Below are 72089 nucleotides of genomic sequence, written 5' to 3' on the forward strand. Positions count from 1 at the left end.
TCATTCGTGTCCAACTCTGTGTGACCCCATAGATGGCAGCCCACCAGGCTCCCCCGTCCCTGGGATTCTCCAGGCAAGAACACTGGAGTGGGTTGCCATTTCCTTCTCCAATGCATGAAAGTGAAAAGTGAAAGTGAGGTCGTTCAGTCATGTCCAGTACTCCTGATTTACCCCTATAATTCTCCTTTGAACCACTACCCAGGAAAATAGTTGAATCAGTTACATTATCTTATGTCATATGTTTTAATTATAATCCCAAAATCAGGAAATGGAAAGTTTTGGCATACAACTAATTATCAGACAAAAGAGGAATGTTTCTTCAAATGTGGTGAATAGAATACCATATAATCTACTGTCAATTAGCTATGAATGTGCCCACTCCAGCATTTAAATGAGTCCCGCAAGAAAACGGAGAAATACATTTTTAATGGAGCCACTTGTGCCTCCAGGCCTTGGGAACTTTAACAAGGATCACTCTATGAAAAAAAATTGCTATAGGCATGTATAATAAATTAAACATGAATTTAAAATTATCTACTGAGTCTTCCTAAAGGATTGAGAGGCTGTGGGGATAATGAAAATGCAATGTTAATAAGCAATCAGTAGTGATTTTAAAAAGGGACTGAAAAAGAAGGGCCCATATAAATTTCACCTTTGCTGAAAAATGAACTCAAAGGATAACTTCAAACTAGTAGTGCTAATTAATGTAAGCTTGCAATGCAAGGAATTACTTTATGTATTAGTGTAGTTTAATTGATTCGTGTTATTACATGTTTAATCATGTAAACAATTTTAAGAAAGAAAATAATAATAATAATAGTATTTATGAGTTACTTTGATGGGACTTTTTGTAAATTATCCCAAGATTGTATAGAAGACAACTGAGTATAGAGACATTAAATAGCTTGCCCATGGTCATTGAGCTAGGATCCGAACTCTGGCTTCTGTAAATATTCCTTGTGGTTCCTTCCAGCTACGCTATTCTAGCCAAATCCTATTGCCTCTTGAAGGTGGATTGATGAAGAGAAGTAGCTAAGGGCTCTGGTATCAGAGTTCTTAGTTCTAATACAATCTCTTACTCTTGCTAGCTGTGTGGTCTTGGATAGTTTCTTCCTATTTAAAATAAAGGTAATAATGTAAGGGTTGCTGTTGCTGCTGCTGCTAAATCGCTTCAGTCATGTCTGACTCTGTGCAACCCCATAGATGGCAGCCCATCAGGCTCCGCTGTCCCTTGGATTCTCTAGGCAAGAACACGAGTGGGTTGCCATTTCCTTCTCCAGTGCATGAAAGTGAAAAGTGAAAGTGAAGTCGCTCAGTCGTGTCTGACTCTTAGCGACCCCATGGACTGCAGCCTACCAGGCTCCTCCATCTATGGGATTTTCCAGGCAAGAGTACTGGAGTGGGGTGCCATTGCCTTCTCCGATGTAAGGGTTATGTGGACTTAAAAAATATTAACAACCTAAAAGTTGAGAGTTATGTTTTATTCAGTGGGAATTTTTAGAACTTCAAACCTGGGAGATAGTATCTCAAGTAACTTTGAGAGAGCTACTCTGAGGAGGCGAGGAGAGGAGCCAGGTTATATAGAAGTTTTGTAACGAAGGGCAGGTAGTCTGATCATCAAAAGTTTATTATTAAGTAAAGAAAACCAGATATCCCAAGTTAAAGAATTTAGCACTTTTCTATGTATAGAAAGCTGCAAGAATCTGGGTTCACTGAAATCATTTCTTTGATATGCACCTCAGCGATTTGCAGCCAGTATCCTGTGTTTTTACATCCTGAGTTTCCTCAGGGCTCACCAGAGGGAGTGGCTGCTCTCTGATGGATGCTCAGTTCAGTTCCGCTTAGTCATGTCCGACTCTTTGCGACCCCATGGACTGCAGCACACCAGGCTTCCCTGGTCTATCACCAACTCCCGGAGCTTGCTCAAACTCATGTCCATCGAGTCAGTGATGCCATCCAACCATATCACCCTCAGTCGTCCACTTCTTCTCCTGCCTTCAATCTTTCCCAGCATGAGGGTCTTTTCCAACGAGTCAGTTCTTCGCATCAGGTGGCCAAAGTATTGGAGCCTCAGCTTCAGCATCAGTCCTTCCAATGAATATTCAGGACTGATTTCCTTTAGGATTGACTGGTTTGATCTCCTTGCAGTCCAAGGGACTCTCAAGAATCTTCTCCAACACCACAGTTCAAATGTTCACATTTCTGATGGTGGCTAGTGGCAGGTATTCTTTCCTTCCTGAGTTCCCTCAGGGCTCACTAGCTCACCTTCTGTTGTGGCTGCAATTGCAGATGACTGTGATATCCTTTGTTTACTGATTTGGCAGGAAATACTCCATTTTTCAGTAAAGTGAGAAAATGCATACAAAGCAATCAACCCCATGCCTGCTATGCAGTGAGAGTTCAATATGGGTTATAGTTATTGTTACGGAAAGTAAACAAAAGGAAAAAGAATGGTGTGGCTGCCTTAGATGACAACCAGCCCCAAAGTAGTGCCATATGTTTTTTCTGGGTGTGGGAAAACAGCAGACTGCTCACTCTGTTGAGTCATCAAGCCTGGGTGATCACAGCCTGTCTCACTCACGGTTTAGGTCTGAAGTCCCTAATGCATCTGACTGGATGGTGCTCACATCCTGCACTATCTGGTGACAATGAAGGAGACCCCTTAGCTCCCTTTGGGTAGTGTCATGGCAAGTTCATGGTCAGGGTGGTTTCTTGTTTTCTTCTCATGTTCTCCTCCTGGAGCTGAGTCAGCTGGGAACTTTCCAACAGGTTTCTTCTTTTTGAAATATCTCTTCCATCCCTTAGTTGCTAGGGCTTTTCCCTGTAAAGGAAGCCTGATTTAACATTCCTAGCTATATTGAAGAACAACAGCTTGATAGTGGCTTTTTGAAATTCTTTTCTGAAGATGTTTTAAGAAGAGTAAGATGGGTTGAACTATGTTCTTTTTTTCCCATTTCTGTTTTTAAATTTATTTTTCAATTGGAGGAAAATTGCTTTACAATGTTGTGTTGGTTTTTGCCATACAACACAAATCAGATATAACTATACATATATGAACTGTGTTCTTTCAAAACTCATATGTTGAAGCCCTAGCTCCCAGGACCTCAGAGTGTAACTGTATTTGGAGATAGAGTCTTTAAAGAGGTAATTAAGGCAAAATGAAATCATTTGAGTGAGCCCTAATCCAGTATGACTCATGTTTTTATAAGAAGAGAGAGGTTAGGACAGGGAGATGACCATGTGAGGACACAGCAAGAAGCTGACCATCTATAAGCCAAAATCTCAAGAAAACAGACCTGTCAACACCTCAGTGTTAGACTTCCAGCCTCCAGAATTGTGAGAAAATTAGTTTCTGTTTAAGTCACCCAGGCTGTGGTGTTCTGCAATACAGCCCTGACAGATGAATACAGGTAGAATGGTCCTTAGGTGGTCTTAAAGCAGGAGATCCTACTCAGGTGCTCTCTGGTGAAGTCTGGGTCCGAGGAGGAGCGCTCACTGCCAGGTCACTGAGGGTCTCCGTTTGTGAGGGGCAGTGGAGGGACAAGATGCTGGGAACTTTGAAGTGTCTCTCTTGAGAGGGTATTCCATCTTAAATATCTTTCTCCACAGGTCTGGAATTATATCATTAGCAATTTTTGTGGAAGTTTTGAAACTCTTTTTTTTTAGTTCAATAATCTCATGAAAAAATAAGAATGGGATCACTGGGGACGCTGTTGGTAGACTACGGATGTGGGATGTGGATTTTGGAGAAAGGTTCCAGGAAAGGGGCAGTGAAGGAGAAGATGGAAAGGCACAGATCATCAAGTCCTTTCCCTTCCAGCTCTGCCCAGGGCCAACCCCTCTGACTGGGCTTACAGGAAGAACGGGGGAGTTTTGTTCCTTCCATGGTACCTCATTCCCGGAAAGTGAGGCTCTCTGGGCTGGGGGCACAGGGCTGCGGTGATTGCTTCATGGTTGATGGTTGAGATGACCATCCTTCGAGAACCTTCCTTTGACCTTGTAGGTGCTGCAACATTTTGATCAGAAATTTCTGCTTTAAGTGTAAGGGATGTGTTACAAATGAGGAAGTAGGAGAGCAATCAAAACAAAACATTCTGGCCCCAGTTCAGTAAAGCAGAACACATTCCTGCCTCCTGCCCTCCTTCAAAGTGTTTAACAATTTTCCCTTTTTGTTCTTACTTCTGACTCTAGTGTGGTATCGTTTATAAGCTTGGTATTTTTGTCATCGTTTTTCCTTAAACATGGGCACAAAGAAGACTTCAATAGCAGTAAATAGTAGCTTGTGGAAATGCTTTTGTGTTTGAAGTCTGATTAATTTGTCCTTCAATAAGATTTCTGCTCATGACCACTCTCTCTCTCTTTCCTTTCCCGAAATTTCCCCTCCAACACTGCAGCCCATCTCCACACCCTCAGGATGTTAGCAGATTTAAAGGAACAGAATGTACCTTTTTATGACTGCCAAGACTGAAAAAAGCCATTAAGACTGCATGATGAATTTCTAAGGATATAGTTGATCAGTAGGGCAGATTTTGTGAGGCAGGAGCTGTTCCAAAATTTCCGATAGGTTAGTCTCTGTACACATTGAGAGTTTTGTGTGTGAGATGGGAAATTAGGAGATGTTACTTTTCTTTTTCTGCTTATTTGCATATTTTAAATTGTATACTATAAATAGAGCTTCCCAGGTGGAGCTAGTGGTAAAGAACCCACCTGCCTAATGCAAGAGACCAGGACTCAATCCCTAGGTGGGGAAGATCCCATTCAGATTCCACCCATGGAGAAAGACATGGCAACCCACTCTAGTATTCTTGCCTGGAGAACCCATGGACAGAGGAGCCTGGTGGGCTACAGTCCATGGGGTCGCAAATGCTGGACACAACTGAAGTACCTTAGCATGCACACAAGTACATACCATAAATAATCACTGTTTCCTAACACGTATGTTCAATTCACATTTAACCTTATAGCAAGGACAAAAGACAAAAAACCAGCCCTATACCTGTTATAAAAATTATCTCATTATTTGTTACATTATTTTAAATGAATTTTATTTCAGTTCATATACCATACTTTATTTAACCATTTATGTCCATTTCTTAACATTTCAGTTGCTGTCATTGTTTTTGCCATTGTGCCTGTAGCACCCACAACTGTGACTTCATGGGGGTATTGACTGCATTCAGGTAAAGGGGAAAGCTTGAGTCTGGTTTGCAGATGGCTCTTCTGATACCAGCTGACATGGACTGCTGAGGTGCCTGGAGGCAGCTGGAGGTTGGAAAAGGCAGGTGAATGATACCCTTGGATTGGGCTCCAAGGTGAGACCCGCATGTGTGCTGTCCAAAGAGCATCTACTTCAAAAGAGACTCTCTATAAAAGGGTGGATGTGGTAAGCTGCTGTATGGATGTCTCTCAGCCTCGTCTCCAGCTATACCAGTGTGTTGTAAGGAAGGTAGGAATAAGGGCTGAAGACTACGAATAACTGCAACAACAAAATTTCCCCTTATAAAGACTGACTTGGTCATTGGCCACTTTGAGTGCCAAGTTTTCTAAGCAATGTCCAGTCCTGAACATTTCATATCGTACCATATACAAAGTGAGGCATGGAGGGGTTAACCACAGTGTGAATCCTTTCTGACCCGGCATCAGCTCCAGTTGTAGAATTCTGAACTACCAGGACCTGTATCACTATTTGGAAACAGTGGCAGGGCTCACTGAATGGGGTGGCTTGGTTTTCTAGAGGGATTTATCTGTTGTCCTGTTTGATTCTGCTCTCAAGAGCCATTCCCAGAGCAATAGAACACTCTGAAGAATCTGTAGTGGATTCCAACACCATTCTGTAGGTGTTCTGCACTAAGTGAACTGGTGATGACTTTTGACTAATAGGGCTAAGAGATGAGTTTTGACCATCATCTCCTATGGGTTTCTATTTACTCTTATCCAGGTTCACCCTTGTGGGAACGATTGTGTCTTTCTCTAGAGCATGGATGACTAACTATAGTGATGTCTTAGGCTATGTATATGTTCTTCCTCAAAGAACAGGCTTGGAGGGCAGAGGATCAGTTGATTTCTATAGAAGGCTTTGATTTTTTCTAATGCACCCCACACAGTGCTGGTTCCCTTGCACAATATTGACTTGTTAATCCGGGAAATGGTTACATATTCTTTGACTTAAGTTTTTTTTTTATTGTAATAAAATACACGTGCCATAAAATTTACCATTTTAACTATTTCTAAGTTTATAATTCTGTGACATTAAGTCCATGAATTTTTGCTTCTAAACTTGAGCCCACCTTTCCTTTCTGTCCCTTGGACTGCAAGGAGATCAAACCAGTCAGTCCTAAAGGAAATCAGTCCTGAATATTTATTGGAAGGACTGATGTTGAAGCTGAAGCTCCAATACTTTGGCCACCTGATGCGAAGAACTGATTCATTGGAAAAGACCCTCATGCTGGGAAAGATTGAAGACAGGAGGAGAAGGGGACGACAGGATGAGATCGTTGGATGGCATCACTGACTCGATGGACATGAGTTTGAGCAAGCTCTGGGAGTTAGTGATGAACAGGGAAGACTGGCATGCTGCAGTCCATGGGGTCACAAAGAGTTGGACACGACTGAGCGACTGAACTGACTAACTGACTTCCTTTGTGTATGGAAGCTTCATTCTCTCCAGTTCCATGACAATGTGTCCTTCATGCCAAGCCGCCATCAACTGAAAAGGTTTCTTAAGAGAAACATTTCTTTAAAAAAGATATTCCTGGCAAGTTTCTGTGAATATCACTTACAAGCCACATTCCTATTTCAGAAGTTAATATGTAGAAAATGCAAATGACAGAATGGAATATATATATATATATATATATAGCTTCTCTGTGTCCTGTGGCAATGACAGAAGTTTTAAAAAATGTTTTGGTGGGGAAGGACACTTTCTGTATGGCTTCTATGACAATCAAGCTGGAAACCCATAGCTTACTAGGGAGTGACAGGTGCACCATGACACCTCTGAAATAAAAGGGGTGTTTAGGTTTGTGGAGAAAAACAGTCTGTTATGACAATCACAGAAAAAGTTTTTATTGAAGACTAAATAACCACTACCACAGGAAAAGGTTTCATACTTACTGAACAGCTACTTTCTGCTGAGAACTTTACATACATTTCTCACTTTGCCTTCAATACAATCTTGGGAGGCAGGTTTGATCCACATTTTACAGAAGAAGATAAACAGGCTCAGAGTGTTTCAATAATTTCCAAGATCTGATGCCTGGCAAGTGGTGGAACTGGGGTTTGATATTTGGTCTGAGCGACTCTAGTGCCTGCACCATTTAACTCCTGGGCTCTCGCCACCCTGTAACATGATAGAAACAACTGAATTCCCTAGTTTCCTTCTAGGCTTGCAGTCTTAGTATGATCTTCTGCTTTAAACCCTCTGGTGGCCATTCCTATAGAATCATTTGTTGACTGATCAGATACTACTTTGTGATGTGTTTCTATTTTTTGACCCACATTTTAAACTCTGTTATTAAATATTCTACATGTTTTTGTCATTTCTTTTTCATAGATTATAAACCCTGAGAGGACACTGACTTTGACTGTTGTATCTCTCACAGCATTTTGTGAATCACTGATGCTCAGTTACTACCTATTGACTTGATTTTAATGAATATTAGGGAGACATTTTCTGATATAGTTGATCTGAAATAAAAGTCATTGTAAAGATCATTTAAGCAATTAAAATATGGTTCATGGGATTTCTGACAATTCTTATACCCCCAATTCAGAAGATTCAGGGAGATTGATGAGTGAATAAATGGAATTTTAAAATTTGAGGATGGCTTTTTCATTAAGGGATTCTAGAAAATATTATTATTGCTTTCCATATTTGCTGTTAAAATTGCTTTAGATTTCAGTCACATTCTCATTATATTCATATTTTGTTGTCAGTTGGATTATACTCCACCTCATCAGGGAAACTTCCCTTACCAAACAGACAACATTATCATTATTATTATTTTTTTTTTTGGTGTGGACCATTTGAAAAGTCTTTACTGAATTTGTTACAATATTGTTTCTGTTTTATGTTTTGGATTTTTGGCCATGTGGCAGGTGGGATCTCAGCTCCTGAACCAGGGATTGAACCTGCAACCCCTGCATTAGAAGGTGAAATCTTAACCACTGGCCTACCAGGGAAGTCCCTGTTACTAATATTATTAATTTTACCTTTGAACTTTACCTTTTTGAATATTTCAGAAAACTAGTGCTGAAAATTTTTCATGCTGAAATATCTATCAATATCAAAGGAGGGCAGGAAAGCAAAAGCTAATTTTATTCAGAAGTTTCTGTTCTCTCTTGGCTTTGGCCATTGTTTCCTCCTTGGGACACTTCCCTTGAGAGGGAGACACTGGGTAGCAGCCTTGAGTGTCAGTGAGAATTGTCTCAATGAACAACAGAAGAGATAAGCAAACTTTCTTTCATTCCATGGTAGTACTTATTTTGCATTGGAAAAGTACATGTAATTCAAACTACTATAATTCCCATTCTTATGCCAAATGTAATCCTGGAGGAGACTGTTGCTGGCATGAGGTTTTACTGCCTCAGAGCCAGTAGCTTGGTTTTTCCATCTGGGCTAGGCATAGATTTTGTAAGCTTTCCCCGCACCACCCCCTGACCCCGCCTCTGCCAGTTACTTATTCTCTGGTAAATTCCAGTGCTGGGCTACTGTAGGATATATGCAAGGCTTTGGCCCAAGAGCTGGAAATGTACTATGGCCCTTGTTTAAAAATGTTTTGCTACTGGAAGTACAACTAGTTCTACTGAGGTTTGTGTTGGCCACCTCAGGTTTGTGGATTCAGTTCAGAGTTTTGATTTAGCTCTACAAGGTTTTACGGCTTGGCTACCTGAGTGACTGGCTCTCACACTATTCCTTCCTCCAAACTGGGAAGATGTGTTGGAGTACTTGGCTAAAGAGTAACACATTTTCCTGTGGAACAGTCATAAGGGTGGCTCAAGCGTCCTTGGAGGGTGTTCGTGTTTGGAATTCCCCTGTCTGGTCTAACACTTCTCCAGTGGTTGCCTTTTCCTGATGGGGAGGTGTTTAAGTACTCTGTCTTATGTAGTATCTGTTGCACTGAATTAATTTATGTAGATTTTCTCAAAGTTTGGAGCCTGTATTTGGTCCCTGTTGCTACAGCAACAAATTACACAAACAGTGCAAATTTATTTTCTGGTGTTCTCGTGTTCAGAAGATCAAAAGACATCTAAGAGGCTAAAAGCTAGATGTCAGCAGTCCTGTTTTTTTCTGGAGGCTTCAGGAGAGACTCTGTTCCTTCCCACTTTCACGTCTCGAGTACCCTAGCATTCCCTGGATATATCGCTTTAAACTCTGCCTTCAGGGTCGCCATGCCCTTTCCTCTGTGGGTGTGCTTAGTGCTCAGTCATGTCTGACTCTTCACGACCCCATGGACAGTAACCCAGCAAGCTCCTCTATCGATGGGATTCTCCAGGCAAGAATACTGGAGTGGGTTGACATTCCCTTCTCCAGGGCATCTTCCTGACCAAGGGATTGAATCCAGGTCTCCTTCATTGCTGGCAGATTCTTTACTGTCTGAGCCACCAGGGAAGACTTTTCCTCTACTGTAGACAAATTCTTTCAATTACAAGGGCTCTGCTTACATTTAGGGCCCACCAGTAATCCAGAATAACATCCAAATCTCACATCCTTAGTCACATCATTTTTGCCATATAAGGCTCTGGGAGGTTGGACATGGACATTTTGATGGAGGTGGGGGTGGGTGGGGGAGGGGCTCATTATTCAGCCTACCACAGATTCTGATGGATCTGAACTTGAATCCTGTCTCTAACAATGTTAAGCTTTCTAAGCTTAGATTGCTCATGTCTAAATGTTGATAATAATGCTTATCTCTTACTAGGTTGATGTTAAGATTTTGATGAGTAAAGTAAGTATGGTAGGTATCAGGGACCCCATAGGCTTCCAGTAATTTTTTTTCTTGTCTCCTCTTATAGTATCTGAAAAATTAAAGATTTCAGTTGAAGGCAAGCGACTCAGCTTTATAAATACTGTAGTACCCATACAAAATACTAAAATTAATTCTGCTGAAGTGATTATCATGCAGACAAAATACTGGTTAATATCTAGTTAGATGTCCAAGTCAGCTTGAAACTGTAATAGAACCCAAGAGAGAATGTATTATGTTGAGAGATGTACATATTGTAATATGAATGAAATTAGAAGCTCTCCAACTGAAATACCACATTGAGGATTTTCCCCTTTTAATATCTACTCTGATTTGTCTCAACAGATCAGCCTACTTTGTGTTCAGGGGACAAGGAGTGAGAGATATATCATTGAAGTGTATGATTCTTCAAATGCTAATATGGTTTTTATTTAGGTACGGGATACATTAAAGCAATGATAATTTGTTTAATGAGTATTAATTGAGCATCTCTGATAAGGTCAGACAGTGGTCAAGGTGTTGATAATGTAAAGCTGAAAAGCCATGATTTCTACCTTTAAATGGTTTATAATCTAATGGGAAGACAGAAATAAATAAATAATTTCCATAGATTAGAATAAGAATTGTAATGGGTTCAATGGAAGCACAGGGGAAGAAGCACATGGAGGAGAGAGATTCTTGAGCTGACTCTTTGTTTGTTTACTTTTATTTGCATTTAGTTTTTGCAGCATTTATTCCTGGGCCATAAGTTTTGTTTCCTCAGTTTCTTCTGGGGTATCTTTTTCTTTTGTGAAGATATCTTCTGTGAAGGCTCCTCTTCTGGTTTAGGAAAAATCTGTTCTTTTTAAGGAAGGATCATCTCCATGTGGCAGGGAGAGCTCATGTATGGGTTGATCCGATGATGAGCTCTGTAAGTCCTGCCCTGCATCGTAGGGGTTTTGTTCACCTGGATGTGCTCAATGACTAGAGAATCTACATCTAAGCCCTTAAGTTCATCATTACTCTGCATTTTTGAGCGTGTGTAATAAAAATTCAGCTCTCTTGCTGGGCCACTGACCCTGTGTCCAGCCCCACTGTTTGGCCTGTGCAAAGCTATCAACTCCACCATTGTAATGACGGAATGGCACATGTTGCTTCTTTAAGGTGACATCCTTCAGATACTTGGTGGCTTTTCAGATTGCATATTCTTAATGGCCTGGGCAGTTTCACAAGTATTCTTAAAGTGAACATGAAGATTTGAACTTCTTGATTTGCATGATTTTGTGGGATTTTCTGGGTCAAGTGAATACTGTATCATTTTTAGAGGTCACCTCAGGTTGCTTACTAGAAAAGCTTGAACCCACTCTTGAGGAAGGGAAAGGCTATTTTCCAGGTGAATATGGGGATAGATTAATCTAGGCAAAGGAAGCTGTATCTGAACATGTATGAAGGACCATAATATTACATGCTCACAGAACCATCACTAGCTTAATGTGGTAGCAGCAGACAGGTGTAGAAATTTATTTTAATAAACAAACATCTCTGACATTGAATTCAAGGGAGAATTCAGGTTCATTTTGTGTGGGTAACCCTGGATAACATATATTCATTTATTCAACAAATATTCCTTGGGCAGTTACTATATGTTCTGGGCATACAAAGTTTAGAGGAGTACATTCTTCTTGTTATTTAGTCAGTAAGTCCTGAAGGTCTAATATAAGAGCTTGTGATCAATGTGTTCAGACTAGAAATTTGAAGAATTTGCAGTTAAATGCAAGTGGATATTTCTTATGCTGAACCTTTATGAAAGTTGAGAGTTATGAAAACTGCCCATTTGCTTTATTATCCGGGGCAGTAGTGGCAATTGACTCTTCACCAAAGATTTGCATTCCCTTTTCAGAGTGAGGAGTAATTACTGGGCAGTGGCTTCTTGGAAGGGCTGCATTTCCCAGTTCGTCTTACACTTCACTGGGGACATGTGACTACCTCTCACTAATGGAATCTGGCACACACAGCTTGTTGGCTGAGGTGGTTAAGAAGTAGGTACCTTTTCCATCTTCTGTTTCCTCCCTCATCTCTGGCTGGATTACAGAAAACAAAAATAACCCTCTATTTTTCCGAGGATGGTGATAGTGGAGGCACAAGACCGGACTTGGGTTTGTGGTATGGAGGAACTTCCTTATTACATCATTGTAGAGGGAAGAGTCGAGTTTCAGAGGCCAAGTCAAGCAGGTAGACATGTTACCTGGTAAAGGATTTAAGAGAACAATCAAGCTGAGGACAGTGTGGTCATAAACAGAGACGGTTTTGGGAAGGGCCATCTAAAAGCTCAAAGTGAGCCTGTGAAGGTCAAGAAGACCCTTGTGTGATAAACACCACAAGACTGAGAGTTCGCCTGAATTCAGAGATAGGCTTGAGGGACTATATGTATCTTTCCATGTATGGGGAGCTTGTTTCCTGAAGGAATCACAGTAAATGAGACAGTAACAATGGAAAATAATTTATCCTTCTCTTTATGTCCTTCTTCAGTTTTATCTTTTCCAACCTAAGCAAACCCTCCTTTCCCTTGTTTTTCTTGTAGAGTTTATAAAATTATTTTTAGTTTCTTCTGGATTCATTTTAAGTGTGTAGAATTAAATATAGTACTTCTTGTGTAGTGAGTTTACTGCAGAGGTCAGTGAGATAGTTATTCTAATATCTGAATGTTATACATTTGATGGTAGTGTTAGGAGGCTGAGCTTTGAAATGAAATAGTTTGGATTTGACTTCCCAGTTAGACTTAAAAATTTGGTGCTTTTGGGTAAAATACTTTCAGCCTCAGTTTTTGCTTTTATAAAACAAAAAAAATAATGCTGTGTCATATGACTATTGCCATGTTAACAGCTCAAAACTTAATGACTAAAGCAATAACCACATGTTATTTCTCAAGAGACTGTGGTAGGGTTGGCTGAACTTGGCTGAACTCTCTTATATATATCTGAACTCAGTGGGTTGACTGATCTAGGATGACTTCAGCTGTGATGACATAAATGGTCTCTTATCTTCTAGCAAGTGAGTCCACACTTACTCATAGGGTGACTAGCAGGGTTCCAAGACAGGCAGCATGGAAGCACACAGGGTTTTGTGTGACATGGAGTCAGAACTGGCGTGATGTTGCTTTGGTTGCATTCTTTGGCCAAAGAAAATCCAGCTGAAATTCAGAAAATGAAGATTCTACCACTTGATGGGGCAGCAGGGGGAGGGGAAAGGAAGGAAGAGGTACAAAGTCACATAGCAATGCATGTGGATGGAGGGGAGCCACTGAAGCCAATGATGCAACCAGTCTCCCACAGATCCCTTCCTCCAAGAGATTTAATTGAGATTTATATGGAAATGACAACCCACTCCAGTATTCTTGCTTGGGAATCCCATAGACAGAGTGTGGCAGGCTACAGTCCATGGGGTTGCAAAAAAGTAGGATACAACTTACTAATTAAGCAACAAACTCTATATAAACTACCTAGCACCCAGTAGACAATCAATCAATTTTAGATTTTTTCCCTTTCATTCCTCTCCTTTACTTCTTTTCTCTTAATGAAGTCTGAAAAATTATTAGTTTTCTTATCTGCTACATTTTTATTCTTGGACTTGAAATAAATCCTCAACTAATTTTTTTCTGGCATGAATCTGTCTCTCTCACCTTCTATATTTATTTAACATCTTATATTTTCTGGTCCTCAATTTAAGGTTTAAAACTTATCCTTGCTGTTGTTCAGTTGCTAAATTGTGTCTGACTCTTTGCGACACCATGAACTGCAGCATGCCAGGCTTCCCTGTCCTTCACTGTCTCCCAGAGTTTGCTCAAACTCATGTCCGTTGAGTCAGTGATGCCATCCAACCATCTCATCCTCTGTCACCCCCTTCTCCTCTTGCTCTCAATTTTCCCCAGTATCAGGGTCTTTTCCAGTGAGTTGACTCTTCGCATCAGGTGGCCAAAGTATTGGAGTTTAGCTTTAGCATCAGTTCTTCCAATGTGTATTCAGGGTTGATTTCCTTTAGGATTGACTGGTTTGATCTCCTTGCCGTCCAAGGGACTCTAAGGAGTCTTCTTCAGCATCATATTGGAGAAGGAAATGGCAACCAAATCCAGTATTCTTGCCTGAAAAATTCCATGGGCAGAGGAGCCTGGTGGGCTACAGTCCATGGGGTTGCAAAGAGTTGGACATGACTTAGTGACTAAACTGTGACAGCAACAATGGTCCATGTATTGTGCAAGGTGTTGTACGTAATAGTGTGGTGACCCACTCAGGAGACAGACTTCCTGGGATTGAATCCCAGTTTTGCCACTCAGTAGCTCTCTGACCTTGGGCAAGTCACTTCACCTATTCTTTGTAAAGTGGGAATAATAAGAGGATATTGTATCATATGATTATTGTGGGAAAAAAATGATTGAATATTTCTGAAGCCTTTAGCATGGTGCTCGCACATAGGAAACTCTGTATGAGTAATTGTTAAATAAAAATGAGTGAATAAAGAAATCTATTCTTTCACCTTCAGGTTTTCACAGTTAGTATGTGATCTCAAATGTACAGTTCCAACATTGTTGAACGATTTAGCACTTTCCCCCTGAATACATAGGCTTCCCTCATAGGTCAGTTGGTAAAGAATCTGCCTGCAATGCAGGAGACCCGGGTTTGATTCCTGGGTTGGGAAGATCCCCTGGAGAAGGAAATGGCAACCCACTCCAGTATTCTTGCCTGGAGAATTCCATGGGTAGAGGAGCCCCGCAGGCTATAGTCCACGGGGTCGAAAAAGTTGGACATGACTTAGCAACTAAACTACCACCAGCACCCTGAATACATAGGAAAATTATAATATAAATAGTTATTAAATAAATGAATGAGTGAATAAAAATCCTTAACTTCAGGATATTGTAGCAGTACACTGTTGAATGGATGTAGCCACCAGATATTGTTGACTGAGTCAAAGCTCTTCTCCCTGAGCCCTATGTACATTTTGAATTCCTCTCAACACAGTATTGCAACAACTTTTACAAATGATTCCACACAGATACCCAAGGAGCAAACTGTTTTTCCTACCTAGTCTTCTGGGTTGCTCCTTCTTTTATGGAAGAATGCTATCCATACTGATTCGTAGCTTAAAAAATTTTTCTTTTTACTTAGCAGTCAATTATTAATATATTCCTATGTTATTAAATATTCTTCCACAACATCATTTTTGATGGTTGCATACACCTTTGTTGTATAAATGTAACATAATTTAATTAGCAATCTCTATTTTAGGACACTTGTTTTTAGTTTTTTAATATTATATGCTGTGCTGTGCTTAGTCACTCAGTTGTGTCCTACTCTTTGTGATCTCATGGACTGTAGTCCACCAGGCTCCTCTGTCCATAGGGATTCTCCAGGAAAGAATACTGGAATGGGTTGCCATGCCCTCCTCCAGGGTATCTTCCCAACCCAGGGATCGAACCCAGATCTCCTGCATTGTAGGAGGATTCTTTACCTTCTGAGCCAATAGGGAAGCCCTTTTTGATATTATAAATATTGCCATTTGAACATTTTTATGGATAAAATTTTGTGTACAATAATGATTATTTTATTAGAATGGATTACAAAAAGTAGATTTGTTGAGTCAAAAGATGAATCATTTTTAGCTTCTTAATAAATTTGTCAAACTCCCTCCCCCCAAATATTATTGTTGTTTATATCTTACTGTCGTCTGTTCTAGGCATTAATATTAAAATTTTTTAGCAACTTTGGTAGGTACAATGTTTTCTAGTTCCTATAATTTGCATTTTATTTGACTAATAATGTGGTTTAACTTTTAAAAAGTAAATATGGCCCTTTTAATTTTCTCTTTTGGGAATTTTCTACTTATTTCGCTTGTCTGCTTTTCCATTACTGTAATCATTTTTTTCTTATTATTTGTACATGCTTTATATTTTAATGTCAGTAACTCCTAGTCTGTCATTTATATCACCAAATTTTAAATTGTATGTAGCCAAATCTAGCTACCACTTGGAAAAATTGTCTTTGGTGTTGTCTTCCAGTAATTTTGTATACTTAAGTAGTTAAACCTCCTAAAATTGATTTTTGTGTGTATTATTGAATCCAGGACCTTACTGGATTGATTTCTATTCCCATCCTTCCACATTCATGCCAGTGAGAGCAGTCATGCTCAGGGCAGGAGCCTGAATTGGAAATACTATTGTTCGTCTAGTCAAGGCTATGGTTTTTCCAGTAGTCATGTATGGATGTGAGAGTTGAACTGTGAAGAAAGCTGAGTGCCAAATAACTGATGCTTTTGAACTGTGGTGTTGGAGCAGACTCTTGAGAGTCCCTTGGATTGCAAGGAGATCCAGCCAGTCCATCCTAAATGAGATCAGTCCTGGGTGTTCATTGGAAGGACTGATGCTAAAGCTGAAACTCCAGTACTTTGGCCACCTGATACAAAGAGTTGACTCATTGGAAAAGAGTCTGATGCTGGGAGGGATTGGGGGCAGGAGGAGAAGGGGACGACAGAGGATGAGATGGCTGGATGGCATCACTGACTCGATGGACATGAGTTTGAGTGAACTCCAGGAGTTGGTGATGGACAGGGAGGCCCAGTGTGCTGCAATTCATGGGGTCGAAAAGAGTCGGACACGACTGAGCAGCTGAACTGAACTGAACTAGTGCAGAATCTACAGCATATATATCAGTGAAGCCAGAGGAACATTCTGATAGACTTTGTGTTTGCTCTGGTCTCATCTTATTTTCTTCTGCGTTCTCATCATCATTGTTTTTTGCAGCTGAAATAACCACTTCCTTCCCTTTTCTCTGAAGTTCACTTTAGTAAGCTCAGTGCTGCTACAAATTGACTAAATTGAGTTTAAAAAATCTAGCTGAGTGCACAAGCATTCCTTCCTATTATAATGACCTTAATATTTTTTATTATTTTAGCTCAACAATATTTTTTTTTGCTTGTTAATACTAGTTTATGGGAAATAGTCAATTACCCAGAATACAGGATCAGAACTAAAATTTGTTTTCAAAATGTGAACTTTTGACACTTGGAGGATTTCATTCCAAACTCTCAATTAAAACATACTGAATATTAACATAAAATTCATGTCACTTATCACAAAGTTAGATAGTCAAGAAAGGACAAACAACCAGTGTTCAAGCTATTTAGTCAATTAGTTCCCTATGAGTACAAAATATCTAGGAATCACTGAAGGGGACACAAAACAGTAGCAGTATTTACAAATTTAAACTACATGAGACATTGAGAAGAATCTTTTGTTAGTAAACAACACAATAGATATTTTTACAAACCGCCCCTCAAAAATGATGCATCTGTGAACAGTATGATAAAGGTCATAGTGTTGAAGACTTAAATTCAAGGTTGGTAGAGTTGAAGACCAAATTCAAGGTCAAGTACTGATAGACTTGAAAGCAAGGTTGTTGGGATGAAAACTCTAAATTCAAGGCCAGATTGTCTAAGAAAGGACAAATAACCAGGTATTTCTGCTTCATTTTAAATCCTTATTCAAAACAGTTTCCTCCCACTTATATGTTTATATAAGTATAAAATTTTTAAACAAAGAAATGTCTGTTTCTTAGTAGAGAACTATTTTCCCATTGACTTCAAGAAGAGAAAAAAAAAAAATTTCCATTTCCTCCTCTACCTCAAAAACACAAATCCAATTCCTAAAGTAGTGTTGCTTAGAACCCAAGGCCTGGCACAATATTTCATGCTAGTTTTATTGCTATAAGCTGAGAACAATTTATTTACATTACCGAGAATTCACCCCGGGTCTTCCATCAGCAGTGGAAGTGTTAGCGTTAATTGCTCAGTCATGTCCGACTCTTTGCAACCCCATGGACTGTAGCCCACCAGGCTCCTCTGTCCATGGAATTCTCCAGGCAAGAATACTGAAGTGGGTAGCCCTTCCCTTCTCCAGAGGATAGTCCCAATCCAGGGATCAAACCCAGGTCACCTGCATTGCAGGCGGAATTTTTACCATGTGAGCCACCAGTGAAGTCAATTTGCTTAAAAAAAAAAAAAAAAAAAAGGAGTGAGAACAATGATGTCTTCAAATGATAACATCAAAGACTTTTGTCTGTCTCTCCTGGTCATCTTCATAAAATTCATCCTTAAGTGCTGATTCTTATCATCTCTTCCTTCTCCCCCTCTTCTTCCTCTTCCATCTCTTTATATTCATCAGAACCCATTTCCAATTGAGCTATACATACCCTGAATGTCAGACATGCCATATGTAATCGGGGAATGACAACATTAAAGATCTTGTTCTTCAAGTAAAGAAAATGGAAGGTATAATATCTCTTCATATAGCCTGATGTTGTAGAGAATGTGGTACAGCTTGTGTATTCATATACCTGGCCTGGACTGATGATTGGAAATCACCAACTACTCCAGGTCCCTGAACTTCTTCCACATCACCTTCAGCATTTGTTGTTTTCCAGTAGCAATGATCTAACTGACAGGCCTTCTCAGGAAGTGCGTCTTTTGACATTTCAATCCTGATTTGGTACATGAAGAAATAATGGGGTGGATGTAAAGAACTAAATTCTGGCAGAGACAATGTGGAAACTGAAACTGTAATATCCCAGTCATTGCTACACACGCTGGGTCATGAACATACCTGAAAGTTTGGTCTCTGATGATAGGGAAGCCCTCTCCGCAGTACAACATTGTTAACATAAGAAGTAAACCAGTCAGTAAAAGTCGCACTTAAACATGTCAATAGCAGCTGGATTCGGAGCCATTTGGTCTGGATATTAGCAGATTTAATTTTTGTTTTGGCCCTCTGCAGTTTCCATTGCTATATGTACTGACTGAACCCAGTATATATGCAAAAAGTTAAAGGGAGACAATATTTCAGTCCCTATCTCTGGTAAAAGCCTCCAGAAGCTGTATCAAAGTCTAAAAAGCCTCAGAATAATAGTGATTAGACAGCACCATGTTTCCCAACAAACCAGGAACAACTGACTTCTGCCTATTGTGGATGATGAGAATCAGGAAGCTTGCAGCTCATCTGAGTTTCCACAGCATCTATTTCTTGCTTGTTAAGTTGCTTAATCGTGTTTGACTCTTTGCAACCCATGGACTATGGCCTGCCAGGCTCCTCTGTCCATGGAGCTTCTCCAGGCAAGAATATTGCAGTAGGTTGCCGTGCCCTCCAGGGGATCTTCCCAACCCAGGGATTGAACCAGAGCATCTATATCTTCCTTTTTGATTACCCGCTCTCTTTTAGAGAATAAACCATCTGGGGACATCTGGGTTCAAATATTTCTTGAGACCATCCCAGGCCTTTTTAATAGCATCATTATGGTCATTATACCTTCCTACATCAAAGCAAGTATCAATGAAGAGGAATTGCCAACACTGACTCTTCTGTTTTGTCCTCCTCAGATATCAGCCACTATTTTTTGCAGTGTCTTTTCCACAGCAGATCATGACTTGATAGCTAACTAAGACTTTGACTGACGTTGGAACAGTTGATTAGGTCCCTGTAGTCCAAGAAGGATAAAATGAAGAACACAGGATCATCAGCAGGCAGCGATACCAGGATCAGGGATACCAGCTTGGTCTCCATGCCTGCCATCTTGCCTGGCCTCTGCCCAGCCCTGGCCCATTCCCACTGCCCCCACTGCCTCAACAGCATTTGTAAGCTGTGCATTCTATCCATGAAATGGATGTAAGATGGAGGTTCTTATCATTAGCTCCAAAGTCCTAGAAATCTTTTTGTCTGTGAAGAGGCAGTACATAAGTGAATACTCTTGTGAGTACCCACGTGAATCAGTAAGCAGTTGTGATATGATAGAATCTGCCACTGATTCCTGATTTAAATTTATGTAAGGGAAAGGAACTAACATTTATTGGGAACCAGATACATACATGTATTTACATAATTAAGTCCAGACTACAGTTTTCCTGAGGTTACTTACCAGCACTCTGATTTTCAGAAGAAGAAATTGAAGCTAGGGGATTAATCAATTTGTCTAAAGTCACATGGCTGGTATAAGGTGGAACTGACATCTTAAAACATTTAGGCCACTCAGGATCATGACTGCCTTTATCATATTAACAGTCCACTAATTAACTGAACTTGTGGCTTAAGAATATACCTTAAACGCCAAGATCAAGTAGCAAATCGATGTGGTACTCTGGACAAGCCTGTGTAATCTGTATCTGTAGCCTGTGTAATCTGTATCTATTAGTCTGTGTCATCTAGACCCAAAGTGGGAACATAGTTTCTGTGGTACCTTGCTCTGTGCCTAGTTCAGTGATGGTCAGTTAGGCTCAGGAATCTGAGTGCTCCAGTACTTCTTTCTTATGTAGTCTCAGAATTTCTGATAAAAAAGAAATTAATACTTGCTAGCCACAGATCTGATGGACATGAATTTGAGCAAACTCTGGGAGATAGTGAAGGACAGGGACGCCTGGAGTGCTGCGGTCTGTGGAGTCACAAGGAGATGGACACGACTTAGCGCATGAACACACACATGGCCACAGATCTGTAGTCCTAGAACCACTGACTTCAGTAGATCATCTAAATAATCTCACTTTTAATTTCTAACACTTTTAATTTTTCCTAGCCTAACAGGAAAAAAGTTTACCTTACCAAAATTCACTGCAAGACATATTTCTTGAACAAGACGGTAATGAGGCAATGTCTGGTTCCTGTTAAAAATCATAAATAAATGAATCATAACCCAAACAAAAGTATAGACTTCATCATAAACATAATTACTGCCCAAGGCATTGTCAGTAGAACATGCTTTGAGAAACATGAAAGGAGACCTTTCTTTACACCTTATTTTGGTTTAGTTGTCACTTGAATCCTTCCTGACAGTTTAGAATCTGACCTTTTTAAAGTGGCTAGAGAAGGAGAGATACATTACTCACAATTTGAAAGAGCTGCCAAATGTATCCAAAGTTCACACCAGGAAGGGACCAATGTGTTGTTTGTTTTGTTCATAGTTACATAGTTTTGTTTCCATAGAAGTTTGAATTTCATGCTCAGGATTAAAAGTAGTAAAGTGCCAATAACAGTCACTGTTTCTGGGAAAGCTATGTAAAATTTCAAATCTAAACCTTGTTTCCCTTGACCTGTTTTCCCTTCCTGTGGAAACTAGCTTTTGTTTTGAAATCTGACATAGTAATAGATTGTTGTGAAGGAAAACAGGAGAAAACAAACCTTGTTTTAAAGTATTGCTGATATGCATGAGTATAACATGTTTATTATTTTTAAGCCAAGCTTTTTGTTTTACTTGTTTAGAAAAACAAACTCTATGCCACAGTGCATAAGAGTGTTACGGAGCCATGTGTGGGTGGTCAGTTATTTTGGTGGGGAAGGGAGGGTGGTGGGTGGAGGATAAGAATTTCATGCAAAAGACCTACATAAAGTAGCATAAAATGAAACTTATCAGTAAGAGTCTGAGAGGCAGCTTGACATACTAGAAAAAAATCCTGGATGCCGAGTCAGGAGATCTGTGTAAATTCGAAGTGGCTGTGTTGGGTTTAACTTTGAAATATTCTGTGAGAGGAAGTAGACTTGGGAGAGGAAGGAAGAGGTACTTCCGGAGCTTCAGAGTGGAACCATGAACACTAAACAGAAAGGATAGCTCTAGACAAGCCTGTGTAATGTCCTGACTGAGGAAAGACTATTACTCAGGGAGAAGTGGGCGTGTGGATGAACCTGGGAACTCTGTCTGGTTTTGGTGGGGAGTATGCTTAAGTGCAACCTAATTTCTGCCTGGAATCATCCTTACTTGTCTCTTTAAAGACTATGAGGCCAGTCAGGGATCTATACTCTGCTGGTAAACATGACTAGAATGAGAGACTCAGGTGAAATCACCTGGGAAATAAATGTAGATAAAGAAAAGGGGAAAAAATCCAATATCATTCCAAAGTTCAGAGATTGAGTAGAAACAAAGGGGTTTAAGAGTGGAATAAAAAAATCCAGTGAGGTAAGATGAAAATTAGGAAAGTAGGTGACACTAAGGACAAGAGAGGAGAGTGTTTCAGGAAGTAGGTGTTGCTCAATAAAGCTAAGTGTTGCTAAAAGTCCCAGTAGGATGGAGGCACAGGTGTGTCCATTGGATGTGGCAACATCAGATTATTGATGACCTCGATGAGAAAATGGAAAAGTTAGAAGCTTGATCGAAGTGGTTGAGATGAGATTGGGAGGTAAGAAAGTGGAGACCAGAGATTACTCAATAGTTATTCTTTTGAAGTTTTTGCTCTAAAGGGAAGGAAAAAAATGTGATGAATATTAAAGGGTATTTTGGATTGGGAGGGTGAGTTTTAAGATCAGATGAACTGGACATGGAACAACAGACTGGTTCCAAATAGGAAAAGGAGTACATCAAGGCTGTATATTGTCACCCTGCTTATTTAACTTATATGCAGAGTACATCATGAGAAACGCTGGGCTGGAAGAAGCACAAACTGGAATCAAGATTGCCGGGAAAAATACCAATAACCTGAGATATGCAGATGACACCACCCTTATGGCAGAAAGTGAAGAGGAACTCAAAAGCCTCTTGATGCAAGTGAAAGAGGAGAGTGAAAAAGTTGGCTTAAAGCTCAACATTCAGAAAACGAAGATCATGGCATCTGGTCCCATCACTTAATGGCAAATAGATGAGGAAACAGTGGAAACAGTGTCAGACTTTATTTTTCTGGGCTCCAAAATCACTGCAGATGGTGATTGCAGCCATGAAGTTTAAAGACCTTCCAGCCCAGCGTTTCTCATGATGTACTCTGCATATAAGTTAAATAAGCAGGGTGACAATATACAGCCTTGATGTACTCCTTTTCCTATTTGGAACCAGTCTGTTGTTCCATGTCCAGTCTCCTTGGAAGGAAAGTTATGACCAACCTAGGTAGCATATTCAAAAGCAGAGACATTACTTTGCCAACAAAGGTCCGTCTAGTCAAGGCTATGGTTTTTCCTGTGGTCATTTATGGATGTGAGAGTTGGACTGTGAACTGTGAAGAAAGCTGAGCGCCAAAGAATTGATGCTTTTGAACTGTGGTGTTGGAGAAGACTCTTGAGAGTCCCTTGAACTGCAAGGAGGTCCAACCAGTCCATTCTGAAGGAGATCAGCCCTGGGATTTCTTTGGAAGGAATGATGCTAAAACTGAAGCTCCAATACTTTGGCCACCTCATGTGAAGAGTTGACTCATTGGAAAAGACTCTGATGCTGGGAGGGATTGGGGACAGGAGGAGAAGGGGACGACAGAGGATGAGATGGCTGGATGGCATCACTGACTCAATGGACGTGAGTCTGAGTGAACTCCGGGAGTTGGTGATGGACAGGGAGGCTTGGCGTGCTGCAATTCATGGGGTCACAAAGAGTCGGACACGACTGAGCGACTGAACTGACTGACTGACTGAAACTAGATCAGATGAGACTGATTCAGAAGAATGAGAGAAATGGATGATGTAGCAGAAAGAAGGCATAATTGCGAGATAATGATACAACATGGTTCAGAAGATCCCAGTGGAGCAGGCAGTCTTGTTTAGAACAGACACATCAACCTTAGTAATGGCAGGAAAGAATGTAGAAAGACTCGGTACAGAAGGAAACAGACTAACAGAAAGACAAAGGAACTCCATTTAAGTTGCTTCTAATTTCTCAAGAAAATATGAGGTAGGGTCAAGGGTTAAGGTGATGTTTGAAGAGAAAGAAAGAAGTACAAAATAGTTGCCTATGTGAGTTGGAAAGCAAATGTACTGGGGAAGTGTAAATAGAGTTAGGGTTAGGAAGTGTCAGGTATCCATATGTGACTGAGTCATGAATTTATTGTGGGACTAATTAGGGATATTATATGGTTTTCTTTCTTTTCTTAATATTTATTTATTTGAATTGGGTCTTTGTTGTGGCACGTGGCATCTTTTGTTGCAGCACACAAACTCTACTTGTGGCCCTTGGGCTCAGTAGTTGTGTGTGAGCTCCAGAGCGCGTGGGCTGAGTTGCTCCGAGGCAGGTGTGATCTTCGTTCCCCGACCAGGGACCAAACCCGTGTCTCCTGCATTGCAAGGCAGATTCTTAACCATTGAACCACCAGGGAAGTCCCGAAATGGCTTTCTTTATCAAACTTTAGTTACTAGAATATGGCCAGAGTTGAGTTTAAGGAGATTTGGTGATGTTCCAGGCAAGTAGGAAGGAGGAAGAGAAGGGGAGAATACAAAAAGGAATTTGTATGTGAGTGATTTTTCTGGGCATGGAGGATAGTGAGGACATCATGAGTGATGGACTGAGAATAAAGTCATTGGTAAATGGGGGAGTGATCAGGACACTGATATATGTGCTCTCTCTGGAGGTGGAAGTGTAGTCCAATGTATGTAGTCCAATGGTATGGGCTTCTAAGGAGCTGGATGTTTTGAAGAAGGAGAGGCCAATGGAAGCTTTGAAAGTGGCACTGAGAGCTAAGAGGACATCAGCCAGGATCTGAAATTCACAGGCTGCAAAGGAAAAAGTAAATGTTGCTTGTGTCCTTAGGAAGAATAACATTTCAGTTAGAGAAAGAAGGTGAAGGAACCATTCAGAGAAAGGGAAGACAGACTGGGGGTTCCATATCGTCCTGTGAAGAGGAGGGTACAGAAGGATGGAAGGGGTGGATGTAGGACTCTGGGATCTGGACTGGAGGGCAATGGGTGGATGAATGATAGGGTGTGAGAGTTCTGAGAGTGGTTGAGCAGAATGGGATATAGAGTGTGAGAGGTTAGGCTTGATGGCCTCTTAAAGGGAGGACCAGCAGTTCAAATTTCAGTCTTATAACTAGAAGGAACAAGGAACTGCAGTCAAAAGATTCTGTACAGGCTTCCTTGGGTTTCTGGACTCTCTTGGTGTTCTTATTACTGCTAACTAGCTGCATACCTTAGTTCTGCATGGGCAGGTTCTTGTCTGGCTCTCTTTTCATGTATAAAGTGAGTCACTTCCCAGGCTCATGTGATGTTTTCATTTTCTGAAATGACCCCTACTTCCTTGCCAGGCTGTTGAAATCCTTCCCATTCTTTAAGAATCCTCTCAGAAGCCATCTATACTGTTAGATTTTTCTCAGTTTAATTACCCATTTCAACCAGATGTGACCTTTCTGTTCTCAGAATCACTTTAACACTGTCTGAACCATCCCAATGGCAGATATCAATCTTTCGAATAATACAGTTACTTATGTTTATATCATCCTTGTCAACGGAGAAGGCAATGGCACCCCACTCTGGTATTCTTGCCTGGAGAATCCCAGGGACGGGGGAGCCTGGTGGGCTGCCGTCTATGGGGTCGCACGGAGATGGACACGACTGAAGCGACTTAGCAGCAGCAGCAGCAGCATCCTTGTCAAAAACTCCATGAGAATAGGACATGGGATGCATTCTTTTGCCCAAATAGGTGCTCAGTAACTAACTTTTGAATGAACTAGTAAAGCATACTTCTGGAGGATGAAACAGTATTGAAGTAACAGAGACTATTAGATAAAGAAAAAGTGAGAAATACCTTGTATGGGCTTCCCTGGTAGTTCAGATGGTCAGGAATCTGCCTTCAGTGCAGGATACCTGTTCTATCCCTGGATCAGAGAGATCCCTGGGTCAGGAGGAACCCCAGGAGAAGGGAATGGAGACCCACTCCAGTATTCTTGCTTGGAGAATTCCACGGATAGAGGAGACTGGTGGGCTAGAGTACATAGCATCCCAAAGAGTTGGATGTGACTGAGTGACTCACACACACACACGAGACTTCAGATTTCTTGGGACATTTAGAAAAGTAGACAATGTGACTTTATTAGATCTAAGAGTAGTCTGGATGCCTCTTACTTCAAACTTGAAGCAGTATCTGTAACGATACAATAAAGCTATCCTTAGAAGATTAAGGAACCTGCTCATGTTAAATGGAAAATAACAGAGGAAGAACGGAAGAGGTGAAAAGTAATAGATTTAAAAACTGTTGAAAATACAAGGCAAGTTAACTGAAAGAAATAATATGATTCCTAGACTTTAAAAAATGCAAATGTAAAATTTGTACTAATATGAATTAGTGAGGAATTTCTCTGGACTAATGGTTGCCTTAAAAATATCTTTATTGGGAAACATATTAGGTATTAAGGAAGTGTATTAGTTGTTAAGGAAGCCTGGTGTGCTGCAGTCCATGGGGTTGCAAAGAGTCAGGCCTGATTTAGTGACTGAACAACAACAAATTAGTTATTGGTCTATGAAACAGCATGACATGATTTGAAATGTGATGTTGCTTTGTCTGTTAAGTAGAGTGACTTTTAAAAATATCTATTAACAGTCTACATTTAAAAAATGGAAATATATATAATTGACAGTTAAAATAGCATGTTTATGGCATATGATTTGATGATATAATATACATGTACATTGTTAGATAATCATTATAATCAAGCTAATAGCATGTCCACTGATGCAGGCTACCCTTGAGCCAGGGCCAAATCTATCTTTTTCGGAGGAGGGTTCAGTTTGGGCTTCCCTGGTGGCTCAGACAGTAAAGAATCTACCTGCAATGCAGGTTTGTTCCCTGGGTGGGGAAGATCCCTTGGAGAAGGGAATGGCAATCCACTCCAGTGTTCTTGCCTGGAGAATCCTGTGGACAGAGAAGCCTGGCTGGCTACAGTCCGTAGGGTTGCAAAGAACTGCACATGACTGAGCGACTAACACTTCAGTAGGCTTAATACTGACAAAAGTAGGGTTAGACTATGGAAATTTTTATACAATTTTTAAAGGTTACACTCCATTTACAGTTGTTATAAAATAGTGTAAATGGAGTATTTTAGTAGCTGCATTTTTTAAAAACCCAGCATTGAGTCACATGATCTGACTAAAAAATAATGTACTTATTGGGGCCATTGAGACATCATATTGGAAATTGGAGGTGTTGGGAAATTCCAAAAGTTTGTTATGTAACAATTCTACTACCTTCACTACCACCACCACAAACAATAAAAACAGTAACAAAATCTTTCTGAGCCTTACTATGTGTCAGTCCCTATTCCATAGTTTTACATGTTGTACCAGTTAGGGTTCAACCAGAGACACAGAACCTGTAGAAGATATCTATTAAGAGATTTATCTTGGGGAATTGCCATATCCAGTTGTGAGGGTCCATAGGCTGGGTTGTTAGGAAGGACAAGCTGCAGCTTGGATATAAGCTGAAGCTACATTCCACAAAGTTTCTTCGTCTCTGAGATGACTCAGCTCTGCTCTTAAGGCCTTTCAATTGATTAAATCAGGCTCATTCAAATTTTCGAGGATAATCTCCTTTTCTTAAAATCACTTGGTTATGGGCTTCCCTGGTGGCTCAGCAGTAAAGAATCTGCCTGCAATGCAGGAATTGCAGGAGATGCAGTTTGGATCCCTGGGATGGGAAGCTCCCCGGGAGGAGGTGACAGCAACCCACTCCAGTATTCTTGCCTGCTGCTGCTGCTGCTGCTGCTGCTAAGTCGCTTCAGTTGTGTCCGACTCTGTGTGACCCCAAAAACGGCAGCCCACCAGGCTCCTCTGTCCCTGGGATTCTCCAGGCAAGAACACTGGAGTGGGTTGCCATTTCCTTCTCCAATGCATGAACGTGAAACGTGAATGTGAAGTCGCTCAGTCGTGTCCGACTCTTAGTGACCTCATGGACTGCAGCCTACCAGGCTCCTCCGTCCGTGGGATTTTCCAGGCAAGAGTACTGGAGTGGGGTGCCATTGCCTTCTTCAGTATTCTTGCCTAGAGAATCCCATAGACAGAGGAGTTTGGTGGGCTATGGTCCATAGTGTTGTAAAAAAAGTTGGACATGACCGAATCGACTGAGTATGCATGCACGTATGGACTTTAATCATAGGTACAAAATGACCTTTAGAGCACCATGTAGATTGTTTGCTTGAATAACTGGACACTGTAGCCCAGCTAAACTGATAGATAAAACCTATATTGTCTGATTTAACCCTCTAAAGAATCCCTCTGAAGCAATTCACATGAATGATAAATCTTGGGGCAAGAGTTTGAACCCAGGAATTAATGTAGGACCCAGGGATTGTGCACCATGCTGGAGTGCATTGTAGGAGAGAAACTAAAGCCATGCCTGGTTTCTCCTCTGAAGCATCTCCTATGACAGGCCCCTTGTATTTCCTAGAGGGCCATCAATCCCTTATAACTAGGATTGCTGGATGCGCTCAGGCTGTCACATGGAGGGTATGATCCCACACCCAAGTGACAGTGATAAAAAGAAATTAAATTCATTAGCTTCCTAGAAAATTGCTTAGTCCCATTTAGTTTCATTCAAAGAGTAAAAGGGGAAACAAAGCTGTTTGTCTTTGTCATTCTGTTTACCCCTCAATACATTTTATTAAGACCAGGAATGTAAAAATTGGTATTGAGAAAAGTATTAAACTGAAGTCAAAACTTAGGTGATGACTATAGAGGGTTTATTTTAATCTAAATATTTCTTAGCAATGATAACAAAGAGCATGGGACTCCCCTGGTGGTCCAGTGGCTAAGACTGCGTCCTTCCAAGGTGAGGGATGTGGATTTCATCCCTGGTTGGGGAACTAGGATCTCACATGCCTCACATCAAGTGTTACTATCAAGTACTTCTGTACACTCTTAGTTTGAATAAAACAAAAAGAAAGAGCAGATCATCTGGTAGAAAGAATAGAGCGAGATGGAAATGCAACTGAATTGTGAACAGAAAGGGCTACTGTAACTGAGCTGCAGATGGGGATCAATGAATGTGTTGTCATGACTGTCTCGGTTTGAACCTCTGGTTGCACTTGAGTCCTGGGGCTCCTGGTGGAGAGGCTAAGATTGCTGATGTTGTGGCAGACATGACGAAACCCATAGGCAGATTTTGGGAAGTACTATTGGTTTCTAGCCAAGGATCCTGCTGAACCTGGGATCTCTTGTCCCTGGGCTTTCCTGGGACCACACTCCTGTCTTCCAGATCCTCTGCTGATTGGATTTTACCTCTCAGTGCATCCTCCTTCAGGCTCTCAGTCAGAAACTCTGACAAACAAGAGCAACAAAAACACAAACATTTTGTTCCTGTGTCTGTGACAAACTCTGCATGCCTTACTTAAAAAAAAACAAACAACTTTTTATTTTATATTGGGGTATATCCGATTAACAGTGTTGTGATAATTTCAAGTGAACAGCGAAGGGACTCAGCCATACGTATACAGGTATTTATTCTCCCCCAAACTCCCCTCCCATCCAGTGCATGCCTTACTTCAACTGCAAGCTTTCTTGAACATTAGCGTACATGCTAAGTAGCTTCATTCATGGGCCACTCTTTGTGACCCTGTGGACTGTAGATCCCTAGGCTCCTCTGTCCATGGGATTCTCCAGGCAAGAATATTGGAGTGGGTTGCCATGCCCTCCTCCAGGGGATCTTTCTGACCCAGGTATCCAATCGGTATCTCTTATGTCTCCTGCACTGGCAGGCAGGTTCTTTACCACCTGGGAAGCTTTATGAACACTGCTCTCCCCCAAAATGTAAGAATTGCATGAGTAGACTGAATGGGAACGCCCAAAGAAAGAAGATCCTAATCTCTGGAACCTGCAAATGTTACCATAGATGGAAAAAGGGTCTTTGAAGATGTGACGAGAAATAAAAGATCTTGAAATGTGAGTTTCTGGATTATCTAGGTGGGCCCTAAATCTGATCAGAAGTGTCCTTATAAGATAGAGGGAGATGTGAGCCAGACACGGAGAGGGCAGGGTGAACACAGACAGATAGGAGGGATGCAACCACCAACCAAGGAATGCCAGCAGCCATAGGAGGCTGGACAGGCAAGGACAGATTCTCCTCTAAAGTCTATGAAGGGTTCTAGGGGAGATTTTGCTCGAGTAATAATAATTTTGAACTTCTGGTCGTCAGAACTGTGAGCGAGTAAATTTCTGTTGTTTTAAACTGCCTCATTTGTGGTACTTAGTTACAGCAACCACAGGAAACCAATATAGTATCCTAACTTTTCCTTCAGATGACTCTTAATATCTCATCATCTCTGTTAAGCCCTCTGTGAAAAATATAAAGAATCCCTAGTAGCAATGCTATACCTCATCCAATGCTCTATTTACTTGATCTTCAGAAGAAAACTCAAATATTTATTGGTTTGTTATATTTATTCTTGGTTTGTTATAAGCTAAACATAGGAAAGGAATTGTTCATTTGCTTTGTGAAATAGCCAGCATAATGCTCTATAGATGCTGTTTTAATGATTAGAATGTATAGAAGACTTTAAAAGAGAAAGAATTATGAGAATAATGGTGTTTGACCTTCAAATCAATATCTGGTTTCATTAATGGGACTCAAAGGCCATCTGTCTCCTTATTTTCTTATTGTTGCTACTGATTCCTGGCTTTGTAATTTATTCTGATGGAAAGGCTTCTATTGTTCATCAATAATTACTGCTCTTCTGGGTTAATGACTTGTTTAGTGTTACAATTCTCTGTATTAAAGGCCTTGAATCAGTTTTTAGGCCAATGACCCAATGATAAGAATAACCACCATCATATCAATAATGTGGAAGTGGGTTTTATATTGTTTTATGTCATTTATCAGGGACTTCCCTGGTGGTTCAGTGGTAAAGAATTTTCCTGACAATGCAGGAAACTCGGTTTCAATCCCTGGGTTAGGAAGATCCCCTGGAGAAAGAAATGGCAATCCATCTTGCCTGGGAAATCCCATGGACCGAGGAGCCTAGCACTACACCCCACTGGGTTGCAGAAGAGTCGGACACGACTTAGTGACTAAACAACAACAGCAACAGTGTCATTTATCACAACAACCTATAAAGGAAGTGCTCCTATAGATGAGAAAACTGAGGTTCAAAGCATTTAAGTGACTTTTCCAAGGTCAGAGCTATATGCTTAACAATGACATGATGCAGTTTTTTAATCTTAAATCATTCAATATCATTCAGTAATAATCACAAGATCCCAGATACAGGTCAGGCACTTCAAATCTCTCCACTGGAAAAATGGTCCCCCAGTATCTCTTTCCACCTCCACTTTCCAGAAAGGCTCAGGGAGCCCTCTCTGAGACCTAAATCAGGTTCCAGGCCTGAGGTCTAGAGAGCCTTGAGATAATTTGTAGTAACTGGTCCAGTCCTCCCCTAACCCTCCTTTTCGCAACTCTGCTTAAACCTCTTTTCCTGAGGATTTGCATGTATCAGTGTACATCATGATTTCACTTGGAGTGTTCTACAGCTGAATTTAGAGCTAGAAAAGGTCTTAAAATATCTAATTCAACCACTTTCTTTGAGAGATGAGAAAGATCATATTTGAAAAACACATAGAAGAGTTTCAGAGAAAAAGAATTATGAGAACAAAAAGTTAAAAAAAAAATCCTCCCCTCTTTCATTTACTGCAGATTTGGGATTAGAATGGCTTGCTTGTCTAGTTGCTAAAGTAAGTTAAAGTGGTAAATGCAAAGTAAGCAAGGTTATTCTATGACATTCAGGGTTTTCTGATTATCAGTACAATTTTTTTTTTTTTAGTGCATTTTAGTATTTTATTACAACATTTGGAGTGTATGTCGATCCTTTTAATTATTGAGCTTATCTTAAGCTCTTAGGCTTTCAGGATACAGATCTTTAGAACACCTAATTTGTACACCAACAATTTGGTTAGAGTCTTAATTGAGAAGATAGGTTCATTTGAATTTCTGATTTACAATTTAAAGTGTCTTAGTTGGTAAAATTCGTGATACTTTGGCTTTTTTATTCTCCCATATTAAATAATTCAGAAGAGAAGGGAAAGACAAAGAGTATATGTTAAATATACAAGACAATATTAAAAATCAGTTCCGTTTAACAGTAACATTGAGAATTTATAGTATCAGCAAATAACATATGTTATTTTTCTCAAATCTGGATTTGATAACTATGTGTACAGAAAGTCTTACATAAAAGAATAATTGCAAATGCTAGGAAATTGCCTGAGTACTCATTAATAAGGAACTGGTCAAATATAAATCTATAAAATGAAGCAGTCCATTAAAATGCAGTAGCTATATATATGTATATATGATATGTATGTATACATACATGGTGTCATCTTTAAGACGTATTTTAAGTGAAGAGTGAAAGATGAAGAATAATGTATACAGAACCCTACTATTTGTGTTTTTAATTAAAAATTTACTTTTCATTTTGAAATAATTTTATATTTACCAACATTTGTAGAAGTAGCTCTGGAATTCCTGTTTATTCTTCACCTAGTTTTCCCCAGAGTTAACACCTTATGTAACTGCAGTGCAATGATCAAAACTAGGAAATGAGCACGGATATAATCCTGTTAACTACACTGCAGACTTTTTGCAATTTTTTTTACAATTGTTCCACTAATATCCTTTAGTGTACTTTGATCTGGGTTGGCACCTCCAGTTCATCAGTCTTTGCCTTTCATGACCTTGATCCTTTTGAAGAGGATTCATCAGATATTTTGTAGAGTGTTCCTCAGCTGGGTCTTTCCAATGTTTTCTTATGATTTGACTCGGGTTTCAATTTTTTTGGCCAAAATCTTGTAGAAGTGGTGTTGTGTAATTCATAGTGCATCTTGCCTATCAGGGACACCTCTCTTTGCTGGAGGTGTCAACTTGTTTACTTGGTTAAGGCAGTGTCTTGCAAAATTCTCCATGATCAAGTTATTATATTTTCCTCTTCTAATTAATAAGTATTTTATGGGAAGTTAATTTGAGACTATGTGAGTATCCTGTTACTTATATTTTCTTGTCTACTAACTTGAGCATCCATTGATTTTTGCCTGAAACAATTGTTACTGTGATGTTTTCATTTGTATTTTTAGAAATGACATATACAGCTATGCCTGTGTCTGTGTAAAGTGTCTTGGAATGATATATCAGAAACTGCAAAAAGGATTAGCTCTGGGGAAGAGGACTGGGAAAAGGGCAGCTAGACAGCCAAGTCAGGGAGATGTTTCTCCATGTAAACTTCTCTGTGATGTTAATTTACCAGGTTCATATCTTATGATTTGACCGGGAAGAGAGGTGGGATCAAGTTTGTTGATTTAAAAAGTAAAATTATCTTTCATGTGACACAAGAAAACCTTTTGCCATCAAACTTTTGATAAAAATTGCTGGGAGAAAAGCAAAATTCTGTTCAACAAAAAGGATTTTGCTATTTTTCTTAAATCAGATGTGTTCTAGAGCTATGTCTAACTGGTTAATTTTATCCTTAAAATATAAGTTTTAAAATTTTACTTATTGCAACTTGTGATACATTTTTAAACTAGGTTTGCATTATATAATCTGTCATTTGGCATAAATATTAATTCTAAAGAAACATCAATTCAGCAACAGAATATGGCACTCCTGCTACTGAGAGAATTATGCTGAGCAAGTGCATTAGAATTTTACTTGAAACGTTCTGATATATATTTTTTAGAACTAAGAGAAAAATTGCTTTAAAAATTCCAGGTCTTAACATCAACTATGATTTCTTATCACAATCACTATTCTAAGAGAAGTTTTGGAACTTTTCAGAAAGTTTTGGAAGCACTGTACCTTCTCGAACTCTTCTGGTCACATATGATATGTCTGTGAACCTCTTCATGAGGGTGAAAGAGGAAAGTGAAAAAGCTGGCTTAAAACCCAGCATTCAAAAAATGAAGATCATGACATCTGGTCCCATCTCTTCATGGCAAATAGAAGGGAAAAAAATTAGAAGCAATGACAGATTTTATTTTCTTGGGCTCCAAAATCACTGCAGACAGTGACAGCAGTCACCAAATTAAAAGACGCTTGCTCCTTGGAAGAAAGCTATGACAAACCTAGACAGCAAATTAAAAAGCAGAGACATCACTTTACTAACAAAGGTCCATATTGCCAAAGCTATGGTTTTTCCAGCAGTCATGTACAGATGTGAAAGCTGGACCATAAAGAAGACAGGATGCCAAAGAATTGGTGCTTTCAAATTGTGGTGCAGGAGAAGACTCTTGAGAGTCCCTTGGATAACAAGGAGATCAAACCTGTCAATCCTAAAGGAAATCATCCTTGAATATTCATGGGAAAGACTGAAGCTGAAGCTGAAGCTCCAATATTTTGGCCACCTGAGGGAAAGAGCTGACTCATTGGAAAATACCCTGATGCTGGAAAAGATTGAATGCAAAAGGGGAAGAGGGCGGCAGAGGATGAAATGGTCAGATAGCATCACTGACTCAATGGACATGAGTTAGAGCAAACTCTGAGAGATGGTGAAGGACAGGGAAGCCTGGTGTGCTGCAGTGCATGGAGTCAAAAATTGTTGGACAACGACAGAACAAGAACAACAAGAATGCTGCTTATATGGGCTTCCCAGGTAGCTCAGTGGTAGAGAATCTGCCTGCCAAGCAGGAGACTTGGCAGGAGCCATGGGTTTGATCTCTGGGTTGGGACGATCCCCTGGAGAAGGAAATGGCGACCCACTCCAGTATTCTTGCCTGGGAAACCCCATGGACAGAGGAGCCTAGTGGGCTACAGTCCATGGGGTGGCAAAGAGTCAGACACGACTGAGTGACTAAACAACAACAATAACAACATGCTACTTGTATAGCTGATGGGATGCCAGTCTTCTCAGCTTGTGAGCAAAATGTGTCACTTTTGTATTTGTGACTTGGATATCCATGCCTTTCTTCATCAGAGGGTTTCCCCTTTAACGTGTGAAAGTAAGGGGGAGGCTGGATCTTACAGAGTTCTTGAGTTATTCACACAGAAGTCTCTTCAATGCCTTATGTCAGGAGTCCCCAGCCTCCGGGATCTCATGCCTGATGATCTGAGGTGGAGCTGATGTAATAATAATAGAAATAAAGTGCACAACAAATGTGATGTGCTTGAATCATCCCCAAGCCATCCCCCTTCTCTGGTCTGTGGAAAAGTTATCTTCTACGAAACCCAGCCCCTGGTGCTAGAAAGACTGGGGACTACTGTTATGTGATTTCCCACCATTCCAAGTTCCTCCGTGATTCTCAGAGGTGATCCTGTTGACTTTTGTTTTGTTCTGTTTCTCTCCTGTCATGCTTGGCTGAGATGATGCTCAGCTCAGTAAAACCACTAGAGAGAGCTATGAGGGCAAAGTGTGTGTGTGTGTGTGTGTGTGTGTTTAAGTTACTTTGTTTCTTTAACCTTCCTGAGACTTGTGTACTAGTTCCAATAGCACCGTCAAATAGATTTTTCTGCAGTGATGGAAATGTTCTGCATCTGGCACTCCCTGATACAGTAGTCGCTAGCCACATGTGACCAATGACACTTAAACTGTAGCTAGTGCAACTGGGAAAATAAAAATTTAACTTTATTTAATTTTAATTAAACTCTAAATGGTCACTTGGGACTGGTGGTTACTGTAGTGGACAGCACAAATTGAATGCCTGGTTTCTGGAATCTGATTGTTGCCAGCTGTGTGATCTTGGGTCAGCCTAATTTTTCTCATCTGTTGGATGGAGGTAATTATGTACCTCTTTCATAGGCTTGGTTTGAGGATTAAATGATATATGTGGAGCACCATGCTTGCTTTATGAAAAGGGATCAATAACACTTGGCTGCTATTTATTATACAGTTACCATGGCTCCAGTCCTTTTTATTTGCAGGAGTGTTTCATCTTTTTTTGAAAATTACCTGCTCTAAGTATTTGTAAGGTTCCCTTTGATGCACACGGTGGTCAAGAATGAATACTTTTAATGCTTCTTTGCTACTACCTTGCTGGTGGGGGTAGGACAGGAAGTTAGTGAATGATTCTTAGTGGACTGACCCACCTGCAGGTCCTGGTATTTCCCAGGCAAAAATACTGTAGTGGGTTGTCATTTCCTCCTCTAGGAGATCTTCCCAATCCAGGGATATACACTTCCTCTCCTGAGTCTCCTGCATTGGCAGGTGGATTCTTTACCACTTGAGCCATCAGGGGAACCCTACCAAGCATACAGAGGTAAACTAAACAGAAAGCAAATGTCTATGAGAGGATGAAAGCACACAAACAAATAACTGTTCCAGAGTATGCAAGTAGAATTCCTTCTATCCACCCTGCTCCTTTTAAAGAGGCTGTGGAAAATAAATTATGTAGATGTCAAAAGGTGTATTGTTACTCACCTATGTCTAATATTGTAGTTCTTACATTAGGAAATACACTTTAAATAAATAATTCTTGGTTTCTGTCCACAAGGAGCTTATAATCTTATTAAAGAAAATATCAGTGCTTCACTTATCTATGAAATTCAGTCACATGGAACCATATAGTCCATTAGGTTCTCAGAGTCTGTATTTTCACTTTGCCAATTGCTAGTTGACTGACTTTTTGCTGATTATTATTCTTGAGTCTCAGTTTGTTTATCTGTAAAGCTGGGTAACTGATGCACCAGTTATTATGAGACTTGTATAGGGAGATTTACCTAACCCAGGGTCTGTCTAGCATGTAATCAGTTCAGTTCAGTTCAGTCGCTCAGTCGTGTCCAACTCTTTGCGACCCCATGAATCACAGCACGCCAGGCCTCCTTGTTCATCACCAACTCCTGGAGCTCACTCAAACTCACGTCCATCTAGTCGGTGATGCCATCCAGCCATCTCATCCTCTGTTGTCCCCTTCTCCTCCTGCCCCCAATCCTTCCGAGTATCAGGGTCTTTTCCAATGAGTCAACTCTTCGCATGAGGTGGCCAAAGTTGGAGTTTCAGCTTCAGCATCAGTCCTTCCAATGAACACCCAGGACTGATCTCCTTCAGGATGGACTGGTTGGATCTCTTTGCAGTCCAAGGGACTCTCAAGAGTCTTCTCCAACACCACAGTTCAAAAGCATCAATTCTTCGGCCCTCAGCTTTCTTCACAGTCCAACTCTCACATCCATACATGACCACTGGAAAAACCATAGCCTTGACTAGACGGACCTTTGTTGGCAAAGTAATGTCTCTGCTTTTCAATAAGCTATCTAGGTTGGTCATAACTTTCCTTCCAAGGAGTAAGCGTCTTTTAATTTCATGGCTGCAGTCACCATCTGCAGTGATTTTGGAGCCCCCAAAAATAAAGTCTGACACTGTTTCCACTGTTTCCCCATCTATTTCCCATGAAGTGACGGGACCAGATGCCATGATCTTCATTTTCTGAATGTTGAGCTTTAAGCCAACTTTTTCACTCTCCTCTTCAGTTCAGTTCAGTTCAGTCGTTCAGTCATGTCCGACTCTTTTAGACCCCATTAATCACAGCACGCCAGGCCTCCCTGTCCATCACCAACTCCCGGAGTTCACCCAGACTCACGTCCATCGAGTCAGTGATGCCATCCAGCCATCTCATCCTCTGTCGTCGTCCCCTTCTTCTCCTGCCCCCAATCCCTCCCAGCATCACAGTCTTTTCCAATGAGTCAACTTTTCACATGAGGTGGCCAAAGTACTGGAGTTTCAGCTTTAGCATCATTCCTTCCAAAGAAATCCCCTCTTAGGCACCAATATATGTCTCCTCCTTTCCCTTCCTTATTTCTTTGCTGGGTGGATATTCTTTTCCCTTGTTTTATGCATGAAGTAATTGAAGTATAAAAAAGATACATGACTTATCAAACTTCACTTTTTTTTTTCCACACTGCTCAGCATTCAGAATCTTAGTTTCCTGACCAGGGATAGAACCTGTGCTCCCTGCAGTGGAATTCCACTGGACTGGACTAGCAGGGACTTCTCATTTTTGTATTTAGGAAAAGCACTGGAATTAGACTCTGTCTCTTGACCTCCTACTCATGTTTCTGCTATTTGACCATGCCATCTTGTGTTTATCTAACAAAGTCCATAGATAGTTATTGGATTTAGGGACTCAAGCCCAGATGAAGCAACAGATAACAAATTTCAAGCAAAAGACAATGAGGATTTCATGAATTGATAACAATGTTTTTTCATTGTAGGCTCAGTAAAAGACCTCTAATCTTAGTCTTAGTAAAGTTTGAGTTGAATGCGGCACAGTTATTGCTTTAAAGAATCTACAGATAGTAGAAATAAAAAGACATAAATCCAAAGGATGATAATCTGGGACTTCCCTGGTTGTCCAGTGGCTAAGAATCTACACGACCGATGCAAGGGGCCTGGGTTCAATTCCTGGTCAGGGAACTAGATCCCACATGCCGCAGCTAAGACCTAGCACAGCCAAATACATACATACATACATACATAGGATGATAATCCGTTGCAGAGCCTCATGAGCACTGTAAAGCACAAAGGGAATTCAGGGAGCTGGGAGGGGCATATTGATGGCAATATGCTTGGGCAGGTGTAAATATCCCCCCTCCATCATGGTGAGTAGGTTGAAGGGGACTCCAGTAATGCTCATTTTCAAGTTCTTCTGCCAATGGTACTTACTTCTTGTTTTAGGTGCTGTCATCATAGGAAAACACCTGGATTTGAGTCCAGAGACAAAACTCTTTACTAAACCAGTTGTGCAGTAGTTTTTGCTGTCTTGTCCATTGTCTGAAACAGCTGTTCTGGAAGGTATTGCCTTTGTTTCCCACATTTAATTAGTCACTAATGACCAATATGGTCCATAAATGAGTTCTTTGCCTATTGTTGATGATTCAAGTCAAGAATGGCAGATGGTTCCTTATGCTGAATTCTCCAACAAGCATTTATTACAAGAAGATGGACGCCTCAAGTTCAACAGAACAGCCAAGAGCAAACAGTTTGCAGATGGCCAGGGTTTCTAATGTGGGGATACTTCACCACAGGATGCTTCACTACAGTGTTCAGCCTTCTTTTGAAGCTGGCCTTCCTTTTTGCTTTCTTCATTCTCCTTTTTTCCTCACTGCCTCTTCCCTCCCTTTCTTTTTGCTTTTTGTTTGTTTGTTTTTAAAATTTTTTGTGTTCCTACCCAAGAGGAGTATACAAAAGAAATAGAAGCTATGATTTCCTCCCAGGTGGAATTGACAATAAATTTAAAGAGATTAAAAACGTGAAACATAAAAAGATGTATGTGTGAGGCAGACCAACCTATGTACTTAAAAGTAGAGAGAATTCACAGTAAGTGATCAATTTGAGGTGGGGTTTGCCAGGGAAGTTTCTTGAAGTTGATTTGGTTGATTTGCTTGCTTTCTTTCCTGCTTGCTCCAAAGCAAGTTATGTCAGGTTCTAGTCATTTGATTTCATATGCATTTTGTTCTTTATCTGCATCACCAGCATATCTACATGTTAGGGGGTTTATCATCCAAGCTGAGTGATGCGTAGTGTTCTTGTCTTGTTCCTCACGGTTTATATAGTGGTCGAACTTAAGGCCAATTTGTGATCAGTCTTTATTCTCTGTATATTATTAGGTTGGTCTGCAGGATTACAACTGTGATGTCCAGGTGATGGTGACAGTAAGAAGGCTTGTTTTGAGCACCATTTAATTCCATATTCCAAATTAAAACTTCCCATTGGTCAAACATTGCCAGGGAAATCTTTGGGGGGCGCAAAGGCACAGAACTAATATTTACTGAGGACACGCCAGCTATATACTGTGCTATGTATTCTAGACAAATCCATTTAACTTTTGTTTATAATAACTTCAGCATACAGAGGAAGGAATTGAGGTATACAGAGATATGTCAACTTGCTGAAGATCATATGACTGGTATATGCTGGAGCTAGAATTCAAACCGAAGTCTGCCAAATCTGTACCGTTTCCACTATGCTTAAAAGCTGCCTCACTGTAGGACTTCTAAAGGGTTTCCAGATACTGGGAATGCAGCGGAATCCCAGACATGCCACTGCCACCAAAGCCACCACCACCACCCCTGTGGGAAGAACTGGAGTCAAGGGCTCATGGGTGCTTCCAGGAAATGCTGTGGAAACTGAGTGATGTGTGTGAGGAGGGGGCTGGGGAAAGGGGGATGGATAGTGTGTAAAAGAGGTGATGTGTGTGAGGAGGGGGCTGGGGAAAGGGGGATGGATAGTGTGTAAAAGGTTTCTCTATCATCAGTTTTATGTTCAGCTCTGAACACTCTGCAGTGAAGAACGTGGGTGTCCCCAGAGTTACAGCTCTGTAGTTACATTGGTCTCTCACCCTGCCTACTGTTCATAGTACCAGTATTGTCTCTGTGGAGTCTAGGTGGTGTCATTCACCTTGTAGATCCAGAACCAGCATCCCCCTCTGATTGTCTTAGGGCAGGGACCAGTCATCTGATTCAGTCTCAGTCAACTGTTATGGTGTCTCATTCCCTCAAGGGTCTCTTTGCCTTTTTGGCATTCAGCCTTGGACAAAGCCAGTGCAGGCCAATTCAGTTCATCTCATTAGCGTGTTTAAAAAAAAATTTTTTTTTACTTATATGGCTGCATTGGGTCTTAGTTGCGGCCCCTTTGATCTTTGCTGTGGCATGAGGAATCTTCAAGTTGTGGCATGTGGGATCTAGTTCTCTGACCAGGGTTTGAACCCGGGCCCCCTGCCTTGGTACCATGGAGTCTTAGCCACTGGACCCACCAGGAAAGTCCCCATATCATTAGCTTTTATAGCTTTAAAATCTCTGGGTAAATACATAGTAATCTTAGTTACTTTTCCTTAGAAGGCCCTGGGTTCTTTATATAAATTGCACACCTCATTTCCAGAAATCTTCATATCCTCTTCTCAATGGTATGAGAGAGGAGTGGCTTGCCCTCATCTGTTAAATACTACAGCTTGCTCTCTAATTTACTCAAAATGTAATCTCTGTTTAATGTCAGAATGAGAGTAACCAAAAACATGCTCCTTTCTAAATGAGGTGACAGTACTCTCTGTGGCCTGGGTATTTCTTGAGCTCAGCCGCAGCTTTGCATCCCTTCACTTGCTCATCCTGTTGCAATCCATGAACCAAAGTGGACTAGAGGTCAAAGAAAGGTGGTAGCAGGAAAGCCTATTTAGAACAAAACAGACATACCAGAGCTGAAGGAGGGAAATACCTGAGTGATGGATGGGGAGGGAAGTGAGGGAGTGAATTTTTAATACAGAAGGGTTTTGATTTTGAGGCAGCTTCTTCCTTGTAACATAGAGAGATATACCATTTGAAACTAATTAAGCTTAAGCTTCCAGCCTCTCACTTGCATGGGACTCTTCCAAGGCCCTGAGAGGGATTCTACAAATTATTGTCTGCAATTTTATATTCTTTTACTTACAGAAGTTCCTCTTCTTTTTGGGGGTTTATCATCCAACCCAAGCTGATGGTTGCTTAGTGTTCTTATCTTGTTTGCCACTGTTTATATGGTGGTCAGACTTAAGGCCAATTTGTCATCTGATCTCAGGTCCCCAGCCTCCAGAGCAGTCAGAAATAAATTTGTGGTAAGTCACCCAGTCTCTGGTACTTTGTTATGGCAGCCCTAGAAAGCTAGTATGGTGTGTTTGTGACATTCCTTCAGGATTATGTTCTTTTCCATATACTGAGAACTTTCACATATTTTCTGTTTTCTGTTGTATTCATATTGAAAAGCTCTCCCCTCATTTTTCCTTTTTTTTTTTTCTTTAACCATGAAAGCTCTGGGCAGAACACTTAACAGTGGTGATTTTTGCCACAAGCTAGACTGACTTGATGCTATTTCTGTTTAAACTGCCAGCAAGATTTATTAAGAAGCTGGTGAAAAAGGAGGACAAATTAATTTTGCTGAAATGTACCAGAGGATGTAAATAACCCTTGGCTTGAAAATCTGGTTTAACAGACCTGTCAGTCCAGAAAAAAATGTTGCTGGAGAGGGAATAGCAGAAAAGGTTATTAAAGTACAGACTTATCATGGAAAGAGTGGTTTTGATCTATATTTTGAATAACATGGTTGAGGTTAATAATATGTTTATTTCAGAAACAAGATGATGAATTTCTGTAATTATTTGGTGTGTTCATAATCAACTGTAGAGTCAGAAAATGATGTGCTCTGTAACACTCAAAGGCTGAAATCAAAGGGGAAAAAAAAACCCCACATCTTGATTAGCCATAATGCATTAACCAGAGTTCATTTACAATCTTCTCTTAGGAGAAAAATGTATGATAACAAAAAACAAACACAAGGCATTTAAAAAACAAATAATCAAATTTCTAGAGTGTTATCCTAGGATTCAGTATAAATTCAGGCCAATCTCATGTGTCATGTACATCTATATCCAAATGTGAATTATTGGCAAAAATTAGGATACTGAGGTAATGCAAATCTTCAATCATCAGAAGCTGAGTTAAAAGTTTGTTCATTAAGCAGCATTTACTAAGGCAAGAAAGTAAGCTGGTTATGGTAAGAAAGCATTTTCCATAGCAAGGGTAAAAACAGATGAGCTTTCCTATTTGTTATCTAAACAAGAGCTTTAAAGAGTAAACATCAGTCCTTAGAAACAGAGGTATTGTGTTTCCAGTTCTACTAGCAACAGCCTTTTCCTACTAGTCACTCCCATGTAAATGCTGACTTGGCTTTCAAAACTTCCTAATATTAAAGACAATATTTTTTTTAATTTAATAAAGGCTTTTCTGAGAAAATATGACTGTCAGTCCCTGGCACCCATCTGCAAGAACTGCTGGGTGGGCAACCATTTGCAAGGGGTCTTTCTCCATGCATACTGCAAACCCCCGGCCTGAACCTCCATCCTCTCTTGCTTAGACCACTTCAATAGACTCATTTAAAGCCTGTGTGCATGCTAAGTCGCTTCAATTGTGTCCGACTCTTTGCGACCCCATGGATAGTAGCCCACGAGGCTCCTCAGTCCATGGGATTTTCCAGGCAAGGATACTGGAGTGGGTATTCCTCCAGGGGATCTCCCCAACTCAGGGATCAAACCTGTGTCTCTTATGTCTCCTGCCTTGGCAGATGGGTTCTTTACCATGTGCACTACCTGGGAAGCCTCCTATAAATCCTGTCTTGTCTTTATCCTCTGTAGTCTGTGCTCAATACAACAGCCAGTGTGATAATATAAAATATGTGTGTCATTTCATGGTTTTCCTTATTTCAAACCCCCTATGACTCAGAGTAAAAACCAAAGTTCTAACAGTGGCCTCCATGATCTGCCCTGACCTTCTGTCCCTTCTGTCACTGGCTTGATTTATCCTGCTCACCCCCTCTGCTCTGGTGGTGGTGGCCTCTTTACTATTTCATAATCCTGTCAAGCCTGTTCCTTGTGTCTGGAATGTTCTTTCTACAGGTATTTACCTGACTCCTTCCTGCATGCACCTTTGAGCTTTTGCTCAAATGTCACTCTTTCTGAGAGTCTCTTCTCTCACTTTAAAGCAACCAGCTGGACTTCCCTGGTAGTCCAGTGGTTAAGAATCCCCCTGCCAATGCAGGGAACAGAGGTTCAGTCCCTGGTCAGGGAAGATCCCACATGGTGTGGGGAAACTAAGCCCATGGACCACAACTACTGAAGCCCACAGGCCCCCTAGAGCCTGTGCTCCCCAACAAGAGACGCTGCTACAGTGAGAAGCCCTGCAACAAAAAGTAACCCCTCTTGCCTCAACTAGAGAAAAAGCCTGTGTGCAGCAACAAAGACCCAGTGTGGACATTATTAAATATTGTGGACAATATTAAATAAATTACTAAAATTTTTAAAAAGAATAATAGCAAGTTAAAAAAAAAAAAAAACAACCAAAAAACCTGCCAGCCCTCCACAGCAGCATTTCCTATTCCCTAGCCCTGATTTGTTTTTCTTTATCAGTCTTATCACTGAGGACTTAGTCTCTACTTATATGTATGATTGTCCTTCTTCCTGCACTAGGATTTAAACTCTGTGAAGGCAGGGATTTTAGTCTATTTTGTGCACTGTCTAGAATCCTGTTTGGTCCATAGGAGAGCCAGTAAATATTAGTTTAAGGAATGAAGGACTGGTGAGGACTTTCCCCAGTAACTTATTTATTTACTTGTCAAAGGGGCCAGAAAGAGAACTAAGAAAGAAACTAAATGAAATTCTAGCAATGGATTAGCATTCTTAATGAAATGGAATTAAACAGAGGAAAATATTAAGTATTTTGTTTAGTGCCATCTTGCATTCTGTGGAATTTGACAATAACATAAAAAAGTAAAAAGAGATAGATTGATATTTCCATAATAATATCTCCTTCTATATATTAACACCATAAAAGAAACAGTAGGCTACAAACATTCTCTTTCAAAATAATATTTCTTCCATTATTTTTTGTTTATCTAATCACATAATTTATAAAAACTGAAAGATGATGCTGTGAAAGTGCTGCACTCAATATGCCAGCAAATTTGGAAAACTCAGCAGTGGCCACAGGACTGGAAAAGGTCAGTTTTCATTCCAATCCCAAAGAAAGGCAATGCCAAAGAATGCTCAAACTACCGCACAATTGCACTCATCTCACACGCTAGTAAAATAATGCTCAAAATTCTCCAAGCCAGGCTTCAGCAATACGTGAAACCGTGAAATTCCAGATGTTCAAGTTGGTTTTAGAAAAGGCAGAGGAACCAGAGATCAAATTGCCAACATCCGCTGGATCATGGAAAAAGCAATAGAGTTCCAGAAAAGCATCTGCTGCTGCTGCTGCTGCTGCTAAGTCGCTTCAGTCGTGTCCGACTCTCTGCGACCCCATAGACGGCAGCCCACCAGGCTCCCCCGTCCCTGGGATTCTCCAGGCAAGAACACTGGAGTGGGGTGCCATTTCCTTCTCCAATGCAGGAAAGTGAAAAGTGAAAGTAAAGTCGCTCAGTCGTGTCCAACTCCTAGCGACCCCATGGACTGCAGCCCACCAGGCCCCTCCACCCATGGGATTTTCCAGGCAAGAGTACTGGAGTGGGTTGCCATTGCCTTCTCTGAGAATAGAATCTATTTCTGCTTGACTATGTCAAAGCCTTTGACTGTGTAGATCACAATAAACTGGAAAATTCTGAAAGAGATGGGAATACCAGACCACCTGACCTGCCTCTTGAGAAACCTATATGCAGGTCAGAAAGCAACAGTTAGAATTGGACATGGAACAACAGACTGGTTCCAAATACGAAAAGGAGTACTTCAAGGCTGTATACCGTCACCCTGCTTATTTAACTTATATGCAGAGTACATCATGAGAAACACTGGACTGGAAGAAACACAAGCTGGAATCAAGATTGCCGGGAGAAATGTCAATAACCTCAGATATGCAGATGACACCACCCTTATGGCAGAAAGTGAAGAGGAACTAAAAAGCCTCTTGATGAAAGTGAAGGAGGAGAGTGAAAAAGTTGGCTTAAAGCTCAACATTCAGAAAACGAAGATCATGGCATCTGGTCCCATCACTTCATGGGAAATAGATGGGGAAACAGTGGAAACAGTGTCAGACTTTATTTTTTGGGGCTCCAAAATCACTGCAGATGGTGACTGCAGCCATGAAATTAAAAGACACTTACTCCTTGGAAAGAAAGTTATGACCAACCTAGATAGCATATTCAAAAGCAAAGACATTACTTTGCCAACAAAGGTCCGTCTAGTCAAGGCTATGGTTTTTCCTGTGGTCATGTATGGATGTGAGAGTTGGACTGTGAAGAAGGCTGAGCGCCGAAGAATTGATGCTTTTGAACTGTGGTGTTGGAGAAGACTCTTGAGAGTCCCTTGGACTGCAAGGAGATCCAACCAGTCCATCCTGAAGGAGATCAGTCCTGGGTGTTCATTGGAAGGACTGATGCTAAAGCTGAAACTCCAGTACTTTGGCCACCTCATTGGAAGAGTTGACTTATTGGAAAAGACTCTGATGCTGGGAGGGCTTGGGGGCAGGAAGAGAAGGGGACAACAGAGGATGAGATGGCTGAATGGCATCACTGACTTGATGAACATGAGTTTGAGTGAAGTCCGGGAGTTGGTGATGGACAGGGAGGCCTGGTGTGCTGTGATTCATGGGGTCGCAAAGAGTCGGACATGACTAATTGAACTGAACTGAACTGAATGAGTGGTAGCCACTTTCCAGAAGTTTGAAAAGTGAAAATCCATTGATGCCTTTTTTATTGTTGCTGTTGAACAGATTTTTAAATGAAGCTTAATTTATTGAATTTTATCACTGCAGGTAGCTGCTGATTATGGCTACTCCTAGGAAGTGGATTAGAATATACTTTTCTCCTTTCTTCTCAAATGAAAACCTGACATAAAAATAGCCATTGATGATTTGAAGATGATGATTTCAGTATTTCACCATTTTGTTTCCCAATGATTCAATATTCAGAATCTTATAGAAGAGTACTTGCTTAACTTCTCATTGGCAAAAGTAAGTGAGGCACTTAACCAGTGTAAAATGATGGATACGATTTACATATGCTCTCAAAGTAGTAACCTACTTCCTGGGCAAGAACATCTTTCATAATAGTAAAGTACCAAAATATGTGATTTTCCCTTCAGATAGTGATATAGAAGACATGAGTTTCCTCATGGTGTATATTCTTGTTTTCTCCACATCCCTCAACAGCTCTAGCATCTATCAAAAGCTTGGCTTGGAGAAGTAATATTTTAATACATCAAAGGAAAAGAAAGTAGAAGGCAGTGAGTATTTGCATGTTAATAATATTTTCTCCATAAGACCAACCACAATTTCTTACCAGTTGTGTTTTCTTTTTGCTGTGGCTGCCAGGAAGTTCCAAGCCAGGTTTATTCATAATTTTAGTAACAAAATTAGCACTTAAGGCTAGCATATTTGCTTCTTCCAGGTACTCTTGGCTTTCAGATAATTGTGCATTTTCATTTCAATTGCATTACTGTGTATGTCTGTGGTGAGCATCTGAACATCATTTTATAAAATATATAGATTATATAAGAAACAGAATCTTGTTCTAGTCCTGAATGGCTTCTTTGTTCCTTTTCACCTTTCTTCCTACTCCAATTTCAGCAGCAAGATAAAAATTTCACAAGATGAAAAATAACAGAATTACTTTGTTTATATTGCATTATGTTCTAGGCCTATGTCACTAACAGTACTGACAGTATATAGAGGCCATGTATTAATAATCGGATTGTTGTACTGGATTACTGAATTATAAAGACAAATGAAACAACCAAACTGAAGATTTTGCAGTCTGAAGGGAATCAAAACCAGTACAATATTGTAAATAATAATAATAAGTAAATAAAACAAAATTAGCAAACTGTAGTGTGACTTTGATGCTATGTTCTTATGTCTGTGAATTAGAAGGTCAGATGCTGGAGTGTGAGCTCAATGAGCTTGTTAAGGGGGCTTGTCTGTTTTAGTGAGCTTATCCCCAGTGTCTGAAATATAGTACAGCCTCAATGAATATTTGTTGAATGACTATTGAATAAATACAGTTTACCATGTAGGATCTGTGTATAAAGTATACATGAGTAGTGAAGCCTCATTCAGTTGTGTTTCTAAATGAAACATGGACTGAGTGGTGATGGGAGGGAGGAAATAACAGAGATGTTTCTATCTAGAGCCTGCATAGTTACAGATTTGATATTTTCCTTCCTTGGATAGATCTAGATTTCCATTTGGTGTTGTTTTCCTCTGCCCAAAGGACTCTCTTTAACATTTCTTGTAGGGAAGGTTTGCTGTTGATAAATTATTTCAGCTTTGTATGTCTCAATAAATCTTCATTTCACCTTCATTTTTTAAAGTTATTTTTACTGAGTATAGAATTCTAGGTTGACAGATGTTTGTCTTTCAGTGCTTTAGAGATGTTGTCCCATTGTCTCTTGGTTTTGTTGTTTACAAAAAGAAGTCTGCTGTCATTTTTATCTTTGGCTCTCTGTACTTAATGTCTTTTCACTGGTTTCTTTTTAAGATTTCTCTTTATCAGTGGTTTCAAGAGATTTGGTAATGATGTGACTTGGTATAGTTCTATTCATATTTCTTGTATTTGGAGTTTTAAAGTTTCTTGGCCCTTTAGCCTTCATTTTCATCACATTTGGAAATTTTGGAAAAAATTATTTCTTTAAGTAATTTTTTTCTCTTTCACCTCTCCTTTGGCAGCTTATTTGCCCAGATATTAGGCTGCTTGAAGCTGTCCCACAGATCATGATACTCTGCTCATTTTTCCCCAGTCTTTTTTCCTCTGAGTTCCACTTTTGATAATTACTGTTGTGGTGTTTTCAAGTTCAGTAATTATTACTTCTGCTTTGTTTAACTTGCTATTAATTCCTTCCAGTGAATTTTTCATCTCACACATTATATTTTTACATCTCTAGAAGTTTCAGTTGAGTCCTTTTATATCTTGCAAGTCTATGTAACAATCATACCACTTTCTTCTAACTTCTTGAACAAGCAGAATACAGTTTTTTAGTAATGCCTCTAATGGCTTTATCAAATACTAATTCTATTGTCCCTATTGCTTCATTTCAATTGATTGACTTTTCCCAGTATGGTGTATATTTTATTGTTTATTTGAGTGCTTGGTGTTACAGACTGAATTGTGTACACCCTCTCCCCTCCCCACCCTGGCTTATATGTTGAAGTTCTAACCCCCAGTACCTCAGAATGTGGTTTTATTTGGAGATAAGGTTAAAACAGAGTTGGTCAAGTTAGATAGAAGTCATTAGGGAGGCCCTAACCCAATATGACTGGTGTTCTTCCAAAAAGGGGAAATTTAGAGACACATACATAATTAGTCAAGTGAAGAAACACAGGGAGAAAGTGGCCATCTACAAGTCAAGAAAGAAGACCTGAAACATCCTTTCATTCCTTAGAAGGAACCAACTCTGCCAACACCTTAATCTCAGATTTCTAGCCTCAGAATTGTGAGACAATAAATTTCTGTTACTTAAGCCAACTAGTTGGTGTTACTTTATTACCCAAACCCTAGCAAACTAATATACTTGGTAAGTTTTGATTGGATGCAGAAATGGTGAATTTTACCTTTTTGGGAACTGGATATTTTTGTATTCTTAAACTCAGAGTTACAGCTCCTTAACTCAGGCATATTGTGGGTCCCAGCTGGAAAGGCTTGGTTTTCCCCTGTGTGTTTCTCATCTACTCATCAGGCTAACCTAAGTGTGTTCTCATGGTTAAGGCCAAGCAGCATGATTGGAAAGAGAGCAAGCTAACTGAATAAATTACATGAGTGAACCCCAAATCAAAAGATATAATAATAAAGGACCATTACTGTAATAAATCTTCATAACCAATTTTATGGCCCTTGATATATGAAGTCAACGTACACTTTAGAAAGAGTATACAATGTTACCAGCAATGTATATGTATACTTGTTTTTTATATTGTCTATTTGTCCTTGTTCTTTTGTACAGAAGAACTGTACAAAAAAGATCTTCACGACCCAGATAATCACGATGGTGTGATCTCTGACCTAGAGCCAGACATCCTGGAATGTGAAGTCAAGTGGGCCTTAGAAAGCATCACTACGAACAAAGCTAGTGGAAGTGATGGAATTCCAGTTGAGCTCTTTCAAATCCTGAAAGATGATACTGTGAAAGTGCTGCACTCAATATGCCAACAAATTTGGAAAACTCAGCAGTGGCCACAGGAATGGAAAAGGTCAGTTTTCATTCCAATCCCAAAGAAAGGCAATGCCAAAGAATGCTCAAACGACCGCACAATTGCACTCATCTCACACGCTAGTAAAGTAATGCTCAAAATTCTCCAAGCTAGGCTTTAGCAATACATGAACCATGAACTTCCTGATGTTCAAGCTGGTTTTAGAAAAGGCAGAGGAACCAGAGATCAAATTGCCAACATCTGCTGGATCATGGAAAAAGCAAGAGAGTTCCATAAAAACATCTATTTCTGCTTTATCGACTAAGCCAAAGCCTTTGACTGTGTGGATCACAATAAACTGTGGAAAATTCTGAAAGACATGGGAATACCAGACCACCTGACCTGCCTCTTGAGAAATCTGTATGCAGGTCAGGAAGCAACAGTTAGAACTGGACATGGAACAACAGACTGGTTCCAAATAGGAAAAGGAGTCCATCAAGGCTGTATACTGTCACCCTGCTTATTTAACTTATATGCAGAGTACATCATGAGAAACACTGGACTGGAAGAAACACAAGCTGGAATCAAGATTGCCGGGAGAAATATCAATAACCTCAGATATGCAGATGACACCACCCTTATGGCAGAAAGTGAAGAGGAACTAAAAAGCCTCTTGATGAAAGTTAAAGTGGAGAGTGAAAAAGTTGACTTAAAGCTCAACATTCAGAAAACGAAGATCATGGCATCTGGTCCCATCACTTCATGGGAAATAGATGGGGAAACAGTGGAAACAGTGTCAGACTTTATTTTTTGGGGCTCCAAAATCACTGCAGATGGTGACTGCAGCCATGAAATTAAAAGACGCTTACTCCTTGGAAAGAAAGTTATGACCAACCTAGATAGCATATTCAAAAGCAGAGACATTACTTTGTCAACAAAGGTCCGTCTAGTCAAAGCTATGGTTTTTCCTGTGGTCATGTATGGATGTGAAAGTTGGACTGTGAAGAAAGCTGAGGGCCGAAGAATTGATGCTTTTGAACTGTGGTGTTGGAGAAGACTCTTGAGAGTCCCTTGGACTGCAAGAAAATCCAACCAGTCCATTCTGAAGGAGATCAGCCCTGGGATTTCTTTGGAGGGAATGATGCTGAAGCTGAAACTCCAGTACTCTGGCCACCTCATGCGAAGAGTTGACTCATTGGAAAAGACTCTGATGCTGGGAGGGATTGGGAGCAGGAGGAGAAGGGGACGACAGAGGATGAGATGGCTGGATGGCATCACTGACTCGATGGACGTGAGTCTGAGTGAACTCCGGGAGTTGGTGATGGACAGGGAGGCCTGGCGTGCTGCAATTCATGGGATCGCAAAAAGTCAGACACGACTGAGCGCCTGTACTGAACTGATTCATCTTTGTGGTTTACATATTGATTTATATTTTCAGTACTTGGCTATATACCTGTTTTTTCTCTTGAGGAAACTGGTTCTGAGCCATTTATATCATATTAATCTTTTGTTTATGAATATATATATAGTATAATTTCCTTATTGATTATCCTTGAAAGTAATTATCTAAATTCCAGAAATATTGATTAATTTTTTCTCTCTCAATCAATCGAATTATATTAATGCCTTTGGAGATATAGTCAGTACTGGCCTTTGTTTTAATAGAAATTTCCATATGATAAAGTCAGTTTACTTAGAGATGAGTGTGATTAAGTTAGAATATGGAAGTTAGAAATGGATTTAGAAGCAAAGACATTTAGAACTGCAAAGGACTAGAGAGCATCTGGTACAATGTCTTCTCTCTAAAGTTATGAACAAGTAAGAAAACTGGAGCATAGAGCAGTTTAGTTACTTGTCCAAAGCGGGGAAAAATAAAGTGATGCAGAGTCTGGTACTTAACAGATATGTAATAAGAATGTTTTGAATAAATAAAAAAATACAAGACTTGAATTTAGGTTTCCTATGTTTGGCACTCTCTTAATTGTTATCACCATCAAGGTATAATGTTTCTAGGATTGAAAACTAGCCTAAGCTACAGGACAGAGAGAGGCAAACTGGCTCCATTTAGGGAAGCACAACATTTCAGGGCATTAAACATTTTTTTTTTCCTTAGTAAGAGATGGTGATGGCTTTCTACCAACATCCAAGTAGAGGATGTCTTCCTATTCTCCAGAGATGTGTGGGCCAATGAGTGAAGATGTGACTGAGGGAGAATGTCATGCCATGGTGATAGCAAAGGTGATACTAAGGAGGCAGCTCCTCAAAGCCTTTGAAATATGGAGACAGACTAGGTTTGGGGAAAATAGTTTATGACAAGTCCCATAAATTCATCTGTATGAAAAATGAATGGATTGAATACAAAAAAAGTATATCTATTCCCAAAGTGAGGATGTAATAATTGTGTGGAATTTGGTTTATTTTTAACTTTATGATGCTTTTAAAGCCTAGGATGTCAGCTCATCAGGAATGTTTGGAAAAGTTTATCTTTTTGTAAATTAACTCTTTCTCAAGTGAGGTACTAGAACTTTTACTAAATGACTAATCTGGTACCAGGTACAAGCCTGAGGTCTTAGCAGTGTTTTGACACAACACAATGAAAAAACCAATCCTAGACTGAAGCGACATAGCAGCAGCAGCAGCAGCAGGTTGTTAACTACTGGTTTACCACAGATCAAGAAAGGTTATCACTCAGCACAGCTATTTAGGCTCCTGGGAACCAGGAGAGGGATTGGACAAAGTGGTTATGCAGGAATGGATGGCTCAGCTCCCAAAGAACTGGGCTAAATCTCTTGCAATCTTGTTTAGTAAGTATTTTATGGCTGACTGACTTGCAAAATCTGTTTTCCATGGTCTGTTGGTGTTAATTATCAACAGGTATTGCTGGGTATTTGCAACTCGTCCTGATAGGAATGCTCTGGAGGAAATCAAGACACAACAGTCCTGGAAAGTTGGCCATTGTGGTGATAAGCTGTTGCTGCTGCTAAGGGGGATAAGAAACTCATCTTATAGATGTGATTTGCATGTTTTAGTCCACAACAATTAAGATTGACAGGATTTATGTATAAATTTTATAAAGTCATGAAGACAGAGGTGAACTCTCCAAGGGCATGAATGCCTTGGTCTTTTTTTCTACCTGAAGACCCTGCATTCACTATTGCCTGTGCCTGGAACATGCTTGCTTGCTTCTTGGTGTTCAGGTCTTAGCTGAGTGCCATCTTCTCAGAGGGGTCCTCCTTGATAACTCAGTCTAAACTCATTTCTCCTGTGCCCAATCACTTCATTTTCTCACACATCATTTTGTATGGTTTTCTTCACAGCACTTATTATCTGGAGTGAAATGCTATATGTTTATTGTATGTCCTATTCTGGTGTTAAAGCTCCCAGAGAGAAATAATAGTATCTGTCTTGGTCGCTGTTATATCCCAGAGCTCAATAAATGCTTGTTGAGTAATTGAATGGCACACGCATAGTTATTTAGTGAGTCATAGAATCATGTAAGAAGTAGGGGATATGAACAGTGAAAGTGTTAGATGCTCAGTCGTGTGCAACTCTTTGCGACCCCATGGACTGTAGCCCACCAGGCTCCTCTGTCCATGGGATTCTCCAGGCAAGAATACTGGAGTGGGTTGCCATTCCCTTCTCCAGGGGATCTTCCCGACCCAGGGGTCGAACCTGGGTCTCCCACATTGCAGGCAGATTCTTTACCGTCTGAGCCCAGAAGAGGATATATCTTGACACAAAAGTTAGTTTTCATGTTCATTAGAGATATTATAGAACATCTATAAAAGTTTCTACCTTGATAGTATTAGTTAATTCCCAAAGGCATGAAATATTAGTGAGTGATATATCCATTAAAGTTCTTTAAAAGGCAATAAGAATTGTGGCATGCAGCTATAGATGTCTTTTTAAAAACATATCTTTATTTACTATTATTAATTTTGGCATGCCACACAGCTTTCGGGATCTTAGTTCCCTGACCAGGGATTGAACCCATGCCCCTGCAGTGGAAACATAGAGTTGTAATCACTGGGTCTCCAGGGAGCTCCCTGGAGGTGTCTTTTACAAAATGTCCTTTGTTTTTTTCTGCTTTGTCAGAAAGCAGAATACTGTGCTGAGCAGTCTGAAGTCTGATTCAGAGTAATGGTTTTAAATGTTTCTGTATCACACTGTTATTGGAGACACCAAAGAGCATGCACATTTCTCGGTTAGAGAAGGGATAAGGCAGGAGGAGACTTTGGGATATGACACGGAGAGATTTCTACCTGAGAAACTACCTAATTGTGGTGACACGTGGGTGTGGCAAGAGGCAAGTATTTGACATCAGACAACATAAAGAAGAGGAAGGGGAGAAGGAAAAGAAAACAGGCTGTGACTTCACAAGAGTTTATTTCACCTGAAAACACGCTTCATGCAGAACCCAAAATAGACACTGGGGTGGCCTGAGGTTGAGCAAAGAATCAAGGAAATTTACCAAGCGTTGGCCCCCTACACTGCCCAAACTTGAATCCTGACTCTCTCTTATAAACATTCTGAGACTCGGTTTGCTCGCCTGTAAAACGGGGATAATAATAGTAGCTTTCTTCAGATTTTTGTCATGAATGTTAAATGAGTAATACCTTTGAAGTATTTAGAATGGAATGGGGCCTGGCACATAAATGTTAGTTTTTTGCTTTTTTTATATAGAAGGAGCCAAGTAGCCAGTTACATAGGAACTGATAATGGAGGAGTGTCAAGTATTTAATAGCATTAAAAAAGGTATTAGGAATGAGAGTTGAGGGGAAAACAAAACAGGACTAGAATTGTTCAAGAAGCCTGAGGGAGTTAACAGAAGAGGCTGAAAAAGGGTTCCACTTTGGACTGTGGAACTGCAATTATGGGTGGTTGGAGGCTAAAAAGCTTTGGAACAAGAAGCTGTCATGGACCCAGGAGAGCCACATGGACCCAAGTACTGGAAGTGGGATTGCCGAATGCCTACTTGGTGATACACACAGTGTGGTTTATCAGAGAATATCTAAAGCTTTTATCCTCTCAAGTATCTATGTGCTTCCTTGTTCTGGAGACCATGTTGAAATTTAAGAGTTGGAGTCAATAGCACTGAGCTATAGGATCAGATGGGCGTCCAACACTTGGACGCAGATAAAAACACACCTTCTGGCAGAACCTGGATTATTTGCCTCAACGCCAAAGGAATTTACAAGCAGCTTTATTAATTACAGGATGAGAAACTAGAAGTCTAATGAGCAGGGAGTGGTAATTGGAAAATAATACCACAGTAGTTATAATGACTAATAAGGTCTAAATGTCATTGACATTGTTTTTATTTAGCAAGTTGGATTATAGTTTCATTTTACTGAATTTAAAACTGTTCAGGTTTAATGATGTCCTTAGTTCTCTAATCTTATTTCCTCTATAATGTCTAAAGTTTCTCAACTGCAGATTTTCTTACCATCAAGGCATTCAGAGACTTTGGAAGTACTGCTATGCTACAGCAGAGATGAATACTTGGCAGGTGAGCTGAGAGGCTTCTCAGAATAGCAGGGATTTAAGTTGGGTCTTAAGAAAGAAAAGAAACTGGCATTTATTGTATGCTAAGTGCCTAACACCTAAGCATACCAGGAACTTTGCACATATCTCAGTTTTCCCCCACCATGCATTAGGGGGACTATCCTCATTTTACAGAGGGGAAACTGGGTGTCATAGATATTAAGTGACTTAATAAGCTGTTATTGTCAGAGTCTGAATCGGAGATGTCTAATTCCAGAATCCAGGTTCTTCCTTCTATACCATCTTCCTTCCACTGTTGCTTTAACAGATGAATGTGATGAGGGGGTGGGCAGAGATTTGAGGTGGGACAGGAAGGAAAAGGAGATGTGGAAATAGCAATTGACATAGGATAATTTGATCCAATGAATAGAAGTAGAAAAACTCATGTCTTCACAAGTCTAAGGCAGCGCTTACATTGTATGCAAGACTGTATAAAAGTTAGCTGATTAGTAAGCCGAAGAACATCTGGGGAACTTTGGTTATATGGCTACAGGGCACGTGATCAGAGGATGGGGGACTTTAGGTGACTGTGGCTTGGAAAGGCGGTAAGAAGGAAAACTGGAGGGACTTGGGAGTACACAGAGCTCTAGCTCTGTCCTACATTGCTTTTGGATTTGATTTGGCCTTCTCTTGCTTTTCTGGTTATAGGCAACCGGGAGTCACTTGAGATTCTCTGGATTATTTAGGGTGATCTTGAACCTTGAAAAACTCAAAGTAGCATTGACTTTTGTTTTAAAGGTAAGTGGGTGGTTGAGCAGGTTACCTAGAGCTGGTGAAGTCTGTTATTCTTTCTCTTTTAAAAATCTTTCTGGGTCTTATGACCAGTTGAATTAAACACTAAGTTCCTGATAGAAAAATACGTGGTTTTAAAATGTGTCTTTCAGGAAAGCAGTTGAAGAATGGTAGTAACCTCTCTCGGAGAAGGCAATGGCACCCCACTCAAGTACTCTTGCCTGGAAAATCCCATGGACAGAGGAGCCTGGTGGGCTGCAGTCCATGGGGTCGCGAAGAGTCGGACACGACTGCGCCACTTCACTTTCACTTTTCCCTTTCATGCACTGGAGAAGGAAACGGCAACCCACTCCAGTGTTCTTGCCTGGAGAATCCCAGGGACGGTGGAGCCTGATAGGCTGCGGTTTGTGGGGTTGCACAGAGTCAGGACTGAAGTGACTTAGCAGCAGCAGCAGCAGTAACCTCTCTTACTTTGCTGTTAGCACTGTTGGTATCCCTTTCAGCTGTGTAACCTTAGTTGGATGATTGCTATTCTTCTTTGCTTCTCTTGAATCCATTGTGTTCTTCCTGCTTTTATTGTGGCAGCTATCACAGTTTATTAAAATTATTACCTGTTTGTCTTCACTATTAGGTTGTTAATTTATAAAGGCAAGGTAGGGCTTTCCAGGTGGCTCAGTGGGAAAGAATCCTCCTGCCAAGCAGGAGAAGTGGGTTTGATCCCTGGGTCAGGAAGATCCCCTGGAAAAGGAAATGGCAACCAACTCCAGTATTTTTGCCTGGGAAATCCTCTGGACAGCGGAGCCTGGTGGGCTACAGTCCACAGGGTCATGAAAGAGTGGGTGACTAAACAACAGCAACAGAGGCAAGAATTGCCTTTAATTGTCCCTGGTCCAGTTCAGTGCTTGGAACCTAGTAGGTGCTTAATATGTGTTTGTTGAGATAATTTAAAAAATTACAAACCTGTCAGACAGTTTGGTAATAACATTGAGTAGTGCAGGACAGCCTAAGCTTCCACCATAAGTAAGTCTGCTTTAAGTCCTGAGTGGTGGACTTCCCCGGTCGTCCATTGTTAAGACTCTGCATTCCCTGTGTTGGGGTGCGGGCATGGGTTCAGTTCCTTGCTGGGGAACTAAGATGCTGCATGCCACCTGGAGTGGCCCCTCCATAAAAGGGTAAATATGTGAGTACATCTAAATGAAATCTTGACTGTTTAAGTGCACCTTGTTGTATTGGGCAAGTGCAAATTATCAGCTATGGCACCTTGATTGAGCTAGGTAGTCCCCAAATGTGGAAAAGCACATGAGACTTATCTTTTCATCAGTACTAGTATGCTGGTAGTGTGTGTTAGTATCCTTTTTCATTTTCAGTGGCATTTTCCACTGAACCACACGACACCTCTGAGCCTTGAGCAGCTCACACAGGGAACGGGCACTTGTTTTGAACTCTAAGGCATCCACAGCTTTGTAAACCACTGAACCGAATAAATGCACAAAGTCCTCTGATGCTGCCTGAGGAAAATAATCTTTCTCAAAGTTCAAGTTGTTTCTGTTTTTGTCTGGAAAATCTTATCTGAGGGAGTGTGCTACATGTATCTTTTTATTTTGACTAGAAATTTTGCTTTTAACTTCTGGGCATCAGTCTTTTGGAAACTTACTGCTGTTTACCCCAAGTATGTCTTTCTTTTCAACTGGTCCTTGAAGAGAATCTTCCTTTCCGCTGTAGAAATTTAGGGATATTGGAGATTTAGGTGTCAGCAGCGTCCTAGGAAAAAGGAATAAATATTTGACCCCCGGTCAGAATTATTTTTGAAATAAAAATGGTTTTAATGTCATGCCGACCCAACTATTTGAACTCGTAGCCCAAATTTATTGTGTTTATAGAATGAAGAACACTTAGATAATTTCTTATCACAGTGGCTTCCTACACAGATCCATTGGAAGTGACACCAAAAAAATTTAGTCTTTTCCATCTCCCCTTTGAGAATAGTCAAGAATTTTGATGACTAGGTAGCTTTGGGTGGTAATTTTGTTCTTTACTCACTTAAACCATGTTACTAAACAATTAGTAAATAGTAAGCATTGACTTTTGTCGAGTGCTGTGCCAGGAAGAAAGACACAGAAAATCCGAGACTACTCTTAAGGAACTACTTGCAATCTAGTTGAAGAGAAGGGGCATTTGAAACAGTACATATATTATAAGCATCAACAAGACACATACAGGATGTTTGAAAAGAGCTATCTAAATGTAAGATTTTAAGGCAAAACATGATGAATTCCCAAGTTGTATTTTGAAGGAAGAGGAGGGCAAGGGACACGGTAGGAAGGATATTTCCAGTGGCCTTTGGTGAGGAGACAGAAAAGGCCAGCGTGACAGCACTTAGAAAAGTGGTCAGTTTTCCTATTTCACACAAAGTGAAGGGCTTGCATAGAAACATGTTCTTGCAATATTGATCCAACAGCTCAGGGACTACATACATGCAGTTACCTCTGCTTGAGAGTCATTCCCTTACTTTTCCCACCTTTCCATCTGGCTAGGTTTTCTCATCTTTAGATTTCATCTTAGACCTCACTTTCTCTCACCAGCAATCCTCTAGCCACATCCATTAAGTGGTTCTCTCTCTCTCTGTTTTTGGCTGCCCCGCACACATGTGGGACCTTGGTTCCCCGAGCCAGAGATGGAACCTGTGCCCCCTGCAGTGGGAGTGCAGAGTCCTAACCACCCAACTACCAAGGAAGTGGTTTTCTTGACCTGCAAACCAACACTGCTTGCACGCTAAGTTGCTTCAGTCGTGTCTGACTCTTTGTGATCCTATGGACTATAGCCCGCCAGGCTCCTTTGTCCATGGGATTCTTCAGGCAAGAATACAGGAGTGGTTGCCGTGCCCTCCTCCAGGGCATCTTCCCTACCCAGGGACTGAACCTGCGTCTCTTTTGTCTCCTGCACTGGCAGGTGGTTTCTTTACCACTAGCACCACCTGGGAAGCCCAAGCCAGTACTGCCTTCCTTTAAATTTCAAGTGTCTTTTCTCCTCAACTAGGTTGTAAGTTCCAATGTTAGGCCATGTATCCCCCTGAGCTCCAAATATGTCTCTTTGCATTATAATTGACTGTTTATTCATTCCTATCCCCACAGACTCTAAACAGGCTGAGGGTAAGACCAAACGTGTCTTCCTGACTGTTAATCGCCCTAGACTAAGCCAAGTGTCTCACACCTACTAGGGGCACATAACTTGCTGTCAAGTACACATTACTATATTTAAAATAAATAACAAACAAGGACCTACCATGTAGGCCAGAGAACTCTGATCAATATTATGTGGTAGTCTGGATGGGAAAGGAATTTGGGGAGAAATGATACATGTAGTTGTATGGTTGAGACACCCCGCTGTGCACCAGACACTGTCACAACATTGTTAACTGGCTATACTCCAATATAAAATAGTTTTTAAAAAAGAAAATAAAGTATTCCATTTACAAAATATATCTTAAAACATACAAATCTGAATACATTTTTTCTTTTTCCTCTCTACAAATAAAAATATGAGTTAAAGTATTATCTTTTGTTTCTTTATAAACTTTCTTTAAAGTTTTTTAAACACCTCTTCTAAATGAATTTCCACTTATTAATCCTTATTTTCAGTTTCCTCTACAAATCTAAGTGGTTGTTTAAATTTGAATAATTTTTTTGAATATTTCAATTGTAACCCCAAAAGTAATGGATATGAAATATGCTTGCCTTGATGAATGTAAAAATAAATATATCAAGAAATATTTTATATGCAGAACAGAAACATAATTTATGATAAAACGTACCACACTGGATTAAAATGATACAGAAGCACATGAGTCAGACTGTACAAGAGAAATGCATCAGTTACATGTTTATTTAAAATTAAAATTTAGATACATTTACTTTAATATTTGCATTCTTATATTTTGTTCTGTTTTAAAGAAGTTGAATAAAACATACTCTGCCAGTAAAAAAAAAAATAATTCAGTGACGAACAAAGAATTGAACAGACTTAGTCCCCTGAAGGTGTCAGTGTTACTAGAATAAAAAGAATGAAGGGCCATTCCTTCTTTGGAAGCTCTGAGAAAAAAATTTTCAAAGGACTAGTGGTTAGGGACATGGTATGGGAGAAGAGGGAAGAGAGGTGATTAGCAGATAAAGAGTGTGGGGTAAGGAAGGAGAAAGAATACTGCGTTATAGCCTGATTTCTAGTCAGTTACCTTCTGAACAATTTCATTGAGATGATAGCTCATTGTATATCAGTCATCTCCCAGTCATCAGTTATCTTGATTTAAATTATATTTAATGTCTATACTCAAAGCATATTTAAATGTTTTTAATTCTTGCTATTGAATTTCATTTCCCCTCTTCTTTTCGTCCTTTGGCTGTCGTTCACTGGTTAACTCATCGAACGAATGTTTGAGAACCTACTTTATGCTAAGCTCATAAAAACTTTGGTAACTGGATATATTGTTTACGTGCTTTAATTTTTTTCTCTTTGCAATTTAAGCCCAAGCAATTGTTTTCACCCATTTGGGTTTTCTTAGCAGGATACAAGGATTTAGATGGAAAGTCCTGGCTGCCATGGCTATATTAGTAATGGTAATCTGAGTCAGGCCCTTTGAAGTTTTCTACACAAGGTCACAGGGTAACTTTTTTTCATCTTGGCCAAATTCTCATCTTCTTCAGCTATTACCAGGGAGTAAATGGCTGAGAAATTGAAGTACAAAAAGATGGATTTCACATTGCACTAATCCATAGCAATTTCCAAACAGGAAGAATAAAGGCAAAGTGAAAAAAGGAGGTTTTTCCTTGTCATTTTCCATTTCTGTATTATATAGAGAGAAGCAAAGATTTTTACTCTTAAATCTCAGCAATTTCAGAGGCTGCCCTTAGCACTAAATGATATACAGTGAGTACTTGGGTCTGCCACAAAACCCCACCGTGGTCTGATTTGGTGTTACGTGTGATGCCGAACATCCCTTCTCAAATCAATGACTGGGATGGTGTTGGAGTTTGCCCTTCCTTGTGTCCACTGATAAACCTCAATAAATGATGCTGCTACTGCTATGTCGCTTTAGTCGTGTCCGACTCTGTGCGACCCCATAGACGGCAGCCCACCAGGCTTCCCGTCCCTGATACTAAAGGTTATAATAGTGATGGACTTTGTTCTAGAACTGTGGTATGATCTGGGACCTGGGAAGCCACTGCAAAATCCACTTAGTGACTACTGGATGGTGGTCAGTGTTTCAAATTATCAGACAAATCAAGTTGGCATAATTCAAAATAGTAGATTATCTGTTAAATACAAGCACACTGATGGACAAAAACCTCGAGAGAGATGTTAATAATGATTAAGACATGTTAATATACTTCCCATGATCCTTTCTGATCCAGTTCTGGAACTCTCTCTCATTTTGTTCTGGCTAATTCCACCATCATTAGGTCTCAATTTATAAACAACTTCTCCTGAGTCTTCCCTGACTCTCTTGTGAATAGGTTGACTGCTTGTTATGCTCACATCTGTTATAATACTAAATGCATTCCTTCTCTTTCCTCCCATTCTCCCCCTGTCTCCTTTCCTTCCTCCTTCCCTTCTTTCCTTCCTTTTCCTTTTCTACCTTCTTTTATAGAATCTTCTACCCTGTTGAGAAGAATCTATTAGACTGGTTCTGGTTAGGGGGATACTGCTGTGAGCAGTCATGCCAGTTAATTTTTCCTACTCCTACTAGAGGTTAACTCAGGCTCCATTGAAATTCTTTGCCATCCTCTCTGAAATATGTTAATACATGATTCTCTTGGCCAATTAAGAAACATTGTACAAACAAGTGTTTTTAGTATATGGGAGATTTCATAAGTCAGTGAAGTATAAATATACTATCACTCTAAATATTATATGAATGCAATTAATCTAATTTTCTTCTGTTCACTCCTGCTGAAGAAAACTTTCTAATACACATGTAAAATGACCGTTTTTGAGGTTTCATCCTATCTGACTACCTTGTGGTGGTCTTTTGGTCTCAAGTTGGCTTTCCTATCTAAGCTGCTTTTCTGGTTCCCTAACAACAGCTGTTTGTTTCCTCCATTGCCCCTCTTCTTCCATTTGCTTTTTGAATGCTGTCTCAGCTAGGATTGCGTTTGTTTGTATGTATTGAAAAACCTTATAGCAGTGCTTAAATATTAATAGATTGGAATTTGTTAACAAGTGACAATAGGTGAGAATTTATTTGCTATTAATACATCCTGGGGCAGTTCTTTTCCACCTAGCAAGGATACGCTTTAATTTTTTATTTTATTTTATTATTATTATTTTTCCGCTTTAATTTTTTAAAAACTTTTCCAAATATAACATATATAGGGAAAAGTGCATAAAATATAAATATGCCAGTTATCAAAGTCCACAGTAAACATCTGTGTTACCATCACCCAAGTCCAGAAATAAAACACTGTTTCAGTATCCCCCAGAGACACCCTATGTATTCCATTCCAATTCCTGCTGCCTTTCTCCACCCCAAAGATCAACTGTCTCCTAACTAGTTGCATCCTTACATTTCCTTACAGTTCTACCACCTCTGTATTATTCCTGAGAATATGAAGTATAGTTGAGGTTTTCCCATTGCTGGCTCTTTTATATAAAAACCATATAAAATGTGTTTTGTGAGTTTGGTTTCTTTCGTTCAATGTTTACTTGTAAAATTCATTCATATTGTTTTGTGTGTTATTTGTTGATAAATGAATTCTATTCCATAAGTATGCCAAAATTGATTAGTCTAGTTTGCTTTTGTTGGATATTTGGGTTGTTTCTAATTGTTGAGTATTATGAATAGAGATGATTCTTGTTTGTCTCCCGAGGTGTGTTTTTTTAGACGTACAGGTAGGAGTTAAATTGTTGTGCTTCCTTTTTGTACAGGGAAGTTCTCTTCAGTGATGTGACAGAACTGGCTAATGCTCATTCAGCATGACCCACAGAGTCACCTCTCAGACAGATTCCATCTCAGAGCAGGAAAGTAAAGCGAGGCCGACTCCTGTGTGGGTGGGGTTGCAGTTGTCTAGCTCTTTTGGTTGTTGAGAAAAGCAGCTGCTGAGAAGGCGAGGGAGGGGAGTCAGTTTAATGCTAGTGAAAGGAATCCTTCTACCTCTTGGTGTTGCTGGGGAAGGAAAGAGAGGTTCAGGATTGGCTCTATTTGGAGACCTCTTAGCTGTTCACTCAGGACTAAGTGAGCATCAGTGGTACGCTAGAATCAGAAACTTGGGCAGGTGGTCGTGGAAGACTTTTCTCAGAAGGTGACATTTGAAGAGAAATCTGGATCATTTGAGGGGAAGACCATTCTAGTGAGGGAAGAGCATGTACAAGGCCCTGGAGGGAGAACATATTTGAAGATGTTAAGGAAACACAGATGGTCAATGAGACTGGAGCATAGTGAGCAGGAGGGAAGAGGGGCACAGAGCAGGATGGGGGGAGGCAGACCAGGGGCAGGCTCATAGCACTGTGGCCCCACGGCAGGGAGTTAGTGGACCTCAGTGTAAGGAAAGGAGTCTTGGACGGTGAACCTATCTGGTTCATGCTTGAAAGAGATTACTCTGGCTGGATTGCAGTGTTGGCAGGAGTGGCAGCTGGGAGACCCATGGAGGGCTGTGCCTCAGGGAGAGACGAAGGTGGCTTGGACTAGAGAGTGGTGGTGAAGGGATGGGTTAGAGCTGCAAGGACTGAAGCCAGAAGAGAAGTTGACTATGTTTTTGTGGCTTGAACATTGAATGGATGACAGTATATGAACTGAGACAGGGAGAGCAAAGCTAGGAATCATTTGGGATAAGGGAGGAAGGGAAGGAAGCTGTACCAAAAAAAGAAAAGTTTTGTATTGGCCATGTCAAGTTTGAGAGGCCTATTAGATATTTCAAGGAGGCATTCAGTTACATGAATCTGGAGCTGAGAGGAGTGTTCTTTATAAACTTTGAGCAAATCTTTATACCTCTGGGCCCTATCACATGGCATGGTATGTGGTGGGCACTCAATACATATTCAGTGTGTAAATTTATTTAAAAAATATGCATGGAGCTCTTACCCTGTGCTAGGTACTGTTCTAGGAGCTGAGAATACAGCAGTGAGCAAAAATCCCTGTGGCCTCCCTAGAACTTAAAATGATTAAATGCATATTTGTGTACATGAATGAATGAATCAATGAAATGTATATCCGGGTATTAAAGTGTCTCTTAATTTATTTTTTCTCTATGTCTTAAAAAAATCTTTGAAAATACTATTAAAAACAGAACTCTCCAGCAGGATTGATGACAAGAGTCATGTGTAGAGAGACTTTATGAGAGACATTAAAGAGAGACTTTAATAACCCATTTTGCTTTCTCTTTCTCTTCTCCACTTGGTTTTCTTTACCTTTATATGCCTGAGACCTTTGTATCAGTTGGTGGTACAGTGATTGTGGTAGATGGGTGTTATTTACCATTGCTCCAGAGTCGATTTCTAATTTTCCCTTGAAAAATGTTATTTACAGGCACACTATTTTTGCTCACAGGTGTGAAATGGCTCTGTGACACATGAGGAAACAAAATGTCACTTCCGAGGTTTGTGATAAAATTTCTTGATAGATGCTTCAGGTAGCGTGAGACACCTTTCTCACTGCTGAGTTACTGTGTTGCCAAGGCTGAGAAGCTGAAGAGAAAATGTGTGCTTTAGTGGGGAATGCCTGTGGTCACACCACTGTGCTAAATAGAGTTCCAAGAAGTTTGGTGTTAGTTTATATTTTGTAAATGGAATTAACATCTTCTGAGCTTTCAGGGAATTTATAACTTATAACAAGCTGCAGTTATTTTTTTTCCCCCAATGAGGTTTCCATTAAGTAATACAAAAAATTTGTTTCAGTGACTCGTCCTTATGTATTTGGATTCTTATATATTAAATATCCATGTTAATTCCCAGAACAGATTATTCAGTTTTCTATCCTAAGCCCTACTCAACATGATGTTAAAAAAAAAAAAAAAAAGTGTGTTGTGTTTTTTTTGACCCTGTGTTTCATTGATAACAAAGAGGAAGCTCAGTAGCAGGGTATTCATCTTTTGCCTCATCAACAAGATAGATATTTCTTAGAAAGTTTATTTTCAACCTGGATTTCCCTTTTTGATTGCCTTAATCGGGGAAAAGATAACCTCTCTAAATGAAATACTCCAGTCTCATTAGAATTAGGAAAGACAAATACTTAAAATTATGTTTCAAAAGGCCTGAACTTGAAAAGGAATTAGTTAAAATGTTTACACATTAAGGGATGTGTTCCTTAATCCATAGTACGTGCTTGCCAGAGAGTTGATAGATGCTGATTTGGGAGAGCTTGGAAAGGATTTTTCCAAATGTGTGTTTTGTGATTTAATGTATGTTCTCTGCTGTTCTTCTTCCTGTCCAATGTATTCCCATTTGAATCCTTGGACTCTCTGAACTAAGTCCTCTCCAGAATAAGGTTAGAAAGCTGGTTCAGAGACATCAGAGTCTGCAAAGAGGACTCTGCTGGTGCAGCGAGCATCCTTCCCTTTCCAGTACACTACATAGCCGGTGGGAAAATATGAGCTTTCAAAGGTGGGTAGGTTATGAAGGGCGTGGAGTCCATGCTAAAGACTTTGATTCACTTACTGTAGGTGACAGCGATTAGTTGGAGGATTTTAGGGAAGAAGAAGAGAATCATGTTTATCTCTTAGAATGTGACTGGTGATGGTTGGGTGGTGGGATGTTGGTGGTATAGCATGAATCTGGGAGCTGGAGACCCACCCTTTAGGAAGCTGAGGCAGGAGATGGTCATTTTCCATTCCCGCCCTAGCTTTGTGTTGAGTGTTCTCTGTATGTATGCTTCAGTCTCTGCTTCTAGCAAATAGTTTGTAGTGTAAAGAAGTTGGAGCTGTTGATGCAAACAAAGCTTATTCATCTTCCCAAGAGGGAAGCCTGCAGCCCTGGTCCCATTTCCCCTCCTGGTTGGTAGACGAACAGTCTTCACTGGTGTTGCCTTTCTTTCCAAGTTCAGTTATCTTCTACTGTGACAGAGTTTAGTGCCTTAAAAAAAAATCAGCAGAATTGGGAAATCTCACTTTGGGAGATGTCCTGGTCCTTCTTTATAACCTGTTCCTCCTAGCAAACTTGATTTACTTGTTAAAATAAACATGAAGTAGGGAACGTACATGTGGACACAGGGGAGAAGGAGGGGACAAACTAGGAGAGCCGCATTGACATAAAGACACTACCGTGTGTAAAATAGATAGCTAGTGGGAAGCTGCTGTGAAACAGGGAGCTCAGCTTGGTGCCCTGTGGTGACCTAGAGAAGTGGGATGGGGAGTGGGAGGGAGGGAGGCTCCAGAGGAAGAGAATATATGATTGACACACAATATATGATTGACACACAACTGATTGCTGGTGTTGTACAGCAGAAACTAACACAACATTGTAAAGCAATTATCCTCCAATAGAAAATATTCTCAGGCAAAATAAAAAACAAACAAACAAAAAACCCCACAAAAAACTTATTTTCAAGCCTAACTATAAAAGGGAAAACTTTTTCAGCTTTATTGAGATATACTTTACATATATGGATGTGAAAGTTGGACTGTGAAGAAAGCTGAGGGCCGAAGAATTGATGCTTTGGAACTGTGGTGTTGGAGAAGACTCTTGAGAGTCCCTTGGACTGCAAGGAGATCCAACCAGTCCATTCTGAAGGAGATCAGCCCTGGGATTTCTTTGGAAGGAATGATGCTAAAGCTGAAACTCCAGTCCTTTGGCCACCTCATGCGAAGAGTTGACTCATTGGAAAAGACTCTGATGCTGGGAGGGATTGGGGGCAGGAGGAGAAGAGGACGACAGAGGATGAGATGGCTGGATGGCATCACCGACTCGATGGACGTGAGTCTGAGTGAACTCCGGGAGTTGGTGATGGACAGGGAGGCCTGGCGTGCTGCGATTCACAGGGTCGCAAAGAGTCAGACATGACTGAGCGACTGAACTGAACTGAACTGAACTTTACATATAATGTTGTGTACAGGTGGTTGTGGAGAATAATAAATGAATTCTCTCTTTTTATGAATAATTGTCAATACTGAGCCACCAGAACATTTCTGCTATATCTCTCTTTCACCACTGTAAGAATTAAATGACAATTCCTTCTCAAAAAAAAACAAAAAAAACAAAAATAGATAAGCATGAAGAAGCTCTTCTGTGAAGCTTCCTTTTCAGTCTGATGTGTACTAAAGGCTGTGTGTTCGGAGAACTTGGCTGTGATCCTCAAACAGGTACACCTCAGCCCCCTGCCCCCGACCCCAACCTGGCACCAGCTCTTGGTGCCATCAGAGCTTCCTGGGGGAGGGGCTCTTGAGGGGCATGGTCTGACACCTAGGGTATAGATTCTTCTTTGGGCGTGAGCTGACTCTTTTCTTGGGGTGGAAAAGAAGTGAAACTCTTGGTTTCTTTTTTTAAAATAATTCTATTTATTTATTTTTGGCTGTGCTGGGTCTTCATTGCCTCTCGGGCTGTATCTCTAACTGTGGCAAGTGAGGGCTACTCTGTAGCTGCGGTGCATGCATGGGCTTCTCATTGTGGTGGGTTCTCATTGTGGAGCATGGACTCTAGGGCTCATGGGCTTCAGTAGTTGTGGCTCATGGGCTCTGGAGCACAGGTTCAATAGTCATGGTGCACCACCTTACTTGCTCCGCAGCATGTGGGATTCTCCTGGATCAGGGATCGAACCTGTGTCTCCTGCATTGGCAGGTGGATTCTTTACCACTGAAACACCAAGGGAGCCCGGGTTTATGCATTTCTTAAGCATGTCTGTATCACTGGAGATTTGTCTTCCTATTCTAGGATTGAGTGTCATGTCAATGTAAGAGCGAGGCAGGAGATGATATTTCAAGCCAGTCAGTTCACTCAGTCAGTCAATCAGTTCAGTCGCTCAGTCATATCTGACTCTTTGTGACCCCATGAACCGCAGCACACCAGGCCTCCCTGTCCATCACCAACTCCTGGAGTTCACCCAAACCCATGTCCATCAAGTCGGTGATGCCATCCAACCATCTCATCCTCTGTCATGCCCTTCTCCTCCTGCCCTCAATCTTTCCCAGCATCAGGGTCTTTTCAAATGAGTCAACTCTTTGCATCAGGTGGCCAAAGTATTGGAGTTTCAGCTTCAACATCAGTCCTTCCAATAAACACGCAGGACTGATCTCCTTTAGGATGGACTGGTTGGATCTCCATGCAGTCCAAGGACTCCCAAGAGTCTTCTCCAACACCACAGTTCAAAAGCATCAATTCTTCGGCCCTCAGCTTTCTTCACAGTCCAACTCTCACATCCATACATGAATACTGGAAAAACCATAGCCTTGACTAGGCGGACCTTTGTTGACAAAGTAATGTCTCTGCTTTTGAATATGCTATTTAGGTTGGTCATAACTTTCCTTCCAAGGAGTAAGCGTCTTTTAATTTCATGGCTGCAATCACCATCTGCAGTGATTTTGGAGCCCAGAAAAATAAAGTCAGCCACTGTTTCCACTGTTTCCCCATCTATTTGCCATGAGTCATGGGTCCAGATGCCATGATCTTCGTTTTCTGAATGTTGAGCTTTAAGCCAACTTTTTCACTCTCCTCTTTCACTTTCATCAAGAGGCTCTTTAGTGTCTCTTCACTTTCTGCCATGATGGTGGTATCATCTGCATATCTGAGGTTATTAATATTTCTCCCAGCAATCTTGATTCCAGCTTGTGCTTCCTTCAGCCCAGTGTTTCTCATGATGTACTCTGCATATAGGTTAAATAAGCAGGGTGACAATATACAGCCTTGATGTACTCCTTTTCCTATTTGGAACCAGTCTGTTGTTCCAGTTCTAACTGTTGCTTCCTGACCTGCATACAGGTTTCTCAAGAGGCAGGTCAGGTGGTCTGGTATTCCCATCTCTTTCAGAATTTTCCACAGTTTATTGTGATCCACACAGTCAAAGGCTTTGGCATGGTCAATAAAGCAGAAATAGATGTTTTTCTGGAACTCTCTTGCTTTTTCCATGATCCAGCAGATGTTGGCAGTTTGATTTCTGGTTCCTCTGCCTTTTCTAAAACCAGCTTGAACATCAGAAAGTTCACAGTTCACGTATTGCTGAAGCCTGGCTTCGAGAATTTTGAGCCTTACTTTACTAGCGTGTGAGATGAATGCAACTGTGTGGTAGTTTGAGCATTCTTTGGCATTGCCTTTCTTTGGGATTGGAATGAAAACTGACCTTTTCCAGTCCTGTGGCCACTGCTGAGTTTTCCAGATGTCTATATCACTGGAGATTTGTCTTCCTATTCCAGGATTGAGTCTCATGTCAATGTAAGAGTGAGGCAGGAGATGATATTTCAAGCCAGATTTCCTCCCTAATTACTGCTTCAAGTAGAAATAAAATTGGGCTGGGAGTTTAGAGAGCTAAGTTTTAAATGTACTCCATTACTACTTGAAATAAAAATTAAATAGTATTTTATAGTACATAATTTTTTATACAAATTCTTATAGCTGACTTCATTTATTTGATTTCCCCTTTGATTTTAACATAGAGACATACCTCAGAAAATCTTCCCATTAACCTATCCATATCTGTCTTTCCACACAATATCCTCAAGCTTTCTTTGACTAATTAAAAAAAAAATGGCTTGAAGGACTTCCCCAGTGGTCCAGTGGCTAAGACTCCATGCTCCCAATGCAGGGGTCCAGGTCAAATCTCTGGCTGGGAAATTAGATCCCACATGCTGCAACTAAGACTCAGCACAGCCAAATAAATAATAAAAATAATTTTTAAAATGGCTTGATATCTCATGCACTGAAAGAGCTCCAGAATTGTTCCACTTCTCTGAGGGGATAGAAGGTATGGTAGTGAGTCTGTCTTACAGCCAATAGTCTACATAAACAAGGTAATAGAGAGTGCTCCCTAAGTTGGATCCAGATTGCCTGGGATTAAATCCTGATTCTGCTGCTTTCTTTGTGACCTTGGTCAAGTTACTTAACTTCTCTTGTCCTTAGTTTCCTCATCTTAAAATAGCTATTGTGTCTGCCCCATGGGCTTGTTCTGAGGGTTAAGTGAGTCAATAACTTGCAGGGTTGTTAGTAAGATTGAATAAATTAATATATGTATAAAATACTTAGCACAGTGCCTGGCTATAGTGAACATTATTTAGCTGTTTATCATCCTTTCACGGCTCATTTTTCCATTGCTCACTGGCTCCTGCCTTCTACTGTCTAACCTGCTATTGCCTGCACCGTATTGCCTCATGCAAGACACCGGCCTTCTTCCTTCATACTCCTGAAGGCATTGCACAGCTAAGGCTGCTGTGAGTAACAGTAACAGGTAATAATAACTTACACTCACTGAGAGCTCTCCTTATGCCAGTACTGTAATTTGTACTTACGTCTATTCACTCATTTAATTCTCATACCAGCTCTATGAGATAAATATGATCATTTTACAGATGATCAGCCTAAGGAAATATCTGGAGTATAGTAAGAACCAAGTGTGTGCAGCCTTTGTGTGTGGCATTCTCTTAAGGAATTCTCACAGCCACACTCCACTTTCTTTCTTTTTTTTGGGAAGATTTTTTTTGGAGGGAACTTTTTTTTTTTTTAGTTCTACCAGTTTATTGCTACCAACCCATCTCCCTCCATCCCCCTCATGCCTGCATGCTCAGTCATGTAACCCCATGGACTGCAGCCCACCAGGCTCCTCTGTCCATGGACTTTTCCAGGCAAGAATACTGGAGTGGGTTGCCATTTCCTTTTCCTAATTTGGACCATTTTTAATGTCTTTATTGAATTTTTTTTAGCAATATTGCTTCTTCTGTTGTTTATGTTCTCGTTTTTTGGTTGTGAGGCGTGTGGGATCTTAGTTCCCCAACTGGGGATTGAACCTGCAAACCCTGCATTAGAAGGTAAGTCTTAACCACTAGGCAAATCCCCACATGCACTTTCTATTGTCATTTACATAGTTTTAGGAAGGTAAGGACTTGCCTCAGGTTGCACATTGTTCATGTGTTGTTAAGACAAATTTGAACCCAGGTCTCTCTGGCCCCAGAACATCATAGAGCATCTTTTCACCATACCATCCTACCTTCATCAGAGTCCGCTGGAGACTTTATGCCTTCAAGCACTCCATGCTGTGTGACTTTTCTTTTGGCAATCCTCTTCTCCCCCTTTTTTAAAAAAAAACCTCTCTGATTTAGCTTTTCTTTTCAACAGTTTAATCATATGAACAAATATTTGAGTGTCTACATTGTTAACATTAGGTAGAAGTACTTAAGTGGATTAAGGATGCTTATTGAAATATTTAACCTTATCATCCGAAGGGGCTGTAAATGTGATATCAGTAAATGTCATTAAGATTTGTTCATCTCAATGGCAGCTGTTATTATAGTATTATAAGATGTTAAAGCAAAGTTTCTGCCCTTGAAATGGTCACCTTGGGTGGGAGGTGTGTGTGTATTTGTGTGTGTTGCATACAGGTACCATTTCTCATGAAGTATGACAATAAAGACCCTTCCTAGGTTAATTCAAAGCAGCCACCCTGTGGAGGTGCTTTGCCTGCTGTTCGAAATTATTCTGGGATTTTTTTTTTAGTAGTAATTATTTATTTAGCTGTGCTGAGTCTTAGTTGCAGCATGTGAGACCTAGTTCCCTGACCAGGGATCAAACCCAGGCCCCCTGCATTGGGAGCAGAGTCTTCGCCACTGGACCACCAGGGAAGTTCCTGGGAATGTGTTTTAAGGGTTTGTGTCAGACAATTAAGACAGTCTATAGCCTTGAATGTTTTTTCTTTTTGCATGGCTTATCAACTTAATTGTATGGCAGTTATTGGATGAATGTTTTTATCCTTGGTGGGGGCATGTTTCTGGAGAACTCTGGATTGCCTACTGTTAAGCCACATACACTCAGCTGTTGGGTTTCTAGAACTTGCTGGTTGGCCATAGTCAGCTTCCCGAAGCTGATGGATTATAGTCATTACTTTCATGTTAATGTGCTCTAAATGTGACTTAACTTTAACCTTTTTGAGTGATATATGAAAAAAAAAAGTGTGCAAAGTACTGTATAATAAATGACCACAAATTTTGTGGTTTAAAAGAAACACCCATTCATTTTCTCTCAGAGCTGCAGTTCAGAAGTCTGAGCAGGCTTGACTAGGTTCTGTGCTCAGGGTCTCACAAGGTTGAAATCAAGGTTTCATGAGAGATTATATATAAGAAATATTTTTGCCCCTCTGAGCTGTAAATTAGATGACCATTTTAAGGACAGTCTCGTAGGACTTGATACATCAGACAGTTTAGCTATAGAGATTTGAGAGGATGAACATTTTGGTATTCCATTTAATTTGATATAACTGGCCTTCAGTACTTATACAAGCAACATAATTTCTTCTCTCAATCAACCAGTGACCATCTTTTCCCTGACTAAAGCACTGTATTGACAGCCAGAATACCCAAATTGAGCTTTTAGTTCTGCCACTCGAACAAATCATTTTTCTTTGTCCCCATTATTTTTCTCCTTAAGAATATTTCATTTAGGAAAGCCCATG

The 72089-nt window shown here is 40.3% G+C and overlaps 1 long non-coding RNA gene and 2 pseudogenes across 1 annotated transcript; 1 reads left to right on the top strand and 2 right to left on the bottom strand.

Moving 5' to 3' along the window:
• Nucleotides 1-10680: 10680 nt before the first annotated feature.
• On the bottom strand, nt 10681-11262 carry LOC129654317 (60S ribosomal protein L17-like; annotated as a pseudogene).
• A 6762-nt stretch (nt 11263-18024) lies between these two features.
• Nucleotides 18025-19557, bottom strand: LOC129654318 (F-box only protein 3-like; annotated as a pseudogene).
• Nucleotides 19558-54694: 35137 nt separating this feature from the next.
• On the top strand, nt 54695-56560 carry LOC129654064 (uncharacterized). The gene is made up of 3 exons (XR_008715370.1): nt 54695-54755; nt 55439-55528; nt 55675-56560. It is a non-coding gene; the product is annotated as an uncharacterized LOC129654064 (long non-coding RNA).
• Nucleotides 56561-72089: the final 15529 nt, after the last annotated feature.

The sequence above is a fragment of the Bubalus kerabau genome, chromosome 5, assembly GCF_029407905.1.
Source record: "Bubalus kerabau isolate K-KA32 ecotype Philippines breed swamp buffalo chromosome 5, PCC_UOA_SB_1v2, whole genome shotgun sequence".
In the NCBI taxonomy this organism is placed as follows: domain Eukaryota; kingdom Metazoa; phylum Chordata; class Mammalia; order Artiodactyla; family Bovidae; genus Bubalus; species Bubalus kerabau.